At 41.3% G+C, this 71,755-nt stretch overlaps 3 protein-coding genes, 1 long non-coding RNA gene and 1 pseudogene across 8 annotated transcripts in view; 2 read left to right on the forward strand and 3 right to left on the reverse strand.

The window, feature by feature from the left end:
• The first annotated feature begins 2,207 nt into the window (after positions 1–2,207).
• Positions 2,208–40,530, forward strand: rasgrp4 (RAS guanyl releasing protein 4). The gene is made up of 17 exons (XM_008119940.3): positions 2,208–2,800; positions 7,591–7,793; positions 10,342–10,447; positions 11,467–11,529; positions 12,804–12,935; positions 17,077–17,230; positions 19,862–20,035; positions 20,161–20,277; positions 22,110–22,385; positions 29,847–29,927; positions 30,032–30,136; positions 34,528–34,637; positions 34,976–35,120; positions 35,281–35,317; positions 36,588–36,728; positions 37,776–37,996; positions 39,694–40,530. Exons 1-17 carry the CDS (start codon positions 2,778–2,780, stop codon positions 39,856–39,858), a joined length of 2,253 nt encoding a protein of 750 aa, XP_008118147.2. The 5' UTR covers positions 2,208–2,777; the 3' UTR covers positions 39,859–40,530.
• Positions 17,820–22,169, reverse strand: LOC134293770 (uncharacterized). The gene is made up of 2 exons (XR_010000728.1): positions 22,064–22,169; positions 17,820–20,066 (listed from the first exon to the last, which is right to left on the reverse strand). It is a non-coding gene; the product is annotated as an uncharacterized LOC134293770 (long non-coding RNA).
• A 332-nt stretch (positions 40,531–40,862) lies between the features above and the next one.
• Positions 40,863–55,116, reverse strand: fam98c (family with sequence similarity 98 member C). Its single transcript, XM_003226919.4, has 8 exons — positions 54,975–55,116; positions 51,919–52,055; positions 49,999–50,133; positions 48,432–48,616; positions 47,008–47,085; positions 42,947–43,063; positions 42,687–42,854; positions 40,863–41,680 (listed from the first exon to the last, which is right to left on the reverse strand). The coding sequence occupies exons 1-8, from the start codon at positions 55,040–55,042 to the stop codon at positions 41,531–41,533; spliced, it is 1,038 nt and encodes a 345-aa protein (XP_003226967.2). The 5' UTR covers positions 55,043–55,116; the 3' UTR covers positions 40,863–41,530.
• Positions 55,117–59,993: 4,877 nt separating this feature from the next.
• spred3 (sprouty related EVH1 domain containing 3) overlaps positions 59,994–71,755 on the reverse strand; it is a 35,804-nt gene continuing 24,042 nt past the window's right edge. For all 5 annotated transcript variants that reach the window (XM_008119936.3, XM_008119937.2, XM_008119938.3 and 2 more), the window contains exons 4-6: positions 69,895–69,965; positions 69,355–69,516; positions 59,994–65,889 (exon numbers count right to left, since the gene is read on the reverse strand). In XM_008119936.3, coding sequence (XP_008118143.1) covers positions 65,179–65,889; positions 69,355–69,516; positions 69,895–69,965 — 944 coding nt within the window. In that variant the 3' untranslated portion in view covers positions 59,994–65,178. The remainder of the gene's footprint in view (positions 65,890–69,354; positions 69,517–69,894; positions 69,966–71,755) is intronic.
• On the forward strand, positions 67,443–67,576 carry LOC134293881 (U2 spliceosomal RNA; annotated as a pseudogene).

Raw genomic sequence — 71,755 nt, forward strand, 5'->3', positions numbered from 1 at the left:
TTAAACATCAAATTAGGTTATGATTTTACAAATTAAGCACCAAAACATCACGTTATACAACAAATTTGACAGAAAAAGAAGTTCAATACGCAGCAATGCTATGTAGTAATTACTGTATTTATGAATTTAGCACCAAAATATCACGATGTATTGAAAACATTGACTACAAAAATGTGTTGGATAATCCAGAACGTTGGATAAGTGAATGTTGGATAAGTGAGACTCTACTGTATTTAAAAATAAAAACAATGTTAACCAACTCAAACCGATCAGGATTTCAATGGGAAGTGTGGACCTGCTTCTGGCCAACAAGATAGTCAAGTTAATTAGGATTATTGTTGTTGTGTGCCTTCAAGTCATTTCAGATTTTGGGCGAGCCTAAGTCAAAAATGTATTTATTATTTATTTATTTATTTATTTACTACATTTATATACTGTCCTTCTCACCCCGAAGGGGACTCAGAGCGGCTTACAATTTATATGTATATACAATATATTATAGCTTAGCATAGAACAATATTAGCATTATATATTACTATATTGAATTATACCACTATACTGTAATATTAGTAATATTACATGTAATATATAATATATAATTAATATTATTATATGGTATTATTATTAGTATTACATTGTATTATATTATAATATTACTATCAATATTATATGTATATATTATATTATATTATTAAAACTGATATAAAAATATTATATTATAAAACTGAGGGCAGGGGCCAGGTAAATGACCTTAGAGGGCTGCATCCGGCCCCCGGGCCTTAGTTTGGGGACCCCTGGTATAGAGAATGAATGGATGAGAGCCTCTTGGGGCGTTAGCATTTGTAGCTAGAACTCGGAAAATGACATTTTCAAACTCCTGTGGACTATGGGGATTATGGAAACTGCAGTTCTCCCAAAGTGAAATGTTTCCAATGGCACCAAACACACACACTGTTCCCTTAATGCGGCTATTTGAATGTATCTAGTAAACTTCCAGGAAAACAGGCATTGCGTTCTGAATTCTGACTGGGAGAACAGGATTGCCAACTGCCCAGAATTACAACAGCTACTTTTTCTGCCTTTCATAGGAGCCTGATACGCAAGGGAATCAGCAGATGAAGCTTTAAATGACAGAATGGAAAGCATTCTCTTCTTCCTCAACCCTCCAGATTAAAACAAACAGCAGGAGCATAGGGTTCAATTGGTAATACTGGCCGCAGCACACAGCAACTCACCTATCGGGGTGAAGGAAAGGATTAGAGAAGGGAGAAGACATCTGTATATACTTCCCAATCCAGCTTTCTTTAAACTGGTGTCCTCTGGGTGTGTCACCCTTCAACTCCCATCATCCCCCCCAACAGTACAATAATATGCTTTATTTATATTCCACTCTATTTCCCCAGATTACAGAACACATATATGGCAAACACTCAGTGCCGTTATGCAATTAACAAGAACAGACAATTCATAAACAGAGGTAAAGGCTCCTTACATGTCCTCCCGATCAAATCACTGGCATGTTCTTAGAGGTGCCTTTTATTACCTCCCTGCTTAAATCGGTACCTATTTATCTACTCACATTTCTGTTTTTGATCTGCTAGGTGGGCAGGGAGCTGGGGCTGACGGTGGGTGCTCACCCCGACACGGGCTTGAACTGCCAACCATTTGATTGGCAGGATTTTCTGCAGCTTAACTGTTTAACCTGCTGTGCTAAGCCCAAGCCATGTAAGGACTAGCTGCAAGCCAACATTTCTGCAGGAAAGCAGTTGGGGGAATGCTTGGATTCCTGGAACACTTTACCACAGACATGGCCAAACTTCTGCCCTTCAGGTGTTTTGGACTTCAACTCCCAATGCCTGAGCCTATTGGGAAAAGTAAGATTTTGCCCCTGCTAACTGAACTGAGTGTAAATTACTTTTGCACTTTGAACTTGATTTACTGCGATTGCCGTAAGCTGAAGACAAAGGGAGGAAATGGAAGAGTGAAACTGGGGCATTTAAAAAGCAGCTGAAAATATTTGAGGATAGAGGTTTAATCAGGAATATTCCTGCCAAAGAACAGGGAAACTTCACCCGTTGAATTGATGTCTGCCATGAAAATTACTGTCTAACTGTCTCATCACACTAGAGCATGAATCCACTTTAAATCCAGTTTCTGCCTCCTGCAGAATTCTGGGGTTTGTAGTTTGGTAAGGTCCAGGACCTGTCTGGCTGAGCTGTTTAAAGCCCCCTCCCTAAAGTAGATTTTAAGTGGATTTAAAGCGGATCCAAGATCTAGTGCGATTCTCACTGTGCTCCTCCAGGGCTTTTGGACATCAGCTTCTAGAAATCTCAGCTGTTAGGAATTGTGGGAGCTGAAGTCCAAAACATCTGGAGGAACACAGTTTGAAAAACTCTGGTCCAAGACATCCAAATCCTGAGGATGACAAAATAAAGACATCCAGTGGCAATGGAATCTTTGTCAGAAATCAGTTCTGCCTTTAAAAAGAAAAACCCAACAATCCCTTCCTGACATACAAGTCCACACACACACACCTCATGCATAACCCAGTTCCTTTTAACCACACATCAGCATATGACCAACCCGTTTTGACTCAGCTGATTCACAGAGGCAGTGTTCTGCTCTGCATACAGGTTGGCTTTTGCATGGATTCAGGTGGTGCCAGGAGCAAAAAACAGACCCAGCAGCAGAACCATCTGAACTAAAGAAGCTGGAAGGATCACAGAAGACAAGCCCACCCAAAGGAAGGACAGTGGAGACTGTCAACTGGGCGAGCTATGATTCGGAGAGAGAGTAAGCGGTAAGCAGAACTTCTCAAGTCTTCCTTTTCTTGAATGTCTTGGGGATTTTGCTGGTGTTTGTTCACCCAGTTTGACATCATTATAAATCAGGGGACTTTTATTTTATTTTTTGTTTTTGTTTGAGTTTTTTCCCCCGTTGCAATATAGAAAAGCACTAGATTTCACTGATTAAAACTGGAACAGGTATGGCCAAGCAAAATCGGTGTGTTTTTTAAAGATGACAATGGTCATTAAGGAGCAGAAAAAGACAAAAGGCACATGTACATTTTTGAATACAGCCTGACACCACTTGAACTGCCATGGCTCTCATGATTCTATCGCTTTGAGCCATGCTTTGAGCCGCCCATAATGTACATATAAAACCATTTCAGCATTAATTTTCAGTAGAATGGACAGAGATCAAGATGGAAAGGTATTCAGTCTCACTGATAAAAGTTTATTTATTTATTTTATGACCCGCCTTTCTCCCTGTGGGGAGTCAGGGCAGCTAACAAGATGTCAAGATGCATTAATTTTATAGTGTAGATATACCCTGGAAAGGCAGCAGCAATTTGCTTGTGCTTGAGCCTCTTGGAAAAGGCTAGATTCCTCTCCTTAACTGACAGCAAACTATTTTTGCTTCCATTTACAGCAATAGAAATAAGCTGAGGATAAAGAGGGAAAGTCAGAGGAAGAGTGAGGAACTGGGGAATTTCAGATGCAGCACACAAAGTAGGATGACAAGAGTATTAATTGGGATTGTCCCTGTCAAATTAGGACAGTTGAAAGGGGTCTGCTTCTCCTTTCCCACATGCGTCTTTTTAAAAAGAGAGAGGGAGAGCTATTGCTGTTGGATGTCTATCATGCTCCTCAAGATTCAAAGGTGACACCTGAATGCTGGGATACTGTCAACTGCCACACAGTTCCTTCCCTGTCTACGGAACAATGGTCCTGCGTAGGTGGCACATTTCCATTTCTTATGTCCCTTGGCAAAGATCACCTCTGTGCTGAGAGATGTAAGGCTGTCAATCTGAAACGCCAAAGGGAGAATTTTGCAAGCAAAGAAATGCCCAACCCTGAATTCAGGAGAACTAAGGACAACTTTGTATGACTATGAGACCTTTTTAATTTTTGCAATAACAAATACTTCAGTTGACTCATTCTGTCATAAAGAAAAGATGGTGTGAGGTCAGTGTTATACTGAATACATTTTAAGTACAGTTTGCAAAAGTTCAATGTGTTGTCAAAGGCTTTCATGGATGGAATCACTGAGTTGCTGTGAGTTTTCCGGGCTGTATGGCCATGTTCCAGAAGCATTTTTTCCTGTTTCACTCACATTTATGGCAGGCATCCTCAGAGATTGTGAGGTCTGTTGGAAACTAGGAAAGTGGGGTTTACATATCTTTGGAAGGTCCAGGGTGAGAGAAAGAACTCTTGTCTGTTGGAGGCAAGTGTGAATGTTGTAATTAATCACCTTGATTAGCATCAAATAGCATTGCAGCTTCAAAGCCCTGATATTAATTCAGGGCTCCTCCCTACCCGATGTGATATTAAATGAATCTATTGCACTTTATCTATTTAAAATTTGTAACTCATAATGTACACCTTGCTTATCCGCTATTGCAACCTCATTGTTTTTAATTCGATGTTTTAATACCGTGTTGTGTTTTTTCAGCTACTGTGTATATATTATTATTTATTTTTATTATTGTTCTTTGATGTTTCATATTTTATTTTATCATTGTTTTGTATCTGATTTTGCTGTGAGCCGCCCCGAGTCCCCTTCGGGGGAGATGGAGGCAGGATATAAATAAACTTATTATTATTATTATTATTATTATTATTATTATTATTATTATTATTGTTATTGTTATTGCCTGGCTGCTTGCTGCCTGGGGGAATCCTTTGTTGGGAGGAGTTAACTAGCCCTGATGTTTCCTGCCTAGAATTCCCGTTTTCTGAGTGTTGTTCTTATTTCCTGTCCTGATTTTAGAGTTTTTTAAAATACTGGTAGCCAGATTTTGTACATTTTCATGGTTTCCTCCTTTCTGTTGAAATTGTCCATATGCTTGTGGATTTCAATGGCTTCTCTGTGTAGTCTGATGTGGTGGTTGTCGGAGTGGTCTGGCATTTCTGTGTTCTCAAATAATATGCTGTGTCCAGGTTGGTTATCAAGTGCTCTGCTATGGCCGATTAATTCTGTTATTCCACTTTTTCAGCTGATTTCAAAGTGTGCTCTTTCCTCTTCCCGCTATCCTTATTTTGTCCTCAGTTTACTCGAGTTTTAAGTTCAGAGGTAGTTTCACTCAACTCAGAAGGAGTGACAGGAGTTAACTCAGTACATAATGTTCCAAAGGTTTTCTGCTTAAGAAAGTATTTTTGCCCGTACTTCCCCAGTAATCACTTCTCCTCTTTTGTCTAGCCACATGCTTTTGCTGCCCAATCTGTTCCAGTTTTTAATTAATTAATTTTATTTTTATTTACGCTACTTTTACCCCATCTTTCTCAACCCTGGAGAGGACTTAAGGCAGCTTCACAACATGGCAACAATTCAATGCCTTTAAAAACAGAGTACAAAACAACAATTAAAATAAAATATTAAAATACAATTAAATCAATTAAAACATTTAATTCTATACATCGGGGTAAATCACATGATCCATAGGCTTAGTCCGGGCCATTCCATTAGTCAGTTACATATCTTTCATATCTATTATTGCACCAGATTTCTGAAAGCTTGGACAAAGAGTCATGTCTTTACTTTTTTTGTGGAAGATCAGGAGGGAGGGGGCTGATCTAATCTCCCTGGGGAGGGAGTTCCATAGCTGAGGGACCACCACTGAGAAGGCCCTGTCTCGCGTCCCTGCCAATCATGCCTGCGAAGAGGGCGGGACCAAGAGCAGGGCCTCCTGAGACGATCTTAGACTCCGAGATGGTTCATAAGGGGAGATAAGTTTAATCTGTGAAATGTTGGAGCTCAAGTCTTGGTTGATTTTCGATTCTATTAAAGGACAATGTTAACGTTCCATATGTTATAATTACGACTGTATATCTTCCATTCTAAGACGGTCTTTCCTCCCTCATATAAGCATCTCTATAAATGTGATGTGTCTTAGAATTGCAGGCACTTTTTAGTATTTATATATTAAAAATTAGTAAATACTAATTTACTGTAGAATTTACAATATTCTGACAAAGAGGCGGTGTTTGCTCCTTAAAACCTGATGCAAGCAAGCCCCAGACTACAAAATTACTGTGGAAATGTTCCTTTCTTTTGGTCAAATGTGACTTCATACTTCAAAGTTTGAAAATGGGATGTCATATAAGTTTGGTCTCCCTATATTTAGAGACTAGCTGTGCCCAGCCACGCGTTGCTGTAGCGTTGTCTGGTGGGGTTGGTGAGAAATTGTTGAGGTAGTGGTGGTATTGAATGTCTGTTGTATGGTTGTCTTTATGTTTAGTATGCACACTGAAGTGGATTATATGGCAGTATGGAGTCAAGATAATCCAGTTCAAAGCAGATAATATAAGATTCTAAATGGGTTATATAGCTGTGTGGAAGGGCCTTGAGTCTACACTGCCATATAATCCAGTTAAAATCTATAATGTGTGGAAGAGGCCTAAGTGAGGCCTAACTGTTCCTGTCCCCTGGGCTGAGTTGGTTGCTAGGAGACCAAGTGGGCAGAGCTTAGCCTTCTAACTGGCAGCAATTGGATAAAAACTATTATTCCTCTCCCTCTAATTAGGACTTTATTTTTCTTTTCTTTTTGTTGTATCAACCTAGAGCCGGATGGGTTGCGTTATCAAATTTCGAGGTTGGGGGGCCTGTTGTTTTGTTGTTTTGTCCGCTGCCCTGATGCTATCACTCTTTTATATATAGAGATGTCTAGTTCCAGCTCAAGTAAAGGAGTTGATAAGCTGCAAAGACGTTTGTGTGCAACTACACAATATATATATGCATGCAAGGAAGTTGGGCAAGAGGAAGGAACATTGCCTCGGGATGGATGGTTTATTAACAGATGTACAGAAAGGGCATGGGGAGGGGAATGCAGAAGAATCTGTGGACTTCATCAGACGGGAAGGAGGGGTGCAGGGAAAGTGTTGGAAAGAGTGGGGAAACCATGTGGACAATTTCAACAGAAAGGAGGAAACCACGAAAATGAACAAAATTTGGCAACCGGTAAAAACTCTAAAATCAGGACAGTAAATAAAAGACAAAACTCTGAAAACAAGGGAATTCCAGACAGGAAACAATCAGGGCTAGCCAACACCTCCCAACAAAGGATTCCCTCAGGCAGGAAGCAGCCAGACTTTGAAACTGCAAGGCCATTAAACGCTAATCAAGGTGATCAATTGCAACATTCACACTTGCCTCAAATAGACAAGGGTTCTTTTTCCCTACCTGGATTTTCCAGAGATATATAAACCCTACTTGCCTAGTTTTCAACAGACCTCACAACCTCTGAGGATGCCTGCCATAGATGTGGGTGAAATGTCAGGTGAGAATACTTCTGGAACATGGCCATACAGCCCAGGAAACTCACAGCAACCTACTAAGGGAAGGCTGTGTCCTACCACCTGCCAAGTTTCCAGCCTTGTACTGTATTCTGCTTCTTTGGATGCTGAATGCTACTGCTGTCCAGATATCTTAAATTATGTCTATAAATTGCAAGGTTTATAGTAGTATTTGCCTTCATTGATAACTTTTACACTCTCCTTGCCTAATCTCACCCTGATGTTGCTTTGTTACATATGTCCTAGTTTACCACTTGTGAAATGTTGAATGCTTTAAAAGCCACATCTTTTGTAGGAAATCACGGGCAGAGGCTCCCATCATGACCAATACCGGGACCATCCCAGGCACTGGCAAGATCTACCAGAGGAAGAGCAGGCGGCGCATGACTTGCCCTAACCCCAGGGAAATAAATCAGGCCATAGCCTCCCTCACCTTGGGAGAACTGAACCGGTCCTGCACTTTGGAGGAGCTGATTGAGAAATGCCTTCGCTCTTTTGGTAATTTATTTGTGGCCAGGATTAGATTAGGGTGGTGGTAGAAGCCAAAGGACTGGGGCACTTTGAGTATCATGACTTGTTTTGAAATCAGCCTGGGACTAATCCAGGTACTGAGTAGGGAAAGCTTTGTATTTTAATCTAATGATTTTATCTTATATTGCTGGTATAGTCCCCCCCACCCACCCACCTTTGAAGTTGACTGAATGGCATTGGTGGTTGTTTGATATTATTACTGTTATATAAACCTTTATTTTAACTTGTTTTATTATCTTCTTGTATTTTAAACTGTGTATATTGTTAATGTATGTTACTTTTTATGTTAATGCTGTTACTTTTGTAATTATTATTGTTGTTGTTGTTGTTGTTGTTGTTGTTGTTGTTAAGTACTACATTCCCTTTAAAACGGTGATAGGCAACTTGCCCCCCCCCCCAGATGTTGCAGTTCTCCAACTCATCAGACACAAATAGAAGAGACAATGGTCAAAGATAATGGGAATGGAAATACATTAATGACCGAATAGCCACATGCTCCCTAAATGTCCTTAACTTTTAGAGAGCAGAAATATCTGGTCATTTTATAATTTCTTCCCCACCCCAACGGCTAATTTTGAGCCAATGTGGTATATATAGGGCAGAGGGGGAAATCCCAGTACCTATAATTCCAAAATGTCCAGGCCAATTCCTCTCAAAATCCACCAGGATTCAAATTTGAGAATACTGGGTGTACACGCCAAGTTTGGTCCAGATCCATCATTGTTTGGATTCATAGTGCACTCTGGATGTAGGTGAACCACAACTCCTATAAATCCCTCCAAAGACCTCCGGTAGTTTTTGGTCATGGTGGTTCTGTGTGCCAAATTAATTCCAGGTCCATTGTTGGTAGAGTTCAGAGTGTTCTCTGATTGCAGGGGAACTATACATCTCAGTACCTACAACTCCTGTAAATCATGGTGAATTCTCCCCAAACCTTTCCAGTATATTCAGTTGCTGATCAATTTCTCTATTTGCTGTGTGCTATAGATTGCAGGTGAACTATACATCCCAGTACCTACAACTCCTGTAAATCATGGTGAATTCTTCCCAATTCTCACTAGAATGTTCAGTTGCTGATTAATTCCTCTGTTTGCTGCATGCCATAGAAAAGAATAAGAAAGATTATGGGAGAGGCAGTGGGTGGGGCATGCAAATTCCACACCAATGGAGAGAGTAAGAAACACTGGGGTGTCTGTGGTGGAGGAAAAACAGAAAATCTAGGGTGAAATTGTCCCCGTATGAAAGTGTTCAGTATGGTGGGCAGTATGGTGTTTGTGGAGGACATTGGCAGAGCTCTTGGACATGTTCATGGCGCTCACTATAACCTGCAGTGTCATTGGAGGGAAGGCTATTGGTGTCTCCTGAGTAGTGGGAGCTATAACTATTCATGTAAGTGGACACCCCAGCCACACACATACACAGTGCCATAGCCAGAAAAATTTGGGGGGGGGGGGTTGAACCCCTAACCACACACACACTGGCTACAGACCTCTCGATATCTGCTTGAGATAGTGCTTGGAGGGACTCTTAATTTTTTGCGTCTCATAGACTTAGCATGGGGATTTGGTTAACCAGTTAAAATTCATGAGTAAACCAGGGGTTTTTTTTTAACCTGAAAATTTTTGGGGAGGGGGCTTGAACCCCTAACCCCCCCTCCCCCGGCTACAGGCCTGCACATGCATACATATTTTCGCCTTTATTATGGATGGCTGGATGGATGGCTGGATGGCTGGATGGACGGATGGACGGACGGACACATATATACATACGGGGTTGACTTCACTACTCAGAAATGAAAATTCCCTGGATAACCTTGCATAAGTCAAAGAGAGGCAATGACAAATCTCTTCTAAATAATTCTTCCCAAGAAAACACTAGGATAGGGTTGCCATAAGTCATAGTCAGCTTGATGGCACATAACAGAAACAACGCTCAGTTTATTATTTCTTTTAACCAGGATATTCTGACTGACAAAACAATCAAAAATACTGCTGACCATTAGGAAAATAAGCAATGGATTTGGATTTGCTTTGACTGTACTTTCAATGACAAATTATAACAGCCCTGTGATATTCAATGAGACCAAAGTTATTGTCTCTTAAAATGGGACGAGGAGAAAAAGAGACCCACTAGGCTTGGTGCTATTTATATATATATTTCAAAGGCACCCTGGGGTCACCTAGTCCAACTCTGAGCCATTAGAGAAATCTATAGTGAATCTCCTTCACAGGTGCCCACCTTCAGTGACATATCTTAACAAAGGAGAGTTTCCACCATTCAAGGCAGTGTGGTTTACTGTCAAATAGCTCTTACTGTCAGGAGGTTCTTCCTAATATTTAACCAGAACTGACTTTTTTGTAATTTGAATCCACTGGTGCAGATTGCATCCTCCAGAGCAGAAAGCCTTCTTCCTTTCTACTTATGACAAGCCTTATTCATTTCCACTTTGCAGTCCAGTTCTACTTCCCCTTTGCTTGCAAATAAACTCAGCTTAACTCTTTCCCTCCTCCTCTAGATTTGGATGGGAACCTGTGCAAGAGTGACTTCACGGTGAACATGACATTGACAGTCCACAGTTGGGTGGTCCCATCTGCAGAACTTGCACGGCATCTCCTGAAGTTATATCCTTTTGGAGTGGGTAACTCTGGATTGCTTTGGGGCAACGCCTCATTTAGTATTGTGGACCATGGTGCTTCAGTGGGCAATCCCCGGGCAAGATTAAAGTCTTTGAATCGGAGACCTTCACTTTGTAGCCAGCTACAAACCCCAAGTTTCTATGGAATAGAAAATGTAGTATCAAACTGTGTAGTTGAAGGTTTTCATGGCCGGAATCACTGGGTTGCTGTGAGTTTTTTGGGCTGTATGGTCATGTTCCAGGAGCATTCTCTCCTGATGTTTCACCCACATCTATGGCAGGCATTCTCAGGGGTTGTGGGGTCCGTTGGAAACTAAGCAAGTGGGCTTTATATACCTGTGGAAAGTCCAGGGTGGGAGAAAGAACTCTTGTCTGTTGGAGGCAAGTGTGAATGTTTCAATTGGCCACCTTGATTAGCACTAAATAGACTTGCAGCTTCAAAGCCTGTCTGCTTCCTGTCTGGGGGAATCCTTTATTGAGAGGTGTCAACTGGCCCTAACTGTTTCCTGTCTGGCAATGTCAGGAGAGAATGTTTCTGTAATATGGCCATACAGCCCAGAAAACTCACAGCAACCTTGGCATGAAACTGCTATAATTCTGAATTTTTCTCTTTCTGAAAAAGAAAGAGGAAAGTACTGGAATGTATTGGAGAATCCCAAGATTTGCATGACTGGGATAGTCCTTAAAAAAAAGATTCAGCAACAAAATTCCATTAAAAATCCTATAAGTGTTAGTTATATTTAATAGGACAGTAGCCACAGAATGTTAACACTTAGTTGGGATGGAGTACTGGAATAATGTAGCTTTCCAAGTGTTGTTGGACTGCAAATCCCAGCAGCATCAAATAATGAGAAAGATTCAAAACATCCAGAGCCACATGATTCCCACCTCTGATATAGAGTTCAGTTACTAGTATCTCTTGAAGGAGGAGAGGAGATTGCAGTAAGAATGCGGGCTGTTTGCTTTGCTCAACAATTTGAAAGAACTCTTAACTCAACTTGCTACATACCAAAAAGCATCCAAGGAGAAGATGCAGGCACGCCAGCTGAGGATCTGCCACTTCATCCGGTTAGAATTATTTCCCCATAATTCTCTTTTCCTCCCATCCTTTTCTTTTTTTTATTATCTAATTTTTATTAAGCAAGAAAATAAAGAAAAAAGAAAAAAGAAAAAAAGTTATATTACATGAAACTGGGGGAACAATAAATGTATAGGAAAGTATGAAATACAGTAGTAGAGAAAAAGAAAAAAAACAATAACAAACCCACACACACAGACGGAAAAAAAGAGAAAAAAAGGGGGTGTTCGATGACTTCCACTCTTACTCCTCCTGTGAAACAGCAATTTATTAAAGTCATTATAAAAGCTAAGTATAAGTTCTTTCCCCCTTACATCTTTAATATTTCTTAAGGTAGTTTTCTAATGACCAGTCTGTTTTTTTCAATCCACTGCCACAATTTTCTTTCAATAGAAATGTTAACTTATCCATATCTTTTAAATCCATGATCTTGATGATCCAATCCTTCATTTCAGGAGTAGTGTCCAGCTTCCATCTTTTGGCAAAGACTATTCTCGCTGCTGTTGTCAAAAAAGTAAATATTTTGTCCAAGTTTCGATCTGCAAATAATCCCAAATCAAACATGCCCAATAGGTAATATTCCGGTTTCATAGGGAAAGATTTTTAAAGAATTTTTTGACATTCGGCATGAATATTTTTCCAAAAATCTGCTGGTTTTTTGCATGACCACCATAGATGAAAGAATGTACCTTCATTTGTCTTACATTTCCAAAATTTATTGTCCATATTGTGGTACATTCTTCCCAATTTTGCTGGAGTCATATACCAGCGGTGCAACATTTTCAGATAGTTTTCTGCTAAGTCTGATGCATATGTGTACTTTACTTTCCTCTTCCATATTTCTTCCCATTCATCAATTTGTATTGGTCTTCCAATATTTCTTGCCCACTTTATCATTGAGTTTGTGGTTTGTTCTGTTTCGGTGGACCATTCAAGAAGTTTATTGTATATTACTGTAAAAAGGCAAGAAAGGCAGGGGTGGGCAAAGAACAGTATATTGTATGTAGGTTGGGTATATTTTTGAGACCCAACTACATCTTCCCCGAGATAGTTTATTCTCAGGTACGAAAAGGATCATTTGTGTAAAGGGCAAATGACTTAGATGAATCTTCATCACATTCAAATGCATGCCTGGTGGGAATATAAAGGGTCTTCTGTCTTTCTGAGTGCAGATGGAAAAGTGGGGTGGCAGAGGAAGATCAGGATAGTCTTTCCCAAGTTGTGACAGTATAAACTCAGGCTTAATCTCTGCCTCTGGCTTCAGGTATTGGCTCATTAAATTTCCCGAAGCCTTCCATCTGGATCCGCATTTGGAGGAGGCTATGGCTGAGATTTTGGAAGTGGTGAAGAAAGAAGGCCATAAGGAATGTTGCAATCTGCTTGACACATCCACTGTGTGAGTTTGATTTCTTTTTGGTTCACAAAATACTGATCTAGGAATATTAGTTTTGGATTACTTTCCTGGTCTGGATGCTAAAAGTTATTGATTAATCAATTAATTAAATTAATCAATCCCGCTTTTCTCCCATGGTTGAGATTCATTCATTCTAGGAAATGATTTTCTTTCCTACCCGTAACTCTTCCAGGTTGTAAATGCAAACTAAAATGGGGCAATGAAAGAGGAGAAAGCCCCCAATTAAAGCCATTGCAGTATGTTTTTCAGGTGGGAGAAAGCTCAGCATGGGGAAGCGGGTTAATTTTGCCTGCCTGCAACTACAAAATGAAGTTCAACAGGGATAAATGCAAGATACTTCACTTCAGCAGAAAAAATGGAATGCAAAGATACAGAATGGGGAACACCTGGCTAGACAGCAGTACGTGTGAAAAAGATCTTTGAGTCTTTGTGGACAACAAGTTAAACATGAGCCAGCAATGTGATGCGGCTGCTAAGAAAGTCAATGGGATTTTGGCCTGCATCAATAGGAGTATAGTGTCTAGATCCAGGGAAGTCATGCTACACCTCTATTCTGCCTTGGTCAGATCACACCTGGAATACTGTGTCCAATTCTGGGCACCGCAGTTGAAGGGAGATGTTGACAAGCTGGAATGTTTGCAGAGGAGGGCAACTAAAATGATCAAAGGTCTGGAGAACAAGCCCTATGAGGAGCAGCTTAAAGAACTGGGCATGTTTAGCCTGCAGAAGAGAAGGCTGAGGGGAGACATGATAGCCATGTACAAATACGTGAAGGGAAGTCATAGGGAGGAGGGAGCAAGCTTGTTTTCTGCTGCCCTGGAGACTAGGACGCGGAACAATGGCTTCAAACTACAGGAAAGGAGATTCCACCTGAACATCAGGAAGAACTTCCTCACTATGAGGGCTGTTCGGCAGTGGAACTCTCTCCCCCTGACTGTGGTGGAGGCTCCTTCTTTGGAGGCTTTTAAGCAGAGGCTGGATGGCCATCTGTCGGGGGTGCTTTTGTTGTCGACCGCGTTTTAGGGGATCGGGCCCTTAAGGAGAGAGCCGATCCGGTCCTGAGAGAACGGACCTTGGCGGAGCCAATAGGAAAATATGAGCCGCAATACAACCTGAAGCCGAAATGAAGAAGGTCCGCCAAAGTTGAAGGAAAATCCGCCAAGGAGTCTTTATCGAGCGATTCAGCTGAAGAGGACTCTGGTAGCGATCATTCAGTCTACTAGGGTCCCACATAATCAAAATAAAGCCATATTTATACAAAGTTTCAGTCTGACAGCCCTTTGAATTTCCCGCCCCACTCCCCCGCCCATCTGATCGCTGGTAGGCTAGAAGGTTGAACGAGGCGGGCTTTCGTTTCCCGCCTTGCTCTGTTGGCCCAATAGGGAGCTGCTTTTTGTCCCCACTCGAGCCAATCAGGAAGGAGAAGGCGGGAGTTATTGAAACAATGAAGTGACTGAGCAGGAAAGATCGGATTAATTCCTGCCAGGCCGATTTCTAAAGGGATTAATGACAGCAATCAAGGATGTCCGAGTTTCTGTCATGTATACAGATTTTAGATATGCCTTGGGGTGTCAGGGGTGGAAGTAGAGATGGGTGGTGATGGGCCACAATTGACAGTCTCTGCAGGGCGCCTTCCTGAGGTGTCCTGGATTTCCCTTTGGAGGAGATATGACAATGTTTGCCTTGGGGGCGAATCACCTTTAGGTCAATACTCCGAATTCGGCGACTCAAGCCCTATATTGTCCATGCAATCTGAATTTGATTGGGTTAAGCGGTGGCGGATTATCCTTTTGTTTTTGGGAAGGGAAGCCTGGGTCATAGGAACTGGGAGGGGTTCTGGGGTTCAGGTTGAGTTCAAAATATTTCCTATTTGATTTCACGACTTGACAATTATATGAAATAAAATGATAAATAAAATAAAGTTGGAATATAAACCCTGCTGGGAAAAATACATATTTTCCGGGGATCCCAAAGAGTACAAATACATATAGGCAGATAGATAGATTTCAAGGAAATAAGGGAGAATCCATAAAGGTGGGTTACATTGCATAAAGGGGAATCATGAATGATATAAACAATTGAAAACATTTGATAAGAACGAAGTTCACAACATCTGGGGAACCCAATATGGAAATTCATAAAAGTGGAGTTTTAGCAGCATGATTTTACAATTCATGAAGTTAGCCCAACGATTAGAAATTCATACAACAGTGATTCATGAGGGTGTCCAGGTACATAGAATATGAAAATTCACGGATACATTGGGAAAAGAGTTCATCTGTGGTGGAAGGAATTCATAGAAATAGCATGGGGAAGAGGTACATGTGGGTTGCAGTCTTTGGAAATATAGGATTTCATAAGTTCAGGGGTAGGTCTGGGAAGAGTGTTCTTCTCATTCATAAAATTATGAAGGTGTGAATGAAACGTGGAGGGCGCCCGTCCAGGCACCCTCCTGGCAGCTGTAGAGAGGGTGAAGGTCCTTGGAGAACTATGTCTCCCCAGCGGGAGAGCGATTCCCCCATCCACAGTTCGCAGAAAGGGACCAGTGATCTCTGAAAAACCATCCCGCGGGTCACGGGGAGAGGAAAGTCCGGGATAAGGCTGGAAGAGAGCAGTCTGGCTTGAAAGGAGCAGCCGGTTCCGTTTGACAGTCAGCTGATGAGGTGCCGAGAACTGGACCGATTTTGGTTCCGCTGGTGGTCCTTGGGTCAGGAGCCTTAGGAAGGGTTAGGACTAAAAGAGGAGCATGCTAGGGGTAATTTTGATAAAGATATGAGCCAATTTGTATCGTCCGCCGTATTAACCTATGGCGGGGAAGCCTCCGCCAGGGTTTTAAAGGTCGGACGCGTTTGAGAGAGAGAGAGAGGGGGGGGGGGGGTGGCGTGCAAAAGAAGGAGTCAGGGAAAGACACAAAATAACCAGATAGAGAGTGTTACTGTTAAAAATGAATGCTACTTTTATTGGGGGGATTTGTTACATAGTTCAGGGAAGGGGAAAGTGAAGAAAAAAAAAGATCTTTTAACAATAGTCTGCTGCGGTCCCGCTCTGTTCCTTTGGTGATGGATCTGCGGAACTCTCCACTGCGGGTTCAAATCAATTTGAAAGCTGGCGCCACGGTCATCATTTTGAATGCGATTTCCTGCTTCTTGGCAGGGGGTTGGCCTGGATGGCCCATGAGGTCTCTTCCAACTCTACTATTCTATGATTCTATGACTTGCAAATTACTTTTCTCATCCATTAACCATATATTTTCAGAGCTACTGCAATATTGATTTGACTAAATAAGCACCTCAGAAGAGCTTTGGAAGTGATTTGGCCTTCTAATGTTGTTGGATGCAAATACCAGCAGCTCCTACGCATATGGTAAGGAGTATTGGGAGCTGTAGCACAACATCTGAAGAGCTAAAGGGTTACCACACTCTAGTTACTCTACAGCGGTGGTTCTCAACCTGTGAGTCTCCAGGTGTTGGCCTACAACTCCCAGAAATCCCAGCCAGTTTACCAGCTGTTAGGATTTCTGCGAGTTGAAGACCAAAATATCTGAAGGCCGGAATCGAGCATACCCTCAGGAAGCTGGAATCTGGAGAATGTTAAATTGCCTCTGCGTCTCTGTCTCTGTGTTTATATGGCATTGAATGTTTGCCATTATATGTGCACATTGTGATCTGCCCTGAGTCCCCTTCGGGGTGAGAAGGGCGGAATATAAATACTGTAAATAAATAAATACATCTGGGGACCCACAGGTTGAGAACCATGGCTCTAGAGCTAGTCATTTTTGTTCCCCAGTTTTCTAGGTTTGATCACTGAATATGGAAAAACTGTGGGGCTCTATCTCTAATTCTACTCTAAATTGTAAAACACTATTTCTCATCGGTTGAGGGGTCTTAACACTTGGATTTGTCCTCCTCTTAAAATCCTCTTTCATACCAGAGCTGTAAATGGAATCTAAAATGGTTTGGTGGTTTTGTAGTGTCTCCACACATCCATACCTCATGTACACTTATTTCGCTAACACATCTACCATGTTTCCCAGGAACCTTCTGGCAGACAAAAGTTCCAATGAGCATGCAAAGGGATTTTCAAGTTCAGCACGTAACCTAACTTTCTGATTCTTTCTCTCTAGAGTGACCCAGACTTGGGACCATACTCTCAGTTGCCAAAGCAGCCCTGGTTGTGGCAAGAAGCGGAAAGTTTCGCTGCTTTTTGATCACCTTGATGCAGATGAGCTAGCCAGCCACCTCAGCTACCTGGAGTTCAAGGCCTTCTGTCACCTCTCGGTACGAACTGCCCAAACCTCAGGGTCATATGTGTTGGAATCCAACCCCACACTGCCCAAGTCTGCAGTCCTCAATGAGGAGTAGTTAGCTTAGAATTGGCTGAGGGTTTCCATTCCCCTCTGACTCCTCTCCTCTTTGTTTCTGCTCTCATTCTGATTGGCTATGTACAATGGATACTTTGCAGGTGCATGCCTTTTGTCTTCTGATTTCTACTTTTACATCTAGTGTGTGCTGTGTGTGAGACCTCTCTGCTTGTGTGTCAGGAGAGATGTGTGCTTGGAGACATTTCCCTCTCTTTTGAACACTAAAGAGATGGAGTTAGACAGAAGCTCAGACCCAGTGCTTTACTATTAAGAAATGTGGTTATCATTTTTGTAAATAAACGTTTTGTAATTTTAAAGAACAAAACTCCCCATGTTTGCCCCCTAAACTCTACATTCTTTACAGCCACATGGCACTTCACACTCTGCTTGCTGTGAGCTGAATGTTCAACTATAAGTATCCTGTTTGCTTTTGTATTTTTGGATGCTCTGCTGTTTTTGGGTAGTTTTCCCTAACACAAAATCCATAATATGTACATGCATTCACCTTGTTTTTAAAATTCTATTGTATTGTGTCATGTCACAGCTGCCTTGAGTCCCTATGGAGAGAAAGTAAATAAAAAGTAAATAAATATAAAGCTGCACAAGAAAATAAAATTGGGGCCAATGTGTGGCTATAAGAACTGGTAAAAACCAAATGTGATAGACTACACATTGGAAGAGGCTTAGGGTCACTGTAAGTCAGAAACAATCTGAAGGCACACAACAGCAAGTGAAATTGTGCCATTGCAAACCACCAAAAGGATTCTGGTCCTTCAGAAGAACTTTAAACCTCTCCTTAGGATGCTTTAATGGAGGCGTCACTAATATGCACTTCCTTAGCCTTTCTGAGTAAAAAAAAAAAAAACACCCTTAGCCACTCTCCAACAACAATCCCAATGGCTGTTAAATTGATTTTTTTAAAAAAAACAACATTCCAGTGGGTGCTATGGCCACTTGCCACATGTACTTGTCATTCTTTGGCCAGTTGTCTCTTTATGACTGTAGTGGTTCACCAGCAAATGCACATCTGGTTGCTGCAAAGTGACCATTTAGTCAAGTTGATCACTCCCCACAACCTGAAGTTGATGCTTCATTTCTCGGTTTTATGCAACGATCTCAAATAGAGACCTAAGCCATTTGTAGTCCAGGAGAGGCATTTTTTAAAAAGGAAGCAAACAGGAAATTATATTCACTTCCTGTTAAATAAGGCCCTTCCTAGCCCTAAAATGACCCTGTTGCAGCAGCAAAAAAAAATGACGAAATGTCTGCCCTGTCTTCTAAAGGATCTTTTCTTTAATTTACTTACTTTATTTTTATCCCACCTTTCTCCCTATACAAAAACTCAAGGTGGCATGTTTGAGGGCATTTCAATTTTCATGGATGTGGGATGTGTGGTGTGGGAAGCATCCCTCCAGGGTGTCCTTTGGCTCCCACAGTTGCTTCACTCAGAGTGTAGTAGATCTAAGGTTTTCACATTGAAAACTGGAAATGGCTTCTGTACTTTTAATGGTTGTATAGAACACTGCTTCTTAAACTGTGATCCCAACCCCAAATGGGTTCTCCTTTGCTCAATGTTGGGGTCTGGGATTTTTTTTTCTGAATGCCAGCTAATGGGTGTTTTAGACATTTACAGGAATCAGTTGTGCAGTGGACTTTACAGAAGATGCTTCAGTTATACTTCATGAAAGGAATATCAGTCTGTTTAGCAAACCTTGCAAATGCTTCTTTGTTATCAGGAAATGTTTGGGTTTTGACTTATTTTATATACCTACTAGCTGTGGCCGGCCACACGTTGCTGTGGCGAAGTATGGTGGTATGGGAAATAAAGTATTGAGGAATTGGTGGTAGTTAAGGTAAAGAGTAAAGGTTTTCCCCTGACATTAAGTCCATTATAAATGGGTTATATAGCTGTGTGGAAGGGCCTTGAGTCTACACTGCTATATAATCCAGTTAAAATCAGATAATCTGTATTTTATAAGCAGTGTGGAAGAGGCCTAACTCTGCCTGCGCCCTGGGCTGAGTGGGTTGCTAGGAGACCAAGTGGGCGGAGCTTAGCCTTCTAACTAGCAGCAATTGGATAAAAACAATTATTCCTCTCCCTCTAATTAGGACTTTATTTTTCTTTCCTTTTTGTTGTATGAACGTAGAGGCATGGACGAGGGGTTGTGCTGGCAAGTTTAGTGTTTCTGGGATGTGTAGTTTTGTTGTTTTGTCCTAGGCCGAAATTTCATTACCCTTTTATATATATAGATATATCCAGGGTCACATAATTATTTTTTTTGTCCCAAGTGGGAATGTTTAAGAAGACCTGGTACAGAAGAAGGAATTTCAACAGAAGTTGTTTGCTATTTGGTTGAATAATAAGCAGCACTTGCTAAAATTCCAGGTACTACACAACCATTAAAGGGTACATTTAGTTATCAAATGTCCAAAATCTAGTCATCTACTTAGGATGCTAGATTGAACAAAGATGTGTAAAAGCAGTTTACTTAGAGTGGCCTGATCAGTAGAACATGACTTTTTATTGTATTATTCTTATATTGGTCAGTACCTAGACTTCCGGAATTACGTACTTTGTGGGTCAGTGCGGGGCAGTCCAGCGCTAGAGCGTGCCATCGCCTTATGCAACAGCATCTCTCAGTGGGTGCAGGTCATGGTCCTCAATAGGCCCACACCTCAACAGCGAGCTGAAGTCTTCACCAAGTTCATCCGTGTTACGCAGGTAAGGTTGATAATTGCAGCAAACACCTTTCCTGAAAGAGGAAAATAGTAGATGGAGGTGGGAACTGAGTCACCCAGGATATCACGTTTTACCCCTTTTCTGTCTTTCCCCCAATTTCATTGCAGAAATTAAGACAATTGCAGAATTTCAGCACCCTGATGGCAATCGTGGGAGGACTCTGCCACAGTGCCATAGCTCGGCTCAAGGACACACATGCGCTTCTCCCGACTGAAGTCACAAAGGTAGGGAACTGGTGATTTATGGCTAGGGAGGGAAAGGTTTTCTGTTGGTACCCATTTAGAAAATGACTCCAGGTCTGGCTACCCTGGTAGGTTTGCCAGATTGAACTTCACCAGATTTCACACCAAAAATGTGACACCTAGAAAAGATTCCTGGTAATTTTGCAAGTAGCAGTCCCAGTGATATAATGTATCAAAGAGGTTAAGCTTCAGTCACAATTACAGTAGAGTCTCACTTATCAAACACTCGCTTATCCAACGTTCTGGATTATCAAACGCATTTTTGTAGTCAATGTTTTCAATATATCATGATATTTTGGTGCTAAATTTGTAAATACAGTAATTACTACATAGCATTACTGTGTACTGAACTACTTTTTCTGTCAAATTTGTTGTATAACATGATGTCTTGGTGCTTAATTTGTAAAATCATAACCTAATGTAATGTTTAATAGGCTTTTCCTTAATCCCTCCTTATTATTCAACATATTCGCTTATCCAACGTTCTGCCGGCCCATTTATGTTGGATAAGCGAGACTCTACTGTATACAGAATATGCCATTTAAATAAAAAAACCAAAACATAACCTCACACAGATCTAACCATTTGGAAATACATATGCACACAATTACAACAATATTTATTACAGTCCATAGACCCATCAGTAAACTAAACAGTTGTTCATAAGTTTTCCATCTTAGGAGAAGTTCATTTTACAAGATACATCTGCATAGTTTCAAGTAATCACACAATTACCCTATATCCACATGTAGAAGTCTAGTCAAAAATCAACCCAAGAAAACTGGGTCAACTTCTCCACGAGTCAATATGAGCACTGTGCCTTAAATCTTATCAATAAGGGACCATGCCCTTCTCTGAATAGAGTGTTGAAAGGAAAGAACTCAGTCCATCCCAGGAAATGACCCTAAAAAAGAACCAAATCCCGGAAGCAACATTGATACTTTCCTCTCTCCACAGAATGACCCTTAACTTATCCAGGGGTTATATCAAAATCGATAATTTGGGCTGCAAAACATGCCCTTGACTTATATACCAAGTCGACATAGACATGAATATATATATTTACTAGCTGTGCCCGGCCACGCGTTGCTGTGGCGAAGTCTGGTGGTATGGTAAATAAAATATTGAGGAATTGGTGGTGGTTAAGGTAAAGGGTAAAGATTTTTCCCTGACATTAAGTGCAGTCGTGTCTGACTCTGGGGGTTGGTGCTCATCTCCATTTCTAAGCCGAAGAGCTGGCATTGTCCATAGATATAAAATTATAAATGGGTTATATAGCTGTGTGGAAGGGCCTTGAGTCTACACTGCCATATAATCCAGTTCAAATCAGATAATCTGTATTTTATAGGCAGTGTGGAAGAGGCCTAAATGAGGCCTAACTCTGCCTGCCCCCTGGGGTGAGCGGGTTGCTAGGAAACCAAGTGGGCGGAGCTTAGCCTTGTAACTGGCAGCAATTGGATAAAAACAATTATTCCTCTCCCTCTAATTAGGACTTTATTTTTCTTTTCTTTTTTGTTGTATGAATGTAGAGGCATGGATGAGGGGTTGTGCTGCCAAGTTTGGTGTTTCTGGGATGTGTAGTTTTGTTGTTTTGTCCTAGGCCGAAATTTCATTTCCCTTTTATATATATAGATTTCTGAAGGCAGTGCTTTTGCCCTGAGATTCCTCCCCTTCATGCTAAGGACTGGACAAGAGGGTCCAGGCCCTGAGACCTGATAACTATATTTGGAGAATGATGTGAGATCCATCCACGCCTCTATATACCAACCATTCTCTCTTCTCAGACAAGGCTCGCTTCTCTTTTCCTTGCACAGGCACTCTCTGAAATGACAGAGTTGCTTTCGTCGAGTGGAAATTACGGATCGTACCGACGGGCGTATGCCGACTGCACCGGCTTCAAGGTTCCCATTGTGGGTGTCCACCTCAAGGACCTGGTCATGTTGCATGAAGCCATGCCGGATCGCGTGGAGGGTGGACAACTCAACCTGAGCAAGTTGCAGAGCCTGTTTGAGCCGGCATGGGAACTCAGGATGCTCCAGCAAAGCCAGCCGCCATTGCAAGCCAATAAGGATCTGGTCCGCCTGCTCACTGTGAGAGAGATTCTTTGATAGACAAGGAGACGGGACCACAAGGGTGGGGCTGGGGGTGCAGACTCTATAACAGGCATGGGTTAACTTTGACCCTCCAGGTGTTTTGGACTACTGCCAGTTAGGAGCCCCCACATGGCGTAGTGGACTAAGTGACTTGAAGGTTGGATTGCTGACCTGAAAGCTGCCAGGTTCGAATCCCACCTGGGGAGAGTGTGGATGAGCTCCCTCTATCAGCTCCAGCTCCATGCGGGGACATGAGAAAAACCTCCCACAAGGATGGTAAAAACATCAAAAACATCCGGGCGTCCCCTGGGCAACGTCCTTGCAGACGGCCAATTCTCTCACTCCAGAAGCAACTCCGGTTGCTCCTGACACGAAAAAAAAAAAGTTAGGAATTGTTGGAGTTGAAGTCCAAAACACTTGGAGGGCCAAAATTTGCCCATTCCTGCACTATAAGAAGGGTACTCACCTATGAGATGCCCTAAATTGTGGACGTTGCAATTGGGACGGGCAAACACCAATGGACCAATGTTGATGGTTCCAACATCATCTCTTAGTGAATGGTAGTAAATAGTTTTTGATTTATTGAATAGTTATATATTACCACTAGAGTAGAGTCTCACTTATCCAAGCCTCGCTTATCCAAGCCTCTGGATAATCCAAGCCATTTTTGTAGTCAATGTTTTCAATACATCGTGATATTTTGGTGCTAAATTCATAAATACAGTAATTACAACATAACATTCCTGCGTATTGAACTACTTTTTCTGTCAAATTTGTTGTATAACATGAAGTTTCGGTGCTTAATTTGTAAAATCATAACCTCATTTGATGTTTAATAGGCTTTTCCTTAATCCCTCCTTATTATCCAAGATATTCGCTTATCCAAGCTTCCGCCGGCCCGTTTAGCTTGGATAAGTGAGACTCTACTGTATTATTTTTATTATTATTATTATTATTATTATTATTATTATTATTATTATTATATTATTATTATTATTATTATTATTATTATTATTATTATTATTATTATTAATTATTCATGACTACATTGAAACTAGAATAAAGAGAAATCAGCGTGGAAACTGCAAGAGGTACCATAGATTGTTGTACATGGAAATAATGGTAGTCCAGTAGAGTCTCACTTATCCAACATAAACGGGCCGGCAGAATGTTGGATAAGGGAATATGTTGGATAATAAGGAGATATTAAGAAAAAGCCTATTAAACATCAAAATAGGTTATGATTTTACAAATTAAGCACCAAAACATCATGTTATACCACAAATTTGACAGAAAAAGTAGTTCATTACACATTAATGCTATGTAGTAATTACTGTATTTACGAATTTAGCACCAAAATATCATGATATATTGAAAACATTGACTACAAAAATGTGTTGGATAATCCAGAATGTTGGATAAGCGAGTGTTGGATAAGTGAGACTCTACTGTATATATATAGTATATTATCATATTATTACTATTATATTATTATTATATTATTCATTATTCATGACTACATTGAAACTAGAATAGAGAGAAATCAGCGTGGAAACTGCAAGAGGTACCATAGATTGTTGTACATGGAAATAATGGTAGTACAGTAGAGTCTCACTTATCCAACGTTCTGGATTATCCAACGCATTTTTGTAGTCAATGTTTTCAATATATCGTGATATTTTGGTGCTAAATTCATAAATACAGTAATTACTACATAGCATTACTGCGTATAAAACTATTTTTTCTGCCAAATTTGTTGTCTAACATGATGTTTTGGTGCTTCATTTGTAAAATCATAACCTAATTTGATGTTTAATAGGCTTTTCCTTGATGCCTCCTTATCCAACATATTCGCTTATCCAACATTCTGCCGGCCCGTTTATGTTGGATAAGTGAGACTCTACTGTAAATAGTTTTTGATTTATTGAATAGTTATATATTACAACTACTGTATATATTTTTGTTATTTAAACTATATATATTGCGAAATTATGGTGTTTTTCTCAAAGTGACACACCACCCAAGTCATGCTAGGTTTTTTTGTGAATTTTGACACACCAAGCGCAAAAGGTTGCCCATCGTTGCTTTAGTGTAATCTTTAGAACCAACATCATGCAGCTTTTGTGTGATTTTGTGTGTGTGCGTGGCCTGAAATCCTCTCAGAAGAGAATGGTCACCTGAGAAAGGCGAGAAACTAGGAAATGGCTTAATTTGGGATGTGAAGGAGGAGGTTGGTGTGTGTGAGGGTCGGCAACCCCAGCTGTTGTGCGTGAAAACAGAGCCAGAAACATCGCATTGTGAAGCAACCGCCTTCACTCACAGGAAGAGTGCCCGGCCTAGCAGTGCAGGCCTCGGTCACCACAACTGCTGGGTTGCTTAGCAACCACAACTACTATGACTGGGAAATTGAATCATGGGCCTAGTGCAGGCCTGGGCAAACTTTGGCCCCTCGGGTGTTTTGGATTTCAACTCCCACCATTCCGAACAGCCTCAGGCCCCTTCCTTTTCCCCCTCAGCCGCTTAAGCGGCTGAGGGGGAAAAGGAAGGGGCCTGAGGCTGTTCGGAATGGTGGGAGTTGAAATCCAAAACACCCGGAGAGCCAAAGTTTGCCCAGGCCTGGCCTAGTGTGACGCAAACACTGTGTGTCCTAACCATATTCCGTGGGAGTTTCCCTTCCCGCTTGCACAAAATTTGGTGTGTCGCCTAGCAACTGCCACTCTTTGTGGTGTGGGGACATGAAACGGCAAGCAAAATAGCATAACCCATGTATTTCTCAGGGCCGGCCCTACTGTTTGGTAGAATCAGATAGCCGTCTCAGAAAGCAAGAATTGGTGTCATGAAAGGGCCACACATTTATTTATTTATTTACAAGGCTTGGATAAGTGAGACTCTACTGCAGGGGTCCCCAAACTAAGGCCCGGGGGCCACATGCGGCCCTCCAAGGTCATTTACCTGGCCCCCGCCCTCAGTTTTATAATAAAAATATATTGTGAAATAATATTATAATGTAATACAGTAGAGTCTCACTTATCCAACATAAACGGGCCGGCAGAATGTTGGATAAGCGAATATGTTGGATAATAAGGAGGGATTAAGGAAAAGCCTATTAAACATCAAATTAGGTTATGATTTTACAAATTAAGCACCAAAACATCATGTTATACAACAAATTTGACAGAAAAAGTAGTTCAATACACAATAATGCTATGTAGTAATTACTGTATTTACAAATTTAGCACCAAAATATTACGATATATAAAAATATATTGTGAAATAATATTATAATGTAATACAGTAGAGTCTCACTTATCCAACATAAACGGGCCGGCAGAATGTTGGATAAGCGAATATGTTGGATAATAAGGAGGGATTAAGGAAAAGCCTATTAAACATCAAATTAGGTTATGATTTTACAAATTAAGCACCAAAACATCATGTTATACAACAAATTTGACAGAAAAAGTAGTTCAATACACAATAATGCTATGTAGTAATTACTGTATTTACGAATTTAGCACCAAAATATTACGATATATTGAAAACATTGACTACAAAAATGCGTTGGATAATCCAGAACGTTGGATAAGTGAGACTCTACTGTACAATATAACACTAATAATAATACCATATAATAGTATTAATTATATATTATTAATAATATTACTAATAATATTACAGTATAGTGGTATAGTTCAATATAGTAATAGGTAAAGGTTTCCCCTGACGTTAAGTCCAGTCATGTCTGACTCTAGGGGTTGGTGCTCATCTCCATTTCCAAGCTGAAGAGCCGGCGTTGTCTGTAGACACCTCCAAGGTCATGTGGCCATGGGCATGACTGCATGGAGCGCCATTACCTTCCCGCCGGAGCGGTAGCTATTGATCTACTCACATTGGCATGTTTTCAAACTGCTAGGTTGGCAGGAGCTGGAGCTAACAGCGGGTGCTCCCGCCGCTCCCAGGGTTTGAACCTAGGACCTTTCGGTCTCCATCTCAGTGCTTTAACGCACTTAGCCACCGGGGCTTCTCAATATAGTAATATATAATGTTAATATTGTGCTATGCTAATACATTGTATTGTACATATAATTTGTAAGCCACTCTGAGTCCCCTTTGGGGTGAGAAGGGTGTGATACAAATGTAGTAAATAAATATAGTAAATAAATAAATAATAAATAAATAAATTTTAGACTTAGGCTCGCCCAAAGTCTGAAATGACTTGAAGGCACATAACAACAACAACAATCCTAATTAACTTGACTATCTCATTGGCCAGAAGCAGGCCCACACTTTCCATTGAAATCCTGATAAATGTATGTTGGTTAAAATTGTTTTTATTTTTAAATATTGTATTACTCTTTCATTGTTCTTTCATTGTTCTTGGTCTTGTTGTTTTTGCACTACAAATAAGGCATGTGCAGTGTGCATCAGAATTTGTAGTTTTTTTTCCAAATGATAATTTGGCCCTTCAACAGTCTGAAGGATTGTGGAGTGGCCCTCTGCTTAAAAAGTTTGGGGACCCCTGCTCTACTGTATATATTTTCAAGTCATGGGTGGTGGAATCCGTGGACACAGAATCCTTGGATACAGAGAGCCGACGACATTTTTAGATGGTTTCTAAAAGTACTTAAAGAGCATTTTAAATTGGTTTTACAGCTTTTAAATGAATTTACCTGTTGTGCATCATATCAAGGTCCCTAACGGGTTCCTTCTGATTATAATTTATGCAAGGCTGAGTCTGACCTATGACAAATCTATGAATAAGAAATCTCTAAGACTCCCCATCATCCACTTTCCTTCACAGATCTTGCAAATGCAGGGAAGCAGCTGTGGTTTCATGTGTTGTGGAAGGCTTTTGTGGCTGGAATCACTAGGTTGCTGTGAGTTTTCAGGGCTGTATGGCCAAGTTCCAGAAGCATTAGCTCTTGGCATTTTGCCCACATCTATGGCAGGCATCCTCAGAGGTTGTGAGGTCTATTGGAAACTAGGCAAGTGGGGTTTATATATCAATGGAATGTCCTGGGTGAAAGAAAAACTCTTGTCTGTTTGAGGCAAGTGTGAATGGTGCAATCAATCACCTTGATTAGCACTGAAAGGCCTTGCAGCTTCAAAGCCTGGTTGCTTCTTGCTTGGGGGAATCCTTTGTTGAGATGTGTTAGCTGGCCTTGATTGTTTCCTGTCTGGCATTCCCCTGTTTTCTGAATGTTGTTTTTTTTTTTTTAATTTCCTGTCCTGATTTTAGAGGTTTCTAATACTGGTAGCCAGATTATGATTATTTTCATGGTTTCCTCCTTTCTGTTGAAATTGTCCACATGCTTCTTGTGGATTTCAGTGGCTTCTCTGTGTAGTCTGACATGGTGGTTGTTAGAGCGATCCAGCATTTGTGTCCTCAAATAATATTGTGTATCCAGCCAGGCTTTGAAGCTGCAAATCATGGTCACTGTATCTGGGTTTATTGATGGAGTTTTTGTCAGGTTTTAAATCTTCGTTAACTGATTATGTTTTATGCATTTATGTTCATGTGGTATTATGTCCTAATTGCTGTATGTTTTTAACTTGTATCTGTTCTATTGTATTGGTAACTGCCCTGAGTCCCTTGAGGAGATAGAGCTCTTTATAAATAAGGTATTATTATTATTTTATTATGACACAGCAAACAAGATAGACATGCTGGATTTCGTATCACAAAATCACAATTCGAACACTTCCCAAGTGTCTAGGACTGTGTGATGTATTTTCGGATGATGCGTGCAGATCCCAGTAGGGTGGCCTTTTGCAGTTGGCAGATCGTGATTTTGTCAATGTCTATTGTATTATTATTATTATTATTATTATTATTATTATTATTATTATTATTATTATTATTATTATTATATAAGGCCCTTGAATGCAAATCAAGGTGGCCAATTGCAACATTCACACTTGCCTCCAACCGACAAGAGTTCTTTCTCCCACCCTGGACATTATTCCACAGATATATAAACCCCACTTGCCTAATTTCCAACAAACCTCACAACCTCTGAGGATGCCTGCCATAGGTCTGGGCGAAATGTCAGGACAGAATGCTTCCGGAACATTCCCATACAGCTCAGAAAATTCACAGCAACCCAGCTGTGGTTGGTTCACTGATTCAACTATTTTCCAACCTACTTCCAATTTAGAAAGCATTGTCAACCTTTTCAGTGGTAATGTTGTCTCATGATAGACCCAAAATATAGAGACCAAGGTCACTTTTGTCATCTTGGCCTATAGGAAGAATTTAGGCCTAATTTGCTGTGAGGTCCCATTCGTGTGTCTTTTTTAGTAGCCCGAAGAACTCTCCTCTAGTTCCACATTTCAAATGAGTTTATTTTCTTCCTTTCAGCTTGCTTGGTTGTCCAGCTTTCACAGTCATACATACCCTGTTTCCCCAAAAATAAGACAGTGTCTTATATTAATTTTTGCTCCCAAAGATGCGCTAGGTCTTATTTTCTGGGGATGTCTTATTTTTCCACAAAGAAGAATTCACATTTATGGTTGAATTTTTAAAAAATGAAAATTTATTACCTAATGTACAGTAGTTGTCATCACAAATCAGCATAACCAAACTGTGAATCCTTTCAAGAATTTCTATATTATATTTTATTGCTATACTGTTTTTAAATTACTGTTTTAAATTTCTGTTCGTATGTAAATTTATGTTGTTGTTGGGCTTGTCTCTGTGTAAGCTGCCCTGAGTCCCTTCTGGGAGATGGAGGTGGGATACAAGAATAAAGTTATTATTATATTATTATTATTTCTTGTTACTACAGTAGAGTCTCACTTATCCAACATAAACGGGCCGGCAGAATGTTGGATAAGCGAATATGTTGGATAATAAGGACGCATTAAGGAAAAGCCTATTAAACATCAAATTAGGTTATGATTTTACAAATGAAGCACCAAAACATCATGTTAGACAACAAATTTGGCAGAAAAAGTAGTTCAATACGCAGTAATACTATGTAGTAATTACTGTATTTATGAATTTTGCACCAAAATATCACGATATATTGAAAACATTGACTACAAAAATGCATTGGATAATCCAGAACTTTGGATAAGCGAGTGTTGGATAAGTGAGACTCTACTGTACCTTTATTTCCATGTACAACAATCTATGGTATGTACATTTACCGATCCTGCATGCTTCCAAACAAAAACTTTACTATGTCTTACTTTCGGGGGAGGCCTTATATCCAGCAATTCAGCAAACCTCTACTAGGTTTTATTTTCTGGGGATGTCTTATTTTCAGGGAAACAGGGTAGAAATCAGAAATAGTACATGCCCTGGATGATTCTGCCTGTGTATTTAATGAGAGGTCTTCACACTTGAGGATCTTACTTATCTTCTTCATGGCTCTGAGAGGCAATACTGCATATCCTTTAAATAAAGAAGGACCTCAATAGGATTCTTTATATATAACTTTCTTCATCTCTTAGCTCTCCCTAGACCTCTACTATACAGATGAGGAGATCTATGCACTCTCGTACGCCCGTGAGCCCCGCTGCCGAAAGACATTGGTAAGAGGATTAGTAAAGTCAATACTAGGAAACCAGAATAGTGAAACGTCTACTTGAAGGACTTGCATCCCTTAAATGTGTCGATTTTTCTTCATTCTTCACAGCCACCTGCACAATTCAAACAGCCTATGGTGTTGGAATGGGCGCCTAGAGTCACCCCCAAACCTGACCGTGTCACCATCAAGAGGCATGTCCAAGAAATGGTTGAGGTATAAATAAAAAGCAAAGGATATGTGCTGTTAAAAATGGTAAAGGTTTCCCCTGACGTTAAGTCCAGTCGTGTCCGACTCTGGGTTGGTGCTCATCTCCATTTCTAAGCCAAAGAGCCGGCGTGGTCCGTAGACACCTCCAAGGTCATGTGGCTGGTATGACTGCATGGAACGCCGTTACCTTCCCACCGGAGCGGTACCTATTGATCTACTCACATTTGCATGTTTTCGAACTGCTAGGTTGGCAGAAGATGGAGCTAACAGCGGGTGCTCACTCTGCTCCCTGGGTTTGAACCTGGGATTTTTCGGTCTGCAAGTTCAGCAGCTCAGTGCTTTAACACACTGAGCCACCGGAGGCTGTTACAGGTTGTTAAAACAGTCTTAAAATACCCTATTTATTTACTCAAATCTAATGCTCACCTTTTTGGGATTGCTAAATTACCCTGCTAAAATTAGGATGCACATTAGTTTTGCATAATATGGTAATCTTAAAGGGAGAGTTGCTTCAGGAGTGTCAGGAGTTCCTATTTGAGGGATGTCACCTCAAATATAATGGCCACGGCTCAATGCTGTGCAATCCTAGGATCTGTAGCTTGGGGAGCTACCAGCATTCTTAGGCAGAGAAAGCTCAAGACTGGGTTGCTGTGAGTGCACGCCGCCCAGGAGGACCAGGCTGGTCGGAAAGTGGCACCATGTTCAAAGGTGCAGTTGATGCGCTCCCGTGTGCACCTCAACATGCATGCACGCATGCATGCACGTGCACCCGGGAGCACCTCAACTGCGCCCTTCAAGAACATGGCGTCACAGGCAAGTGCCTAGTTGGCCTGGCGGTTGAACCGCCCCTGTGAGTTAGTCTGTAGTGCCTTTCATTTCCTTGATTCGTGTTTGGGTGCTATGTTTGGTGGTCCCTATGTACACTTGTCCACAGCTGCATGGTATACTGGAGACACCTGCAGAGGTGAGAGGATCCCTTTTTTTGGGTTTCATGGTTTTGAAAATTTAGATGTGCATTAGATTCTATGGCAGAGTAGACTTGAGTAAATATGGCACTTATTGCCATTAGATGGATATCTAAGCCAAGGGTGGAAATTCTGTTGTTCTCCAGATCTTGTAGGACTTCACCACTCTATGTTTCTCAACGTTGGCTATCCTTAGGCATGCTTCTTCAGGATTGTCCTAGGTCCTGAAGTTTCTGAGCCAAAACCAGAAACTTTAGTTTTATATGATTAACATCAACCACAGCTTGTCTTTCAAACACACACATATATTTTCCTGTTTGAGAGTAAGAGAGAAATCTAGAAGAGCTGTTGTCACATCAAGACGAAATGAGATTATTCCTTCCACAATAGAGGTTGCTACAACTGAAAGGAGGAAGTTAAGTAAACAAACACACAGAAGCACCCAGAGCGCCTTTACAAGTTGCAGTGACCAACCAACTAAGACATACATATTCTAGGGATCTTCTTTGATGAGCTGGAGGTTTATAGGCAGCCCTCTCCTTTTGGCTGGAGCTGAGCACCGTTTTTTCTCTCTCCTATCACTTCCTTTGTCCTCAGCTTACTTTCATTGTGGCAAAATGAGTTTAAAGGGCAAATGTTGATTGCACTCAATGAACTCAATCGAATGGAAATAAGTAGGTGGAGCCTTGCTTTTCCCAGGAGGCTCAGAGAAAAGCAAACTACTGCATCATCTTCTTGCTTGTGTGTTCTTCCTCATTAATATATTTTGGTGTCTTGACCACACCCTGATGTTGCATGGCTACATGTGTCTTCATATGTGAAAATTTAGAGAGTATGCAACATTCTTTGAGACCGTGACAAGTGTTATTTTTTGCTGCCCTGTGGTTACCACCTAAGAGTTGTGTCAAGCCACACTGTTTGCCCAATCCGTGTCATGGTAGTCCTACTATTTGAAGGGGGTAGTGTGGTTTTGTAGCTTTTTTATGCTCTTTTGATCCCGGCAATGAGCATGGGGCCCCCTCAGCCCTGCCTTTTCCCGCCTTTCTCCTCCCCCTTCCACGAACACACACCTTCTGTGAAGGCAGAGGCTCAAATCCGACCACTTCAACCACTTCCTTTTCTAGAAATAACATTTGCTGCCGAGAGGAGCCCTGCGTGCTGCGTGGGGGAAGAGGCGGAAAAAGATACCAAATACCCTTCACAGGTTTCACACATGAAAACAACAAAAGGGTGGCTTATGTATTTGCAGTGTCAGAAGCAAATTGAGGGTACAGTTATAATGTATTTAAAAAAACACAAAGTTAAAAACATGACATTATACTAGATTTCCTTTGGCCAGAAGCTGGCCACTTGGAGTGCCTCTGGTGTCGCTGTGAGAAGGTCCTCCTTTGTGCATGTGGCAGGGCTCAGGCTGCATTGTAGTCAGTGATCTGTGGTTTGCTCTTTTCCACACTCACATGTCATGGCCTCTACTTTGTAGCCCAATTTCTTAAGATGAACTCTGCATCTTGTGGAGCTCATCTGTTCAGCGCCTTCCAAGTCCCCAGTCTTCTGTGTGCCCAGGAAGGAGTTTCTCATCTGGTACCAGCCATGGATTGAGGTTCTGGGTTTTAACCTGCCACTTTTGAATCTCACTTAATCCTGAAGTAGTGGTGCAAAATAAAACAAATGCAACCACATAGACTCCCAGCCATATGCCTTTTAGAACAAGATAACCACAAAAAGTGGTCATCATGGCTAAGCAGATTCGGTCACACGGTCAGTAAGATAGGTTTTGCCCCACACAAGCTAATAAATTTCGGGGCTAAAGTGTGCTCAATTCTATACCAAAGAGCCCTCGACATTGCTGCACAAAATGATCTTATGATCATAGCGCAAGCTAGAGCCACTCCATACCTGGCCAAATTTAAATGCAATGTGGGCATGGAAACCTACCTCTTCTTGACTCTTCCATTATATATTAGAAAACTTTTTACCCGGGCTAGATTCAAGCAGCTCGACATTGTTTTATTTACCCCTATCCTCGTTCAAACCTTACCTTAGGAAATTATTAATTTTAACCTTTTTACTCTGTATTTGTCTAGCAGCGGGTTATTAGGCCGCAGGTTGGGATGTTTTGTATTTTTACATGGTTTTATTGTATGTATGTGTAAGTGTGTATGTATTGTATGTTTTACATGTCTTGATATGGTCAAAAGTGACTAATCAATAAAGAATTGTATTGTATTGACTCTCACTTGCTGAAGTGTCCCTGCAAGTATCTCTTAGAAAGCTGTTTCTTGATTTAAGGTGTTGGCATGCTGGCTGATATCCAAACAGAGAATGGGCCAGAGATGCCAATGCCTTGGTCCTTTCATTACAGACTGCTACTTCCCGATGGATGTCAGGTGGTATAATAACAGTATAATTTCTCCAGCGGTGTTGGGTATAGACATCCTGTGATAAGGCAGCATGTCTCACTAAGAGCCACATCCACTATTTTAAAGTGGTGAGATGTATTCCACCCTGGGCATGTGTATTGGAGGCCGGGCTGTGGCGCAGCTAGCTAGTAACCAGCTGCTATAAATCACTACTGACCGAGAGGTCATGAGTTCGAAGCCCGGGTCGGGTTAAGCCTCCGACCATAAAAATAAAAATAAAAAAATAGCCCCGGCTTGCTGTTGACCTAGCAGCCCCGAAAGACAGTTGAATCTGTCAATTAGGGAAATTTAGGGACGCTTTATGCGGGAGGCTAATTTAACTAATCTACAACACCATAAAATTGCTCACGAGGAAAAGAATGAGGAAGAACAGCCACCAATGGACGGTGAAGCAACAGCTCCCCCTGTGGCCGGAAATCGTGAAGCTGGAAGATGTTAAAAAAATGCCTCTAAAACTGAATGTTGTTTGTCTATTGGCATTGAATGTTTGCCATATATGTGTTTATGTGTTCATTGTAATCCGCCCTGAGTCCCCTTCGGGGTGAGAAGGGCGGAATATAAATACTGTAAATAAATAAAATAAATAAAATATTGAGCAGCAGAGTAGCAAAGCGCAAGGACAGATATCCTCACTGTATCTGGTTGTTATCCTCAGGTTGTGCCAGTCAAGTTGTGTCCAAGCAACATCAGAGTGGTTAGGATAGCCAAAGGTAGTAATGAGGAAAAACCCAGAACCAAGAGATGTTGTAACAGTTTGCTTTTGCCCGAGCTTACTGGGAAGAGCAAGACTATCCCTCACTTTTTTTCTCCCACTGCTGAGTTCACCTTTGCATTTTGATCTCTGAAGTAAGCTGAGGACAGAATGGGGAAAAGGAAGGAGGAAAAAGAAACAAGGACATTTTAAGCAGCTGAAAAAGTGGGATAACAGAATAGTATGAGCAAGCCTTATAGATATTTTGATTATTCGTGATCCCCTTTCCCCCCTCATTTTCTTCCTTCTTTCCCCCATCAGACTGTATTTAAGAATTATGATCCTGAACAACGGGGTTACATCTCTCAAGAGGATTTTGAAACTATCTCTACAAGTTTCCCCTTCTCCTTCTATGGGCTTGAAAGAGACCGGTAAGAGATTAACCTTTGGAAACTCACCTAAAAGCTTTACTTAGGGTGTGATGATAACTTTTGGGGAATCAGAACCTTGAAGCTTATTGAGGCCTCTCTATACTAGTCATCTTGTTTACGATGATCAAGCCTTTTCCAGAATCCTCTCCAAGAAATCAGAGGCTTTCTTAGACAAATCTCAGCGAACTCGGTCAGAGTAAAAAATTCAGCAAGCAGATGGGCTACATTGAGGGAAAGATGCCCAGAGCAGAGGACTTTCCATTGCCTGCAAAAAGGGCCTAGATCTAAACAAGTCAGGGTCAAGCCTCATTGTTTTTTCTCTCTTTCTCTTTCCACAGTGAAGGAGCCTGGAGCCGGGAAGAGTTGGCGGAGTACTTTATGCGGGCCTGTGCCATTGTCTCCAAACTTGGTCTTGGCTACCTGCATGATTTCCACGAAGCCACCTTCAAGAAGTTCACTTTCTGTGACAGCTGTAATGGTTTTGTAAGTTTACAAATTCTTCGCTCCCATCAAGATGCCCTTGTTTTCCAATGGCTAATTATGTCCTTGCTCTTGTAATTGTCCAGAAGTCACTGAAAGTGACCAATGGCAAGAATGACTGAAACTAATCCATGGGTTCCTTCTTTTCCTATTTCTTTTCTAGCTTTGGGGAGTCTCCAAGCAGGGATACAGATGTCGGGGTAAGCACACCCTCTACTGGAAACTGAAGAACTATGCAGACAGGAATCTAATATGCTTTCGAAGGCTTTCATGGCCAGAATCACTGGGTTGCTGTGAGTTTTCCAGACTGTATGGCCATGTTCCAGAAGCATTCTCTCCTGACATTTCACCCACATCTATGGCAGGCATCCTCAGAGGTTGTGAGGTCTGTTAGAAACTAAGCAAGTGGGGTTTATCTATCTGTGGAATGTCCAGGTTGGGAGAAAGAACTCTTGTCTGTTGGAGGCAAGTGTAAATGTTGCAATTGATCACCTTGATTAGCATTTAATGGCATCACAGATTCAAAGCCTGGCTGCTTCCTGCCTGAGGAAACCACCATGTCAGAATACACAGAGAAACCATTGAAATCCACAAGCATGTGGATAATTTCAACAGAAAGAAGGCAACCATGAAAATGAACAACATTTGGCTACCACTATTTAAAAAATCTAAAATCAGGACAGTAAATAAAGAACAACACTTAAAAGACAGGGGAATTTCAGACAAAAACAATCAGGGACAGCTAATACATCCCAACAAAGGATTCCCCCAGGCGGGAAGCAGATAGGCTTTGAAGCTGCAAGGCCATTTTATTTATTTATTTATTTACAGTATTTAATGTCCGCCCTTCTCACCCCGAAGGGGACTCAGGGTGGATCACATTACACATATAAGGCAAACATTCAATGCCTTAACATAGAACAAAGACAAGATAAACACGGGGCTCCGAGCTGGCCTCGAACTCATGACCTCTTGGTCAGAGTGATTTGTTGCCGCTGGTTGCTCAACATCCTGCGCCACAGCCCGGCCCATTCAATGCTAATCAAGGTGGCCAAATGCAACATTCACACCTGCCTCAAACAGACAAGAATTCTTTCTCCCACCTTGGACATTCCACAGATATATAAACCCCACTTGCCTAGTTTCCAAGAGACGTCACAACCTCAAAGAATGCCTGCCATAGATGTGGGTGAAACATCAGGAGAGAATGCTTCTGGAACATTGCCATACAGCCTGGAAAGCTCACAGCAACCCAGGAATCTAATACTGCACTTCCAAATAAATCAGCATATTGCAAAGCCTATAATCTCTAATTATACCCATATGTAAGTCATTTGTGGCATCCTTTTGAATGGGAAGAATATCCTCTTTTGTGCTTAGATCCAGTCTCTGATGTAGTTTGGGGGTGGACAAGGGCACAAACCTGCTTATCTTCTGGCACAATCAGATTTTTCTTTTCTTTGCTTGTAGACTGTGGTATGATCTGTCACAAGCAGTGCAAAGATCAGGTGGAAGTAGAATGCCAGCGACGCCTCCACTCCTGCACCTCCAATGGCAGCACGCCACGGGCTGCCACACCAGCAGCTACCTCGACGCATCCCTCTTGTTCTGGTAATGATTTCACAAGCAAATCTACATAGAATCATAGAATCATAGAATAGTAGAGTTGGAAGAGACCTCATGGGCCATCCAGTCCAACCCCCTGCTAAAAAGGTTGGGATTATAGCTGCAACACATCTGAGAAGCCTGCATTATCTGATGAAACAGCAGGCTGAGAAGCCTGCATTATCTGATGAAAAAAATGGCCCTGAAATGGTAACATTTTCAGATAGGACAGAAAAAATGCCCAAAGAGCAAAGTAAAATCCTTCAGACAATGGACTACAACTCCCATCAACCCTAGCTACTGTGAAAGGTGGCTGTAAGTTGCAGTTTGACTTCTAGAAGGCTGCATTTTAAACATACACCACAAGAACTTTGAAAAACCAAGTTTGTTGTGAGGCACAGTGAAAATTTCCAGGCATGCCTCTCTGTCCAACACTTCCACAAATGCCTCCTGGGCCCAGGGAATATCTAGAGCAGCCATAGGCAAACTTGGGCCCTCCAGGTGTTTTGGATTTCAACTTCCACAATTCCTAACAGCCTACCGGTAGGCTGTTAGGAATTGTGGGAGTTGAAATCCAAAACACCTGGAGGGCCCAAGTTTGCCCATGCCTGACCTAGAGGCTGCAAATGTACCCCTATGGGATCCTTCCATATCTTTAGTATCTAGATATTAATACATCTTGCAGTAGCACATAGGTGCTAATAGTCATCGTAACCAGAATTATCTAGCGGCAATTGTTTTCACCTTTGGTTAGACCCCAGTGGAGCACAAAAGCAGCCCACATACCACAACTTCCACCCCATAATATTCCAGCTTCCCTGTAGCACAGCAGGTAAGGAAAGTCAGACTTAGAACAAAATGAAAGGGTGCTTACTTATAGCAGACAACCACACACTGAGATCCAGAGTGCAACCCAGAAATGGAGCCAACTAGCCAAAAAAAGCCTCCCATTTGCTGTGGCCTCAGAGCATTTACCCCCACAAAAGGCAATAGGAACTACTCCAATTCAAGGTTTAAATCATGCCCTATTTTCTCTCCACTATCGCACTTTAGGGTCAGAGGAAGAGGCTTTTCTCTTCCCGCCAAGACGGGAACAGAGCAGGAGTCCCCTCACCATGCCAGTGAGGGCCACTGGAAGCCACCAAATGAAGCACGCCAGCACCCAAACAGGCAACAGCCCTGGGGTCGGGAGGCAAGAAGAGGCACCCCCAGCAGCAGATGGCCATAACAGGAGTCAATGGCAGCTACTGGAAAAGTTGAAGGAGTTGGAAAGGGTGAGAATGTTTATGCACTTTGCTTCTGTGAAAAATAGGTTTATTAGAACTGAAGTTATAGTAACTGAAGTGGTAGGATATCTTGGGTTGTTCTGTTTACTGGGGAAATGCAGCTTTTGGAAGAATCCAGGAGTAGCCTTTACAGAATATATCCCATCTTTAGGGGGAAAAAATCTGCCCATTAAATAATGTTTACCACTACCCATCTGATGAGAACACAGTGGTTGCTCCCAAGCTGTTCTTCCATGTGAGGCTTGATAGGCAAAGACCTTTTACATCAAATAACATTTGGTGGTTAATGTGTTGTTGAAGGCTTTCGTGGCCAGAATCACTGGGTTGCTGTGAGTTTTCCAGGCTGTACGGTCATGTTCCAGAAGCATTTTCTCCTAAAGTTTCACCCACATCTTTGGCAGGCATCCTCAGCGGTTGTGAGGTCTGTTGGAAACTAGGCAAGTGGGGTTTAGATATCTGTGGAATGTCCAGGGTGGGAGAAAGAACTATTGTCTGTTGGAGGCAAGTGTGAATGTTACAATTCACACTTGCCTCCAAGTGTGGAATGTTCAGGGTGGGAGTTCTTTCTCCACAGATATATAAACCCCCACTTGCCTAGTTTCAAGCAGACCCCACAACCTGAGGATGCCTGCCATAGATGTGGGTGAAACATCAGGAGAGAATCCTTCTGGAATATGCCCATACAGCCCGGAAAACTCATAGCAACCCATTTGATGGTTAATTAGGAGGAAGTCGTTAAATATGGTTTCAGTGCTGCATTTTGTTGTTTCTAAAAGTTTAGTTCTACAGTTTTTTTTTAAATGAATGGCATTGTAATATGACCAAGTATGATTTTAGCTTTATATGTTTAGCTTTGATTTCCATGTCTAGAAAAAGATAGGTATAAATAAATAAGAATGGTGTTACACTTCAAGACATCTCCCATTTCTGAAATTCCTCCAACAACAAATTTAGAAATTCATACTCATAGTTACTTTGAGGATGTGTTTTTGCCTTAAAATCTTTCAGTGCCTAACTTTTTGGAAAGAAAGTGGTCCCCAACTTCACTGCAGTTGCCCATCCCATTTTGCATTTTGTCCTGTTCTGAATCGTGTCCCCAAATCTATCCGTTGGGGGGGGGGGGGAGGCTAGGAGAGTGTGAGAGGAATAGAGATACAATATGATATATCGTATGTATATATACAGTAGAATCTCACTTATCCAAGCTAAACCGGCCAGCAGAAGCTTGGATAAGTGAATATCTTGGATAATAAGGAGGGATTAAGGAAAAGCCTATTAAACATCAAATTAGGTTATGATTTTACAAATTAAGCACCAAAACATCATGTTATACAACAAATTTGACAGAAAAAGTAGTTCAATATGCAGTAATATTATGTTGTAATTACTGTATTTACGAATTTAGCACCAAAATATCATGATATATTGAAAATATTGACTACAAAAATGGCTTGGATTATCCAGAGGCTTGGATAAGCGAGGCTTGGATAAGTGAGACTCTACTGTACTTGTAAACCGCCCTGAGTCCCCTTTGGGGTGAGAAGGGCGGTATATAAATGTCACAAATAAATAAAATAGATACCAGATCTCTTAGATGCAAAATATTCCTTTTCTAAGAAGAGGCTGGTGTTTGAGAGGAACCAGACTCCCATTCTCTAAGCCACTTGTGGGTTGCTGTCTTGCAGGAAAGGGACAAACTCATCCTGGCAAACCAGCAGCTCCAAAAATGCAACTCACAGCTGGAAGCAGAGAACAGCCGGCTGCTGAAAGAGAGCGCAACCGGCCTTCCCTCCCTCGCCTGCTGGAAGGCCTGGGCAGCCTGCAACTACAGTCCTCCCAAGCCGAACTGAATAAGAGGAGAGATAAGAGCTCTAGGAGGGAAGGGAGCTTGGCTTGCAATGTGAAAGACTCTGAGGGAGGAAGAAAACAGACTATTTATTGACTGGCAGAGCCTGGGTGCGGCATTTTTAGCTTACTGGACCGTGGAGGCAGACGCTGTTCTCGATCGATGCAGCTGAGCCCACCTTCTCAAGCCACGTGGACTGTGTTTCTATATAGCTTGCTTAAGGCCCCTTGTTCAACTCATGTCCTTACCAATGGACTGTAAGGATCAATGAAAGAGTATGTAAAGTGGATTTCCACAGAAACAAATCCCAGATGGCTGAAGATTGATGACTTTAATGTTTGGAAAGAGAGGACAGCCCCTGAAAGATATAAACACTGAAGGCTGAACAGAAGAGGTGAAAAGCAGCAAATGCCTATCAAATGCCTTCTGGGTTATTTATAAAATACATTTTCGTATTTAAAAGCATGCAACAAAAATTGGGGGTGGGGCTGGGATTGGGGGGCTCCAGAACAGATTAATAGCATTTCAGTGGGAAAATTTGTTTGTGTGTGTGTGTTTTATCTCTGTAATTTAGTAATTTATTGTATTTCTATGTTCATTTGTTTTTGAATTTGTTTGTACCCCACCTCGATCCATCAGGAGAGGCAGGTAATAAATAAGATGTATTATATTGTCATTATTATTATTATTATTATTATTATTATTATTATTATTATTATCATAATTATTATTTTCAACTATTCCCACTTTGGCATCACTTCCCTGACTGTGTTTGCACGTGGACAGTTTGGGGGATGGATTAACCTTTTTACTGCTGGGAAGCAATACAACAGAATGGGCTCCCTGATGTTAATCCAATACTTCTCTTCATATAATCCTTTCCGATTTTATGCATTGAGTTCACATATTTTCACTTTTATTATGTGTATATGTGTGCGTGACAGTAGGGAGAAGCATAGATATTCCCAAGTTACACACAATAAATCATAAAAACCATTACAGCCAGTGTCCTATGAAACATAAAACAGTCTGAATTCTTTTATTAAATACTGCCTCCACCAACTTGAAAAAGAAAAGTCTACCAACATTGAATCTCATTAAGCAAAAGTCCAAAACATTTGATTACACCACCCTGTAAGCCAACTTCCTACATCCTTAAATAGGTGTAGTATTCATTTTACCCTGAACAGGAATAACTGTACTCCATCCAATGGCTTTCTGTCCCTTTGACTGCAAATTATTATTATTTTAAAACAAAAAGTCAAATACTTAACAAATGTTTAGGAGCTTCCCTTGTTTTGAAAGCAATTTAACAAAAACAATCCATATAGTATCAAACTATTTGGCTGGTAAGACTAACGCCTGGGTCCAACAGCTGAAGGGCAAGCTAAAATAAGGGGAGATTTATGCCCATCAAAGCCACAGAACTGTCCTCTTAGTTGCGAGCCTACAACAATGTCAAACTGATTTTAAAGTGAATTCAACATCAGGGGAAACCTTTACCTTTACTTTACCTCCACTGTGAGGAGAGGCAACATAGAATCACCTCGGTGAAGCCTATATAACCAAATAGAGAACCAGGAGAAACGAGGAGAACCCAGAATCGGCTGCTCCCCTTTGTAGAGTTAAGTTATCGAAGCCTCCAAACCATGCTGGAAAAGACTAGTGTTTTCTTGTCATTTTTTCTTCTTCTTGCTCCGTTTGCCCCAACGCTGGTGACCTCCTCCTCCTCCTCCTCCCTCTCGCCTCTTTTCCCAAATGGGCATCGGGGGCTCGATCTCACCTGGGCGCCCTCCCCGGTCCGGCACATCACCAACCATCAGCACCTGCCGGAAGGAAAGACAGTGAGAGTTCAGGAGCTGACCACCGCAGGACAAAGGAGGAGTTAAAACAGGCATGGAAAAACAGCCTCGGGCCCCTTCCTTTATGGGGCTGAGGGGGAAAAGGAAGGAGCCTGGGGCTTTTAGGAATTGTGGGAGTTAAAGTCCAAAACACCTGGAGGGCCAAAGTTTGTCCATGCCACAGTTAAAGCAAACGGGAATTGCAATTTTGAGTTTTATGGGCTGTATGGTCATGTTCCAAAAGCATTATCTCCTGACGTTTCGCTCACATCTTTGGCAGGCATCCTCGGAGGTTGTGAGGCAGGGGTCCCCAAACTAAGGCCCGGGGGCCGGATGCGGCCCATCAAAGCCATTTCTCCGGCCCCCACAACACAAGGGCAGAAGGGGGTTGGGCTAAATGACCCAAGGGGTCTCTTCTTCTCTTACAACCATTATTATTAACATTGAAGCTGGGTGGCCATCTGTCAGGGATGCTTTGCTAGTGCTTTTGGTGCACAAAGGCAGAAGGGGGTTGGACTAAATGGACCAAGGGGTCTCTTCCAACCCTCTTTGTTGTTATTATTATTATTATTATTATTATTATTAACATTGATTCTGGGTGGCCATCTGTCAGGGGTGCTTTGCTTGTGCTTTCGGTGCACAAAGGCACAGGGGGATTGGACTCAATGGCCCAAAGGGTCTCTTCCAACCCTCTTTATTATTATTATTATTATTATTATTATTATTAATAATAATAATAATAATAATAATATTTAATATTATTATTGCTCGGTGGCCAACTATAGTTCGGCCCTCCAACGGTCCGAAGGATTGTGAACTGGCCCCCTGTTTAAAAAGTTTGGGGACCCCTGTTGTGAGGTCTCAGATGTGCACTTCCTGCCTACTGCTGCACATTACATTTAGCAGTAAATACTTTTTTTGGTTTCAGGATTTTGAAAATTGAGGTGTGCAATAGATTCGATGGTGCATTGGATTCGAGTCAATACAGTACCTTGTTTATTGCACAACTGGTCTTGTCTCGTGAGGCTCCACTGCTGGTCTTGATGATACGCGAAAAGTCCTCCCTAGCCGCGAGCAATTGGGCAAGGGTGATCTGGGAACTGCCCAGTAGAGACTGCCTCAAGGGCTCAAAGACGGCCGTCATGGCTGCTCTATGCTTCTATAGTAGGGACAAAAGGAAGAAAGGAAGAAAGGGCAATGCTAACAAGGGAACTTTGGGGATTTTGCCAGGGTTTGGCTTTCCCTGCTTACCTCGGCCCTCTCAGACCAATGGAAAGATGCAACAGTGACATCAAGGCGAGTGGCCATCATCCGCTTCCGTTTCTGGTACTCCGCTTGCAGGGCTTTGTGGATGTTTGACAATGTCTCCTAGAGATTTATTTGAGATGGGAGGACAAGAAGAACAAAGTGAATCAATCACAAACATATATTGGAAAATATCTGTACTCAGTGTCTGGGCATGTATCTTTTTGGAAATAAATGGCAATGATAACTTTGTTGAAAAGGAAAAAATATGTCATATCCGTTTGGCAAATGTGAATCTCCATGAACATGTGGAGACCACCTTTTGAAAACCACTGGTCAAGAAAAGCATGATCTTGTTAGAAGTCAACCCTTTGAACAAGTGATATTTACAAGCATTCATGTAATGGCACACAGGTAACCCAGCTGTTAAACTGAAGAACCATGTCTTTGAACTGCCAAGGACAAAGACATGCCACTACAAAAATATATTTGGCTAGCAGAGGATGGTTGTTCCTTTAAAGTTGAAATTGCAGTTGTAATTGTAATTGCAGTTTAATTGCCCAAAACACTTCCTTTAAAAACCTTTTAGTTTAAAGTATGCAATTAGGGATTAAAAAACAAAGTCTTCTTTGAAAAATAACATATCTTGTTAACTCATAAACATCACCATACAGGCACATTTCTTACTGAAGTTTAGTTACAGATAGGATGTAGTTTCTCTGTGTTGAGTATACAGGGTATCACTCTTAATCAATAGTCCATAGTCTTTAAGTATACTTGTACTCACTGAAGTCCATAAGCATACTTCTATATTGAAATCCAAACAGCAACATGTATGCACCCACCTCCACTGAGGTCTAATGTGAACTTATTCCAATGAAGTCCAAATAGCAACATGCATCCACCTCCACTGAGGTCTGGACACATACATCTGCTTTCATTGAAGACCAAACAGCAACATGCATCCACCTCCACTGAGGTCTGATGCGAAACTGAATACAAAATGGAGTCCTGAGCTGAACATGCTCAGTATAATCGCATGTCTATTACCTCTCCCACACCAAGGAGGTACAGTCAAATTGGAAAAGCAACATACACATAGAATACAGGTTAGTGTGTGTGTGTGTGTGTGTGTGTGTATGTATGTATGTGTGTATGTGTGTGTGTGTGTATACACACACACACACTAACCTGTATTCTATGTGTATGTTGCTTTTCCAATTTATTATTGCTGTGGCATAATAAATTGGCCTCCTTGATTAGCGTGTAATGGCCTTACAGCCTAAAAGTTTGGCTGATTCCTCCCTGGGGGAATCTTTCGTTGGGAGGTGTTAGGCGGCTCTGTTTGTTTCCCGTCTGGATTTCCTGTTGTGGGCCCTCCAGGTGTCTTGGACTTTGACTCCCACAATTCCTTAGAGCTTCCCGCCCCTTCCTTTTCCTCCTTGGCCTGTCGCTGTTTGGAATTGTGGGTGTTGTAGTCCAAATCACCTGAAGGGCCCAAGTTTGCCCATGCCTGTTGCAGGAAGGAGCCAGGCAGGCAGGCAAGGAGCCCGGTGCAGAACACCGGCCTGGACAGGTAGGATGCGGAGGCAGCGGGAGGCGGGCAGGGGGAGGGGTCGTCCTTCGCTCCTCCTCCCTCTTTCCTTCTTATCTTTTTTCTTCCTTCATCCCTTCCTTTCTTTCCTTCTTTAATTTATATACCTCTCTTCTTTCCCTCCCACCGTCCCTCCCTCTTTCTTTCTTTCTTTCTTTCTTTCTTTCTTTCTTTCTTTCTTTCTTTCTTTCTTTCTTCCTTCCCTTCTTCTCTCTCTCTCTCTGTCTCCCTTCCTTCCTTCCTTCCTCCACTCCACTCCTTCTCTCCCTCTCCCTCTTTCTTTCTTCCTCCTTTCCTTCCTTTCTCATTCCCTAGGGACAGGGGTTTGGTGTGTGTGTGTGTGTAATCATTCATGGCAGGAGGAAGGGGGCGCGACTGGATGACCTTGTGGGCTCCCTTCCGACTCGAGCGGGATCTCTTTCCCCCCCACCGCTCTGGGGTCCTTCCTTCTGCGGAGCCCCTTCCACGCTCCCTTATAATCCCAGATTATCTGCTCTCAAATGGACGAGATGAGTCTCCATTACCATATCTGGGATATAAAGGAGTGTGGAAGGGGCCGGAGGTTCTCAAGCAGAGGCTGGCTGGCCCTCTGCCTGGAGGGTTTGGGGTGGGCCTCCTTCCCGGCAGAAAAGAGGCTGGGTGGGTGGGTGGGTGGGTGGCCTTTGGGTGCCTTCCAAGTGGGGATGAAAGGATTCCGCTTCAAGCCGCGATGAACCAGCTCGAATGGCCCAATGCCTCTGCCAAGGAAGGAAGAAGAGGAGGAGGAAGAAGAGGAGGAGGAGGGGGGCCAGGCTGGTTAGGGATTGTGGGAGTTGTAGTTTGCCCTCCCTCCCTCCTCCCAAGTATGTCCCCAAGTTTTTTGAAGCTTCAGTTGGGCAAGCATTCCCCCTTTGTTTTTCTCTGCCACGTCGTCCTCCCCTGCCACGGCGGTTGGGCTTTTCACGCGCTGCATCTTGCAAGGGTGGGGGCTGGGGCCTGCTCCGCGCATGTGCACATTTTTTTTTTGAAATTTTGGGATTTTGAGGGACATGGATCTTGAATTGACTTTTGGTTTTGTTGTCTAAACACAGCGGGGAGGACCATGTGTTGTGTTGCCAAGTTTCGTGGTTCTGGGTTTTGTAGTTTCATTGTTTTTATTAAGGTAGAAATGGTCAGAACAGATATATATATATATATAATTTTACAATTCCCACCACCAACACGAGGATTGTTTTCTTTTTACATATTCATTTCTTTGTGAGACAATCTTTATATCTTTATCTTTATCCATTTCCATCCTATATACAGTAGAGTCTCGCTTATCCAACGTAAACGGGCTGGCAGAACGTTGGATAAGCGAATATCTTGGAAAATAAGGAGAGATTAAGGAAAAGCCTATTAAACATTAAATTAGGTTATGATCTTACAAATTAAGCACCAAAACATCATGTTATACAACAAATTTGACAGAAAAGGTAGTTCAATACACAGTAATGCTATGTAGTAACTACTGTATTTACGAATTTAGCACCAAAATATCATGATATATTGAAAACATTGACTACAAAAATGCATTGGATAATCCAGAACGTTGGATAAGCGAGTGTTGGATAAGTGAGACTCTACTGTACTATATAACATTTGTATCTTATTTCTTATGGCTTGATCTCCAGATTGATTCATGACATAGTCCTTTACCCTTGTCCATCTTTCTTCCATTTCTCTTGTTCTATTTTTATTAGTTTTTACAACATTTAGTTTCACATTCATAATTTCAAATTCCATTCGCTCCACCATATATTGGTACCATTTACTAACTGACCATTTGGATTTATCTTTCCACCCTAATACTATTACTGCTTGTGCACATTCAATTATTGCTTCTTTTATTTCCCTTTTATTTCCCATTTCCTCTCTTTTCCCTAATACCACTATTTCCTTTGTTATGACCCCCTCATTTCCTAGTATTTGATTTGACTCATTTTGTATAGTTTGCCAAAAATATTGTACATATTCACATTCCCATACCATGTGCATAAACCGCCCTTTCTGGTGACATCCATGCCAGCACTGACTACTTCCCTTTTTATAGTAGTATGCTAATTGGCAGGGTGTACGGTAGCATTTGTGCAATATTTTCCTCCTCATTTCTCGTACTCTGGTATTCCTTTTCATCCCTATTGTCTCTACCACAGTTCTCATCTCTTGTTCCGTGATTTGCAGCTCCGTTTCCCACATACTTTTCAAATCCCGTATTATACATCCATCAGCCTCTATCAACATTGTATATATTTTGCTGGCCTGCAGATTTATATATATAGACACACACACACACATATATATACACAAACAAAGAGTGAGAGGCTTGGGAGGTGGTCATTTCCAACAACATACCCATCTATGGGGTATTGGGAAAAGACAATCCATCCCAAACAAAAGAAAATAATGCCTAGCAGTTTCTCTACAGAGCAGCACTGGCAGGAGCGTGTCTTACCCATTCTGCAGTAGAAAGCGGGACCTTCAGGAGTGGTGCCATCTTCTCAGCGGGTAGTGTAGAAAGTACCTCCAAGATCTAAGGAGGAGACCACAAGTTTAGCTGTCCAGGGAAAAGAAAAAGAAACAAGCCATTTGCACTTTCAGGTGGATCCAAAGCAAGGGAAAGCCAGATACAGAGAAGGATAAGGGGAAAACACACTCCTATCCTTCTATCCCAAGCATGGGCAAACTTTGGCCCTTCAGGTGTTTTGGACTTCAACCCCCACAATTGTGGAGGGCTGAAGTTTGCCCATGCCTGTTCTAGGGCTTCAAATTGATACATGTAGCTGCATGAAATAGTGAACCAATTTCACAAATAGTGAATTAATTTACAATAATATATCACAATTATAACATTGTATATACATATAATATTCATAATATTATATTGTAATACGATATAATACTAATAATACAATATAATAATAATAATTATATATTATATTTTACATGTAATATTACTAATAATATTACAATACATTGATACAGTACAATATAGTAATTTATTGCCAGTATTGTACTATGCTAATATAATATTGTATGTAAATTTAATTTGTAAGCCGCTCTGAGTCCCCTTCGGGGTGAAAAGGGCGGCATATAAATGTAGCAAATAAATAAATAAATAAAACCACTGAGTATATAATGTCCAGAGAGAGCAAGCCATTAAGTCACACTGGCGGACCTACAGCATGAGTAGAGTTTAACTCACTGGCCATTGCTAGATCCTCCAGCATGTCTCCATAGTCAGCTTCTGGCAAAAGCATACCATAACATTGCCGGGAAGCTCTAGAACAGCGGTGGAAAACCTATCACCTCGCTGCTAGGTAGCATTTGTCCAAAGTTACTTCAAGTCACTGATACCTTATAGGATGACAGTACTGGGGAATTTTACCAACCAGGCCCCTTTTGACCATCAACTTAGTAGTAAAATTGGGGCTTGGCTGGGATTGGGGCAGCTGACTTCTCTGCCGACATTCAACTTTTGGCTTTGGTGGGGACTTTTGTTTTTGTTTTGTTTTCAGATTTTATTTTATTTATGTATTTATTTTGTGGAGACTTCTCTTAATTTTCTCGCTGGCTCATGTTTTTCACTGATGACTGAGCTTAGCGAAATATACTATTTAACCGATGAGTCTATACAATAATTGCATATAATCTTATTATGCCTTTTGTGATTTTTGCCTTGTAGTTTATGTTAAATGTGCATTGATTTGTATTGTATTATATAATACACTGTGTATTTGCAATGTGGCACTGAAGTGGCCAAGGTGTAAGCCGCTCGGAGAACTCTTTGGGGTGAGAAGAGCGGGGTAGAAATCCAATAAATAAATAAGTGGCATGACACTCATCCCCCGCTCGCCATTCATATTTAGAGGTTCCAACCTTGGATTCTATGTCAGCCATGAGCTGATGGATAGAGCAAGTGGGATCTGGTTCCTCCATTCCCAGGGCCTTGCAGATGTGGTGGAGCTCACGCATGGCTTCGCCGGCTCTGTCGTCTTGCTCAGGCGAGCGGGGTGCTTTCCGTGCCTGAAGCCGGGCTGCAAGGAGCTCAGAGCTCAAGAAATCTGGAAATGGGTGGAATTGGGGGACAGGGAAAAGGATAGCTAAAATTAACCTTTTATATACCCTTTCTTCTGTTTATATTTCACAGTGCACATCTGTTTCCAAACTGATTAGTGGAGAAAGATAAACATCGCTTTAAAAAGTCAGTATCCAAAGATGAAGAGCGTGCCAATATCATTTTATTTAACCACATCTGTTTTTCAGGGGCTGCTTACAGAATACAGTAGTCTCTCCCTTATCCAACATAAAGGGATTGGTAGAACGTTGGATAAGCGAAAACGTTGAATAATAAGGATTAAGGAAAATCCTATTAAACGCCAAATGAAGCAACAAAACATGTTTTACAACAAATCGACAGAAAAAGCAGTTCAATACATGGTAACATTATGTAGTAATTACAAATTTAGTACCAAAACATCGCAATGTATTGAAAACACTGAGTACAAAAACATTGACTACTAAAAAAATTGACTACAAATAAAGATAGAATTGCATAAATGAACTTACAGTAATAGCATTGTAAGAAGTTAAATCCATAAAAAGTTCACTCCTATGAAGATTTAAAAAAATCTATGATCCTTGCCTGCCTAGAGAAACAGCTGTGGATCTGGGAGAGAGGCAGGCAGACTGTGTTGAATAATACAGAACATTGGATGAGTGAAGGTTGGATAAGCGAGACTCTACTGTCAAAGTAGATACTAAAATCAAGTTACAGATCTTAAGGAACACAAAATCTTAAGATTAAAATATTAAACTGCCTAAAGCAGGGTTTCTGCAAGACAGGTAGATTTTGACTGGAAAAAAAGTCCCTGCATGGATAATTAAAAAATATATGAAAACAATATTTAATGCCTGTGTGTGTGCATGCCTTAAAGCTGTCTATCAACTTATGGTGAACCTATGAATTTCAGTTTTCCTAGGTCCCTTCTACGCTGGCATATAATCCAAATTATCAAAGAAGATAATCCACATTATCTACTTTACACTGGATTATATGAGTCTATATAATCCAGTTCAAAGCAGATAATCTGGATTTTATATGGCAGGGGAGAAGGGGACCTAGACAAGGAATACTCAGAGGTAGGTTTGCCAGTTGCTTCATCTTAAATTTAGCCTTATTTGTTGGCAGGTATTTGTTGGCAGTCTCTCATCGATGTACTAATAAAGGTTGACCCTGCTTAGCTTCCAACATCAGACAGGATCTGTACCTGTTCTAAATTTTGTAAATTGCCTTCAGTCCCAGTCTTGGGCAACGGACAGGATATTAAAGGATGATGATATTAAGAAGACGAAAAAGGAAAAAAGCAGCAGCAGGAATTCTACTACTGTTAATTCAATTGTTGGGAGTTTTTTAAAATTCTAATTGCTTCCGGTCTGGACTTACACAGCAGCTGGAGACAATTCTCTGGAGTGCTGAGTCTGGCTGTGACATCGCCTTTGGTCAGTGAGGGATAAGGGCAATTGAGCTCATTCAGGAGACCGCTCACTTCAATTTGGAACATCTCTGCATCCTCAGGGCCTGAAAAAAGCCAACCAATCATAAACAGCAAAAGAGATTTCACCTGAACATTAGGAAGAACCTCCTGACCGTAAGAAGAGCTGTGGTGGAAGCTTTTAAGCAGAGGCTGGGTTGGCCATCTGTCAGGAGTACTTTGATTGTGCTTTTCCTGCATGGCAGGGGTTGGACTAGATGGCTCATGTGGTCTCTTCCAGCTATATGATTCTATATTGATAAGATAGAACATATCCAGAAGGAAGCCCAAAATAAATGGAAGCTAAAAATCCCTATGAGGATCAGCTTAGGGAGTTGGGGATGTTTAGCTTGGAGAAAGGAAGGCTGAGAGATGGGGACATGAGAGCGAAAGAAAGACACAAACTTGTTTTCTGCTGCCCTGGAGACTAGGCCGCAATGGGTACAAATGGCAGGAAAAGAGATTCCACTTAAACATTAAGAAGAATTTCCTCCTGGTTAGAGCTGTTCAACCGTGGAATATGTTGACTTGAAGTCTGGTGGAGTCTGAAACAGAGCCTGGATGGTCATCTGTCAGGAGGGCTTCCAACTCTAGGATTCTTTTTTAAATTAATTTTTAAAATACCAGAATATCCAGTTAACTATTTTTCCAAAAGTGCGACAACAAAGAACCAATATCTATGACGGGAAAGTACCGTATATACTCGAGTATAAGCTGACCCGAATATAAGCCGAGGCACCTAATTTTACCACAAAAAATGGGAAGACTTATTGACTCGAGTATAAGCTGAGGGTGGGAAATGCAGCAGCTACTGGTAAATTTCAAAATAAAAATAGATACCAATAAAATTACATTAATTGAGGCATCAATGGGTTAAATATTTTGAATATTTACCTTTTTTTAAAAAAAAACCCAGTAAACTAACTCTACAAGTGGAAAAGTAAGTCAACAAAAACAATGTGGTATCAACAATAACTTTATAACCATCATCATCATTATAATCAACAACAGCTTCCTTTGTATCCCACTCTATCGCCTCATGGGGACTCAGGCTGGCTTCCAAAATAGTAACAGACAAACATTCAATGCCCATATAAACAATGCAAAGCTAGATATAGATCTATAATTATATATACTAATTTCACATTTCTATTTCCCCCTGAAACCTTGGCAAATCTTCTCTCTATGTGCATTTTCCTCCTGCAATATTTGCAAGCCCTATTTATCAATGTTTATATCTATCTAGACATCTCTCTATGTGTGTGTGTGCATTTCCCCCCTGTAATATTTGCAACCTCTATATAATAAATAAATAAACTTTATTTTTATATCCCGCCCCATCTCCCCGAAAGGACTCGGGGCGGCTCAACAACATATTTAACATAACTTAAAACATTCCAACAATACACAAAATAAAATAATAGACAAATGCATTAAAATCTATATATCTATCTAGACATCTTTCTATATATAGATGATTATATCTATATAGGACTTGCAGATACTTGCAAACATGTGAGGGTAAAATTCATATATAAAATAATGTATACACATACAGATATACAGGTACATGGAAATCTCTACATGTCTATATGTATATAGGATTTGCTAAGACCAGCAAACATATGAGGAGAAAATTTATATATTAATGTCTTTGTAGGGGAAACATCTATATAAATATTTACAAGCTTTGGGGCATGCTATTTGCAAAGTGTGTGCACCTACCCAGCATCGCCTTGGAAAAATGTCAAATGATTTCTCGAGGAGGACCATTTCCACCCAAGGAAATCTTTCATTCTATCCATTTCCCTCTTTGAGATCTAGCTTCCTACCTTCAGTTGGATTCACATCCTCTTCCAGAGGGCAAAAGAGGCGGAGCTCGGAGACCAGCCAAGAGCAGAGTGCCGTGAACTGTGGGCTAGAGACACCGCCTTCTGCCACTTGGGCAAAGGCTTCCATGGAGAGGCACCTGGGAGCAAAGAACACACACCCTTTGATGAAACATCAATACAGCTCTAAGATCTGCTGGGGAGGCCTTCCTCTCGCTTCCACCACCTTCACAAGCATGGTTGGTGGGCATGGAGGAGAGGGCCTTCTCGGTGGTGGCCCCCTGATTTTGGAACTCCCTCCCCAGGGATATCAGGCAAGCTCCCCTACTGTCCTCCTTTTGCAAGGAACTGAAAACCTGGATGTTCCAGCAAGCTTTCAAGGCCCAGTCCCTAGGTCACCAGATAGTACTCTGTTCTGCACTTCATCCTCTTCCCCGCCCTGTGATACGCTGTTTGCACTACCCCTCGCCCAGTCCTTTTATAGTTGATTAGGTCCATTTTAGTACTCCTGGCATTGAATTCCTGAACCTCACCTGATGGAGCTCCAATGTATACGGTTTTATATTTTTTAGTGTGTTTTATCAGGGTTTCTGTATTTTATGATGTTTTTATTTTATTTATTTTATTTTTATTTTATTAGTTTTTATTTTATTTGTCATCATTTTGTGTATTAAGTTACAGTTAGGTTGTATATGTTGTTTAATGTGCCTTGTCCAGAAGTAAACTGCCTGTATGGTTTTCTTTTGGTATTGAATGATTGCCATATTGTTGGAAGCCGCCCTGAGTCCCTTCAAGAAGATAGGTAAAGGTTTTTCCCGACATTAAGTCTAGTTGTGTCCGACTCTGGGGGTTGGTGCTCATGTCTATTTCTAAGATGAAGAGCAGGCGTTGTCCGTAGACACCTTCAAGGTCATGTGGCCGGCATGACTGCCTGGAGAGCTGAGATAGTGAATACATGGCTTTGTGAGAACTGGTGTGATAGATAGACTTGGAAGAATGTGCAGTGACCATTGGAACGGCCTGGATTATTTATTATTTATTTATTTGCAACATTTATATCCCGCCCTTCTCACCCTGAAGGGGACTCAGGGCGGTTTACAAGTATATATACATTCAATATATTATATTATACGACTATATTACAATATTATTAGTAATATTGCATGTAATATAAATATACAATTATAATAGTGAATTATAATTATTATTACATTGCATTACATCATTATTATTACATTGTATTTTAAAAAATATGTTTATTGAAATTGAGTGAATGTTTATCTTATGCCATACCTTCCAATGTAGAAATTTGGCAAATGGCAGCAGGCTTTTTTTAAGGGGGTAGATAGGAACTGTAACATCCACAGTGTAGTTTAAAGCCAGTTTAGATATACTGTAAAGCTGAGAAGATTGCTTTCAAATGAAGGAAAGAAATATTCAGTGTTGATGGGGACAAGAATATCCTTCTGAAGTGAAATTAAAAAAACAGGGTTTCAGAAGTGAAAAATGAAATGAGGAAGCCCTTCCACACTTCAGAAGAGTGGATTGTGTGTTAAACTCTGAATTATATTGTTTTTAAATGTTTTAATTGTTTTAAATGTACTGTACTTTTAATTTCTATTTTAATATTTATTTAAATGTACATTGTGTGTATTGTTACATTATGAGTGCTCTGTAAGCTGCCCTGAATCCCTTTTCGGAGAAGGTGGTGGGGTAGAAATAAAGTTTATTATTTATTATTATTATTAGAAGGTGAAATCCAGCAGGTTGGCTTTGAAAATTAGCCATTAACACCAAGGCTGAGAGAAAAATACTCTTTTCCTTTTCTCCAGTGAACACCTATATTTACAAATATCATATATACACATGTTTCTGTCTTTATGATGACCCCACACATCACATAATATGGGATTTGTGGCATCTTGGAATGGTCCTCATAATAATAGTAGTAGTAGTAGTAGTAATTTTATTTCTTACTCGCCTCTCCTTGTGGCCTGAGGCGGGTTACAACATTGGTAAAACACATAATTATTGTAAATCTATCTATATATTCTATATATAATAATTTGTATATGGCACCTTTCTGATTGGCTGCCACTTTCACAGGCCACTGTGACCACCAGGAATCACTGACATGGACCAAACTTGGCACGCTTAACCCCCATGATGCACTTTACGGCCTGGTGCCGTTGACGGGACCATGGCTCATTGGTGATGGGATTTGTAGTACTTTCAATCGCTACCACTCCCACAGGCCACTGCGACGCCCAGCAGTGATGGAACTGGACCAAATTTGGCCCACAGAACCCCCATGATCCCCTTTCTGTCAGGGGGTGGATTGGGGGAGGATGCACCAAGTAGCTTCACTGACTTCTTCCTCTGAGAGTTGTAGTTCACGCTTAAACAGACAGCACTGAACCCAGCCCACTTCGGATCTGGACCAAACTTGGCACACTGCCTCATCATACCCAACTGTGCATCCACGCAGGGTTTCGGGGTGATTATCCTTTGCCTCTGGGAGTTGTAGTTCACCCTTATACAGACAGCACTGAACCCAGCCGACTACGGATCTGGACCAAACTTGGCACACTGCCTCATCATGCCCAACTGAGCATACAGACAGGGTTTCGGGGTGATTATCCTTTCCCTCTGGGAGTTATAGTTCACCCTTATACAGACAGCACTGAACCCAGCCGACTTCGGATCTGGACCAAACTTGCCACATAGGTTTCTCAAAAGACCCGGGCACCGCCGGGTCCCCAAGCTAGTATTATATAAAATACACATATTAAGACGTATTTTTACAAATACATATATTAAAATAAGACAGTGTTCTCCAAACTCTGGTTCTGGACTTCACTTCCCAGAATCCCTGATCCTTGGCCAAGGCAGCTGAGTCTTCTGGGAGTTGATGTCCAAATAAATCTAGACTTTGGGAATTATTTTAGTAAGAGACACCTGACAACCCTATATATTAGTTTCCAAGCATCCCCTTCCGGTGTAAGGCCGGGGAGCCCCAAATTCCCCCCAATAATTGCATCATATTCCCCTTTCCTTACCTTTCTCCTCCACTCCCCTCCATGGTCCCTGTACAACCCAAACTCACTTCCTGGTTCCAAATGCGCATGCGCCAGAAAGTGAACCACTCCGGCAACTCCTTTTCCCATTCCCCTTGACTCCCCCCGCCCTCAAGGCGAGACGGCCTTTTTGATTGGTCCTGCCTTCACCCAATGAGAGGCTTCCCTAGTCGAGTTGCTGCTCCTCACTCACGCATGCGCGCTGTAAAAGGTTCTTCACCTCATGGAGCCTCGGGTTGGCTCGAGGCTCTCATAGCAACAAGGAACTAGCTGTCACCTTTTTTCGACCAATGAGGAGCATCCTCTTGTATTACAATGTAGTTTTTAGCCAATCAAGGCGCACAGTTACTTGTTCTCCATGGCAACCAGACACCTTGTTGTCCAATAAGAATTCCGCTCGGATTTCTGCTTGCCAAGCAAGCGGGGGCGGCTGCTGTGTAGAAACTTTCCCCTTTCACGTCGGCCTGCTAATCACACTGCACAATTCTAGCGCTATTATTCTACTGTAACTGTCATGTAGGTTATCGAAAAGGCCATGAAAGCTTCGTAAGACCATTTCTTTTTTCTTCTGTACTTAAGAAGTTTGGGCAAATCCCTCTGGCTGTTTCCCAAGCCAGGTATTCATCAGGATCCCTTGTTTATGCAGAGATAGTTTTCTGTGTCAGCCCAGATTTGGTCTACTTGAGGCTGAGAGATTGCTGACTGCAGAAACAGAAATTCAGAGTACATATACACATGTTGAACCCTCTTTATTGACAGCCCAGCCCTTGATTGGCCCAATCGTCATCTTTTGTTTTAAGAGCCTTGCATCTTTGTGTGTGGAAGCTCCTATCTTTGTCAAACTCTGAACTGGACAGTTGAGCTAATCACGAACCCATTATCATTTGTCTTTGCAAATGACACCTCTTCCCAGGGAATGTCCCACCAGCTGAATGGTTTTTCGGCCAGCCAATCTCGAGCTGTTGTTTCCCCAGTGAAAGGGAATTCTCGCCTGGAAACAGTGACACCAACGGAACCCCCTGCCCATCAGACTGGCCTTTCCTTTGACCAATCAGGGAAGAGAGAAGGACTTTTGAATAGCTGTCAAACTGTATAAACACTGCTTTCTCTGTATGCTTATGCTTGTATACTTGGAAGCATCTGCTTGTACTTGGCCAAATTGAATAAACCTCTGTGGCTTGTGTCTGGTGAGTCCTTTAGTAAGGCCTTTGACAAGGTCCCCCATGAGCTTCTGGCAAACAAACTAGTCCAATGTGGGCTAGGCAAAGCTATGGTGGATCTGTAACTGGCTAAGTGAACGAACCCAGAGCCAGTCCAACAATGAGGCGAATTAAGTGGTCGCTTCGGGCGCAAAACATACGGGGGCACAGTCGAGACTGCTTTTTCTGTTGATTTGTTGTAAAACATGTTTTGGTGCTTAATTTGTAAAATCTTAATGTAATTTGATGTTTAATAGGCTTTTCCTTAATCCCTCCTTATTATCCAACATTTTCGTTAATCCAACGCTTTTATTTTTCAGTGATTGGTTTGGGGGGGGGGGCGCCAAAATTCTGTTCGCCTACACTTGAAAAATATTTAGGGCCGGTTCTGAACAAACCCAACGGGTGATTCTTCCCAATGCTTCCTCTTCATTCTGGAAAGAACGGACGTGTAGAGTGCCATCAGCAGGGTTTCGTCCTGGGCCCGGTTCTGTTCAACATCTTTATTAATGACTTGAATGAAGGGCTAAAAGGCATGAACATCAAGTTTGCAGACGGGACCAAATTGGGAAGGAGAGTTAATACTCCAGAAGACAGTTGCAGAATTCAAAATGATTTTAACAGATTAGAGATAAGATTGGCCAAAACCAGGGGTCCCCAGACTAAGGCCCGGGGGCCGGATGTGGCCCTCCAAGGTAATGTACCTGGCCCCCGCCCTCATTTATAATATAATATTTCTATATCAGTTTTAATAATATGATATATTGTATATACATATAATATTGATAAGAATATTATCATTTTATACAATATAATACTAACAATAATACCATATAATAATATTAATTATATGTTATATATTGCACATAATATTACAGTATAGTGGTATAGTTCAATATAGTATAATGCTAATATTGTGCTATGCTAATAATATAATATATTGTATGTACATACAGCTGCTCTGAGTTCCCTTCAGGGTGAGAAGGGTGGGATATAAATGTAGTAAATAAATGTAGTAAATGAATAAATAAATAATTTTGGACTTAGGCTCGCCCAAAGTCTGAAATGACTTGAAGACACACAACAACAACAACAACAACAACAACAACAATCCTAATTAACCTGACTATCTCATTGGTCAGAAGCAGGCCCACACTTCCTATTGAAATCCTGATAGGTTTATGTTGGTTAAAATTATTTTCATTTTTAAATATTGTATTGTTCTTTCATTGTTATTGTTGTTTTGCACTACAAATAAGACATGTGCAGTGTGCACAGGAATTTGCTCGGTTTTTTTCCCCAAATGATAATTCGGTCCTTCAACAGTCTGAAGGATTGTGGACCGGCCCTCTGCTTTAAAAGTTTGAGGACCTCTGGCCAAAACTAACAAAATGAAGTTCAACAGGGATAAATGCAAAATACTCCTCTTAGGCAGAAAAAAGGAAATGCATAGATACAGAATGGGGGAAGCCTGGCTCAACAGTAGGAAGTGTGAAAAAGATCTTGGAATCCTCGTGGGCAGGAAGGTGAACACGAGCCAACAATGCAATGTGGTGGCAAAAAAAGCCAATGGGATTTTGGCCTACATAAATAGTGCTAGATCCAGGGGAGTCATGCTCCCCCTCTATTCTGCTTTGATCAAACCACACCTGGAATCACACTGTGTCCAATTCTGGGCACTGCAATTTAAGGGAGATGTTGACATGCTGGAATGTGTCCAAAGGAGGGTGACTCAAATGATCAAGAGTCTGGAGAACAAGCCCTTTGAGGAGTGGCTTAAAGAGCTGGGCATGTTTAGCCTGCAGAAGAGAAGGCAGCGAGGAAACATGATGAGGGCCATGTATCAAGAATTGAGGAGAAATCATAGGGAGGTGGGAGCAAGCTTGCTTTCTCTGCCCCAGAGTGTGGTGGAGGCTCCTTTTTTGGAGGCTTTTAAACAGAGGCTGGATGGCCATCTGTCGGGGGTGCTTTGAATGCAATTTTCTTCCTTCTTGGCAGAATGAGTTAGGACTGGATGGCCCACAAGGTCTCTTCCAACTGTATGATTCTATGACTCTATGTTTTGATATTTATTATTTTAAAAATCTTTTTCAAACTTTTGCTATTTTGAAACATCAGAGATTGAGAACAGACTGGCGGCAGCTTCACCCACACCACGACTTTATCATTTCTAACCCTTTCTTTGACTTTCTGGGTAACTTGTATCTTTCCGTGTACTGTATCTATTTCTTTTATATAAAATGTATAAATATTTTTACAAAATGTAACAAGATGTAGCCCAAAGACAGCAGCCTTTCCATAATCCTGCAGAAGCATTTCCACGAGAACAAGGTTGTGCAAATCCCTCTGGTTGTTTCTCAAGCCAGGTATTCATTAAGATCCATTGTTTACACAGAGATAGTTTTCTGTGTCAGCCCAGAATTAGCTACATTGCGGCTGAGAGATTGCCATCTGCAGAAACAGAAATTCAAAGTATATCCATATGTTAAAATTGACAGCACAGCCCTTGATTGGCCAGAATCATCACCTTTCATTTCAGGAGCCTCAAGCCTTTGTCTTCAGAAGCTCCAATCTTTGTCAAACTCGGAATTGGACAGTTGAGCTAATCATGAGCTCATTATTTCTTTAACACTGTCTTTGCAAATGACACCTCTTCCCAGGGAATGTCCCACCAGTTGATTGGTTCTTCGGCCGGTCAATCCCAAGCTGTTGTCGTCCCCACCCCCAAAGGGAATCCTCACCTGGAAGCAGCGAAGTCAGCCCCCTGCCAATCAGGGTGCAGATCCAGACTGGTTCTTCCTTTGACCAATCGGGAGAGAGCAGGAGTTTTGAATAGCTGTCAAACTGTATAAAATGCTGTGCTTTCTCTGTATGCTTATGCTTGTACACTTAGAATCACCTGCTTGTATTTGCATCCCTTTTGGCCAAGTTCAATAAGCCTCCGTGGCTTGTCTTCATCCTGGTGAGTCTCTCTGTCCCGGACCATTTGGTGTAGCTTACACTCACCGAGCCCGGATCCTTTTATCTTTGATCCTAATTTATCTACTGCAAAAAGAAGAAAAAAGGGAGAAAGAATAAGAAAAGAAAGAAGGAAGGGAAAGAGAAAGGAAAGGAAGAAAGAAGGGGGAAAGGAAGGGTGGGAAGAGGGATAAAGAAGGAAAAAGGAAGGAAAGAAATCAGGGAAAGTGTATGCTGACCTAAAGGTTGGCAGTTTGAAGCCACAGGTCGGGGTGAGTTCCTGCTGTTAGCACTAGCTCTTGCCAACCTAGAAGTTCAAAAACATGCAGACATGAGTGGATCAATAGGTATCTCTTTGGCAGAAAGGCAACAAAGATGCCCATGCAGCCATGCCAGCAACACGACCAGGAGGTGTCTACAGACAACAGGCTCCTCGGCTTGGAAATGGAATAAGAGCACCTCCCCATGGCAGAGTTGAGCACCACCTCCAGAAAGCTGGAGATGAAAGGGGAAGCCTTTACCTTCATTCTGTGAATGTGTATGTCATTTTATTCCACTGTATTAAGGCATTGAATCTGAGTATGTTGTACCTATCTGTTTGCCTATCTGTGTATGCTCTGAATCCCCTTGGTGAGATAGAACAGAATATAAATAAAGTGTATTATTATTATTGTCAGAGCTGGAGAAGGGAGAAAGCAGGTTGACGGCACCCATCCATCCCCACCCCGACACACAGGAATATACGCTAGCTACTTTTTAAAAAAAGGAAAAGTAAGACCAAGACCAAAAAAGTACCACCCCATGAGAACAAGAAACACAGAAAATGCCAGGCTCTTTCTATGAGTGTGTGTGGATTTTTTTGTTTTTAATTTACAACATACATTTTTAAATAATAGAGCATTCTTCTCCAGTCTCATCTCTACCATTCTTTTGTAGAATCTTTTTAAAATACACATAAATTACAATATTGAATATACAAATCTGATAAAATACTTAAAACAGGAAAAAAATCAGATTGGCAACCACACCAAAGGAAAAAAAAGTGTTTGCAGTATTCATCTCCTTAGCCCCTGCTGTTTTGGTTTGTGTTAACTACTCCTTTTCTTTTAAATATATAAAACAGAATGAAAACAGTCTTGGGCAACAATATACAACACCCTTTATTAAAACCTTTTCTGATCCCTGTTTTTGTGATCTGTATTCCTGCGAAGGTGAAATCCAGAATACCCAATCTCTAAATGTGGACCAAAGGGCTCTGGATTCATGTATGATATTTTCAAAAAATATGAGAAAGAGCTAGGATAACAGAAAGTCCTACTTTTTCTCCAGTCTCTTTACCTGTTACCTGGATGGTAAATTTGGGGTGCCATGGAAGGGGGAGAGTTTGGGCTGCAGGAGACAGCTAGAGCTAACCCATAGGATACAATATATGGAACTGGAATACATTCTTCCACAGAGGATACAATCTATGACAGTGGTTCTTAACCTGTGGGTTCCCAGATGTTTTGGCCTCCAATTCCCAGATATCCTAACAGCTGGTAAACTGGCTGGGAGATCCACAGGTTGAGAACCACTCATCTTTGGGACTGGAACATATTCTTGGATTGCCTTAAGTACCATTCAGAAATATGGGAAGCCCCATGTTCTTTAGGACATCACATATCTGCAATGCTACTGTTGAAAAGTTGCCTGTGATTGCTAAATTGTAATTTCCTCAAGGAACAGGTTTATATATCTCCCAGTTTCTTTGCAAAGTCTTGTTTGAGGGATTCTGGGAGTTATAGCCCCTCCTTCCCCACAAATTACAGGGGACTGGACTAGATGGCCCCTGTGGTCTCTTCCAACTCTATAATTCTTAATTTATAAGATCTGGTTCAGCCCTTGAGCCTAGGTCATTAGGAATTTCTGATCCCAAGGAAATTTGTCCCCGAACAAGACCCGTTCTTTGAGTAAGGCTTGCTTCTAGTGCTTAGAAATACTCCTATAAGTGCACAGTTAAGGTATTCACATGTAAATCAAACAGTGATGCTGACTCGTCATAATAAACAGCTGTAAAAATTGAACCACAGTATCCAAGGGGGGGGGAGTGGAAATAATGACAAGGCAAAAATTGTTTTGAGGCTTCTGTAGATTGTGTGCTTTAAAAGGGAGTGGTGTTTCACAAAGGCATGCCCTCTTCCTTACTGCACTTTTGACATCTGCAGGCATCCTTTTCATTCCAAATTGTGTCTATCCTGTTCTCTGTCTCTTATTGACCAATCACATATGGGTCTGAGAAGCAGTGAGAGAGAGATTAAGCCACATGCCATTGATACATATTCCTTAAAGGTAGTTATTAAAACGATGATTGGGGTCCCTAGGCCTCTCACAGTGGTGTGACAAAGTGTATTTTGCAGATGCACTATTTCCCACCTTGGAAGATCAGTGAGAGTTTGTTTTGTTTTCCAGTTAGAAATCTATTACAGTGGTTTGTCAAATGATAACTATCCCTTTCACCCTGATTATTCAATTGTACTAATGCTTTCAATTCCTACTTATTGGCTCTGTCTCCATTCCTCGACTAATACAGTGGGATCAGCAATAATGACAGGAATGAAATATTGGAACTCTTGTACCAACCTTCCTTTTCAGAAATAGAAGGTCTTTTTTAGGACTGAACTGGCAGAGAGGTTTGGAAATTTAGTCCAAATGATATCCACCACCCCCCCCTCCGCCGGCATTTTTGATTTGTATAGCACCCATCTTTTCCTCTAGTGCTGTGAATTCCATTGTCCCTGCCTCATCAGAATGTAAATCTTAACAAAGGTGCATACACACACAAACTTACACACGCATACGAAAAAGAAAGGATACAATGAGGGCATTAAAACGTACCCTGTAAACCGAACCCTGTCTGCATAAACAATCATAATAAAAGTGCATTGCTATATCTTGCACCAAACTATGTTTGACCTAAGTTATTCTTCTGCATTTAAGAAAATCCACAACACTCTATAGCTTTCTCAATTTGTTATTATTAATAATATGGCATGCCAATGCAGGGGTACCCTGGGACTGTAGTTCCAATCTCACACATCAGTATAATGACCCTCCAACACTGTGAATAACATATGCCATAATGTAGTCAAGAATTATCCCATACCTGCCCCTGCATTGTTCCATCATTTCCCAAATTCCTTAAAGCTCCAAAGATGCTACAGAATCAATGTTCAATACCAAGCAATCTTTTAACCAGTTTGAGTTATTTTGATTCTCGTGTGAATGAGAATGAAAGACAAGGATACTATGAATATCCTCTTCGTGTTGTCGAAGGCTTTCATGACCAGAATTACTGGGTTGCTGTGAGTTTTTCGGGCCATATGGCCATGCTCCAGAAGAATTCTCTCCTGGTGTTTCACCCACATCTATGGCAAGCATCCTCAGAGGTTGTGAGGTCTGTTGGAAACTAAGCAAATGGGTTTATATTTGTGGAATGTCCAGGGTGGGAGAAAGACCTATTGTCTGTTTGAGGCAAGTGTGAATGTTGCAACTGACCACCTTGATTAGCACTGAATGGCCTTTCAGCTTCAAAGCTTGGCTCCTCCCTGCCTGGGGGAATCATTTGTTGGGAGGTGTGAACAAAATCTGGCTACCAGTATTTAAATAAATTCTAAAATCAGGACAACTCTCAGAAAGCAGGAGAATTCGAGGCATGAAACAATCAGGCCCAGTTCACACCTCCCAACAAAGGATTCCCCCAGGCAGGAAGCAGACAGGCTTTAAAACTGAAAGGCCATTCAATGCTAATCAAGGTGGCCAATTGCAACGTTTACACTTGCCTCTTCCTCCCACCCTGAACATTCCACAGATATATAAACCCCACTTGCCTAGTTTCCAATAGACCTCATCACCTCTGAGGATGCCTGCCATAGATGTGGATGAAACGTCAGGAGAGAATGCTTCTGGAACATGGCCATATAGCCCGGAAAACTCACAGCAACCCAATATCTTCTTCTCTCTTTAAAAAGGGTTGACTCCTTAGACTTTTCTCCAGATAAAATCTGATTCCTCAGGCTTTATATGATCCTGCTTTGAGTTCCCACCATGAAAATGTAAAGGTGGAGAAGCAAAAGCCTTTCCGTAATAACAGCCACATCCTTTCCAGCAGAAAATTTCAGAGACTTTCCAAAGACACTTAACCCCAATTCCCATCTCCATTCCAAGGGAAGGACAACATCTATCACAGAGGTGGGCAAACTGGAGTGTATGTGGGGCCATGGTTTTTAAATTTTTTTCCCTAAAAACAGTTAAATGTGTTGCCCCCAATTATTATTGAGGATTGAGAATGTAAGTGTGGAGTGCAAATCATTGATGCCTTACTACAAAACATAGTACAGCACAGGCATAGCTCAGTCAGTAAGGTCTCTGAAAAAGATCATCTTTTTTACAAAGTTGGTTTATGTGCCCTTTTCCTCCTTGTCCTCTATCTATCTGAACATTTTGTAGCAGCATTGGTATTAGAGAGATGGTGAAGGAGGGCTGGAGAAACACAGGCTTTCGGTACGGGGTGGGTATCAGTATGTCTGTAATAAACAATACAATAAGAATTGAGCTGGGTTCTTCCTGTAGATGTGTGCCTGCTTACAACAAGCAAGGTGAACAGCAGCTGCCCCCAGAATCCAGGTAACCAGCAACTGTACAACATATCTATATGACTTATGGCAAACCTATCATAGGGTTTTTCTGGAGCTGAGGGTATTTTGACTTGATCCAGTGGGTTTCCATGGCCAAGGATGGAATTGAACCCTGGTCTCTAGAGTCATAGTTCAATGTTCAAACCACTACATCACACTCAGTTCCAGACTATCTAAAAGGCCAAACCTCCCTATATGAACCTGCCAGAGTTTTAAGATCCATAGGGGAGGTTTTCTCTTGGTCCTGCTTAGTGAGGACACAAGAAAAACTGTTAAGTAGCTGCTCCCACCCACATGAATTTCCTTTTTGGTTCTCCTTTTGATTTTATCAAGACTCACAAGGAGATTTCTTATTGGAAGGGTGCTTCATTATATTTATGCCTTTTAAAATATGCTATATTGTTTTAATGCAATTTTAAACTGAATTTATATTTATCACTGGGAAAATTTAATTGATTGATTTAGTAAGCCACTGTATCTGGTTGATTTAATTGATTCTTTTAGTAAGCCACTTCTGGAGATTGGTGTCATATAAATTAATTAAATAAATAAATGAAAAGGCAACACCTGCTCTAATGCTCTCTTCTACAAAATCATTAAAGGAATAGATGCCTTCTTCAGCTTTCACTCAAGAAATTTCAAAACTTTGCCCGCCGAGGCATCGGAAAGCTTCTGAGGTCTTGCTCAGTGAACTTGGGAGCAGTCCCAAGGAAGGCCTTGTGCCAACAAGAGATAATACCTGGGGTCTATGCAAGTGGTGATCCATCAATCCAAAATCACTTGCTCCAGAATGGAGCTTAGTATCTATGTTGTGAGGGTTTTTAAAACACTATGACCTTCAAGGCATGGGATGGAAGGCAGAAAAAAGATGGTGCCCCTACCTCATTAGGCACACATCCCTTTCATTTCTCTCTTGATTTTTAACTTATTTAGTTAAAAATAAGACAGGAAACAGACAGTACTTGCAACCTGTTATCTCCTATATGGCAACATCCCATTGCCATGCCTGCTAAAATTGTTCAGCTGTGTTTCCTTGCTTGATCATTATTTCTTTTCTTAAACCATTTTGTTGTAAAAATGATTCCCCCCTCCCGGCGATTTTGAAAACTGGAAAATGAAAACAGAACAAAACAGGAATTCCACCAGTCTGCCTCAAAACACAGTGCTCTTTTCCCCAACACTGGCATAAGAAGGTTGGAGGGGAAGCGGAAAGAGGATCCGAGAGTGGGGTTGGGGAAAAGTGGGGTCGGACCAGACGCCCCCAGCAAACTTCCGGCTTTGTGGAAAGCTGCCGGCGTATGCCTGCCGCCGCCCTGGCAGCTAAAAGTGAGCGCCCTGTATTGGACCCCTCCGGCTTCACCGCACAGCTTTGTGCTTGCCCCCACAGCAGCCGCAGTGCTCGCCACACCAGTGGCAGGCATGGAGGGGCAGGTAGCAGCACATACAAGGGACCACGAGTGAGAGGGTGACCAAGGCCATCCAGCGGATGCAGAAGTGGGGGTGGCCGGTGTCGCAGGAACAAGGGTCCGAGTACTCCCCTTCCGAGTCCGACATGCAGTGGTACAGCATGCTCTCAGCGCACCACATGCAGGTGAACTGGTAGACACAGCGGCCAATGGGGTCGGGGGCATCCTGGCACTGCCCGCGCCCGTTCTCCTCGTTGTTAAAGACGTCCCGGCAGTAGACACACCGAGAGGGTACTGTGTCCTCTTCCAAGCTTGCTGGCCCAAGTGGGGGTGGCTGCTGCTGCTCCTTCAGGGGCTTGTGTTTGGGGGGTGAAGGGGCACCATGGATGCGGCAGGAAGGAGAGGCTTTGGGGTCCTTGAGCCGCCCTTCAGCCCCAGGCGGGAAGCTATACTCCTTCTCCCGCAATGATTTGTCACTTCCGCCGCCCTTCTTGAAGTGGACGCACATATCAATCTTATCGGGGTCCGGCTGGTGCTTCTGGACTACGGCCCGGCGGTAGTCCTCATAGCCTTTGGTCACCCAGAAGTCTCTGCAAGGGGAGATGCTCTCCAATTCCTCCTCGTCTGGGAGGGTCAACTGTTGCAAGGGCTGAGGCTGGACCTGATGTGTAGGAAAGAAGAGAGCAAAAATGGCACCATGGTGTTCATATTACAAAGGAAAATGGGTTCCATGGAACTACAAAGACAAGTATCCACTGTACATTAATACAGATTTTTTAATGTCATTAAACATATATTTAGTTCAATGCATCAATATGAATACAAAAACAAATAAAGCCATGGCTATATAGTAAAACACAAGACTGTTACATTCACAGTAAAAGGAATATTTTCTCTTGAAAGATGAATTGACTCCTCTTCTCATACACAATAATTGTTCTTATTATTTTGCTAAGAAATAGTAGACTCCAAATGAGAGTCTTCATCAGGTTTTTTTTTTTCCGTGTCAGGAGCAACTTGAGAAACTGCAAGTTGCTTCTGATGTGAGAGAATTAGCCGTCTGCAAGGATGTTCCCCAGTGAACACCTGGATGTTTTTTATGTTTTTAGTATCCTTGTGAGAGGCTTCTCTCATGTCCTCGCATGGAGCTGGAGGTGTTAGAAGGAGTTCATCTGTGCTTTCCCCGGGTTGGATTCAAACTGGCAATCTTCAGGTCAGCAACCCCACCTTCAAGTCATTAGTCCTGCTGGCACAAGGATTTAACCCACTGCGCTACCGGGGTGGAATGTAGTCTGTAATCTGTGTTGGTTTTTTTGTTGTTTTTCTGATAATATGGATCCTATAGGGAATATATATAGTGGCTAAAGATTATTTAAAATACATATAGTTGCCGTAGACATACACTTTACAATCCCACTATTCATATAGCAGGCACATTGGTCAGGTGGTTGCAATGTAATGTAGCTGCTGTTATTTATGAATCACATTAGTTACTCAGCTTCATACTCGCATTGGAATTAAACTGTTAGCAGAGTATGAATGTTAAGAAATAGAACTTTCTGTGAGTATAATTTTTTACATTATCTTTATTATATATATTGTACGTCTCATGCAATTATGTGTACAGTAGAGTCTCACTTATCCAAGCTAAACGGGCCGGCAGAAGCTTGAATAAGCGAATATCTTGGATTATAAGGATGGATTAAGGAAAAGCCTATTAAACATCTAATTAGGTTATGATTTTACAAATTAAGCACCAAAGCATCATGTTATACAACAAATTTGACAGAAAAATTAGTTTAATACGCAGTAATGCTATGTAATAATTACTGTATTTACGAATTTAGCACCAAAATATCACGATATATTGAAAACATTGACTACAAAAATGGCTTGGATTATCCAGAGGCTTGGATAAGCGAGGCTTGGATTAGTGAGACTCTACTGTATTTTAAATAACCTTTAGCCACTATATACAGTATGTTCCCTATAGAATTAATATTATCAGAAAAACAACACAGATAATAGACTACATTCCACCTTATGAAGACTCTCTTGAGTCGAAACCGGTTGTGAATTTGGAGTCTACTATTTCTTAGTAAAGAAATAAGAACAATTATTGTGTATGAGAAAAGGAGTCCATTCATCTTTCAAGAGAAAAACATTCCTTTTACTGTGAATGTAACAGTCTTATGTTTTACTGTATAAAACTGTATCGCTTCTCGGCCTTTTGGCTAAGATCAAGTGTAGTACTGTATAGCAATGGCTTTATTTGTTTTTGTATTCACATTGATGCATTGAACTAAATATATGTTTCATGACATTCAAAAAAAAGTTATTTATTACTGTACCATGGTATTTGTGCAGCAGAAGAACTTCAGCTTGGGCTCCAAGAGCCCTCAGGGAATGACTACGGGAAAATTTAAGCTGGTTTAATCATGATCTAAGAACCACCATGGTGGTTTCAGTGTTGGACTACAGATATGAAAAGGTGTATCCACATTACACAGTAACAATGAATATTCATCATTTCCATCAATACATAAATCTGCAAAAGTTAAATCCACAAATGTGGTGGGCTGACTGGGAAATGGCTGAATCTAGTGCTTCAAAAGCTAACATGACTCCTCACTACTATTTGTCTTGCCTTCACCACCAGGTAGCGTAACAGCCTGAATGAGAAATCCAAGTTCACATTTCTTTCTAGCTCCTTTCAGGCAAGATACTTTGAGACCAACCCACTTTTTTGTAAGGATAAAATCAGGGAAAAACATATTTATGCCAGCCAAAAAGCAGCTTGGATACAGAGATGACGAAGAAAATGGATAGTAAAGGAGCTGGTTGGCTGGTTGCTAGGCAGCCATTCAGTGCTTCCTCCCCAAGATCAAAAATGTCTTACTACAGCACAAAGAAGCTTGACACAGATCCAGGAAGAAAGAAGAAAGCTTTTTAGTTGGCTTATAAAAATCTGGTGTGCCAAGGAAGTGGGTGGTAGGGATACTGACATCACAATAACGTAGTTACAATTTTTCTTTGCTTGACCTTTTGTGTGAGACGGATCAATGGCTGCCTTTCCGTTGTTGGATTGCAACTCCCATCAACCCTGACCAACAGTCAATAGTGATGGGCTATTCAAACATGAAGGGTTTTCTTCCCCATCTTCTCCCCTCCCATTCAGGCCACCCAAAATCCTTTTGGAAAATGAAAATCTCTATAACCCTTGTGGAGATTTTATGATCTTTGGAAAGGCATGATTTGGAAAGTTGCAACCTTTTGAAAAATGATGCCATAACCTCTTGGTAAAAATCATGACCTGTTAGAGTCATAACCTTTTGGGGAAATGGCATTCATGCAAGGCAATCATGTTTCTCATCTGTTAAACTGATGTACCTAGATATTTCTTTGAACTGTTAGGGACAAAAGTATGCCAATGCACAAAACATACATAAATAGCAGAGTTTCAGATGTGTTTTTTTAGTTGCCCCAAAACATCTACTCTCCCTTAAAACATTTAAATCATGCTCTCAAGAGAGAAAAAATAAGCCCGCCACATCATTTTATGTGGCTCTCCATATGCTGTACTACAATTACTGTATTCTTCACCATTATACATTATGTCTAAGGTTGATAGGAATTGTGATACATGAACATCTGGAAGACTTCAGTTTGTTCTGTTTAGTCAGGATAGTGGAATTTGAATGTAAATACAAGGCTTATGGATATGGTATCTGACTTTAAAATGCCCTTTAACCTTTCCCCAACCTCAGAGCCACATAGTCGCAATTTCCATTAGCCCCAGCCTGCATAGTGGATAATCAAAAGTGATGGGAGCTATTGTTCAATAATATCTGGCGGCCCAAACAGGGCAAAAAATTAGAGTACCCACCACTATGTAAAAAAATGTAATTGGCCCTCTATCTTCACCGGTTTTCCACCCATGTATTCAATGGCCCTTTATAGGCAACCCTAAGGCTGATGTGGGCCTCGGTGAACATTAGTTTGACATCCCTTCCCTATAGAAAATGGAGCAAATGTATCTTACACTATTCTAGAGAGAAGGGCAGGAACCAAGTGTATTCAAATGATAAGAAAAGAGATTCCACTTGAATGGCCCCCTGACACGTACCGGTCCAGCCGACCCTGCTCCCTTTGGCGTGCTGAAGGAAAACTCTTCTGAGACAGATGAGCGGATGTAGCAGCTGGATGAGGACTCACTGGTTACAATAGTGATGGGTTTGGGAAGCATTTCTTTCTGGCTGTTGGAAGAGGATTCACTATCTGTGTGCACCTAGAGAGAAGAGAAGGTAGTTTCCAAAGGCAACAAAAGTTATATAAAGTCCGAAGACACTTTTGCTTGGGCACCAGATACAGTATCAAACCCAGAGTAACTACACTTAGACTAGGATTGGAAATTTTACTTTTTTTTACTCTTTGGGGGAATACTGGAAGCCATAGTTCAAAAAACAACTTTTCTTAGCTCTGCCCTAGAGTCTCCCTTCTGAAATTTCATTAGATATTTGACACAAGCTTCAAGAATATGTTAACAAACATGACAGATAGAAACTTACTTTTTTAATACAAAGAAAAATGAATTCCATTAATACTGAATTCCACGGCCAATGCCATTTTTTTTCCTGCACAACCTGAAATCAGAAAATAGACTTACTGCAAGAGCTTCTTCCTTCCCTTCTGCTTCATCCTGACAGGAAGAGGAAGTGGAGGAAGGTGACAGGGAACCTGAGAATAAGAAATAGAGGAATAATAAGCCAAGACATAAAATTAAACTGCCAGGAATACCACATGTAAAACAGCATGCCTGGGTAAGTAATACTAATAATTCTCACTATTACATAGAATTATAGAATTATTACTATTAGTATAAAATAATCCTTTTCACACATTCATAATCACAGTAATTTTTAGAATAAGGGTGGAGAACCTTTTTCAGTCCAAAGACCTAATTCAGTTTTGGAGCAATTCTCAAGGGCTGCATTCTGATGATTGGCAGAACCAAAGGCAAATGGAGCAAGGCCAAAACCACCTATATATTTTTGCAGTAAGAGCGACATGCTCTTACAGCACTTAGCTAAGTATTTTTAGAATTTTCAGAATAAGGAAATGGCCTAAGTTTCATCACTTCTTTCCAACCACCTCCTTACAAGGTAGGCCATTATAATAAATAATGCCATGTTTTAACATCTTGTTAACTTCAAATCTGTGAATATCAGAGAGCCAACTGGCAGAAATTAAAAAAAAATCTACTGTGCTATTATGTTGTGATGGTGATACAAATATGGGCAACCAATGCTGGCAATGTAGAGATTAAAGAGACCAAAAGACACACACCTTACAGCATGCCACCTTTACAAACTACTGTGCAGCTCCTAAAATCCCCTGGAGTCCCCCAAATCCTGGTGCAATCTGGGGGCATTTTTGATTAAAAACCAGAACCAAAACTGGTGTCTTTCTGTGTCTTCCCAAATCTAACCAGAACCCTGTTCTCTATAAAAGGATTCTTACATTTGGGCATACCAAGTTCAGAATCTCTGACTGGTTCAAAATACAGCAGCCAGATTGGTTACAGAAACATCTAGGAGTGAGCATATTACACCTATCCTAAAGTCACTCCACTGGCTGGCAATTAGTTTCCGGGCAAAGTACAAGGTGTTGATACTGACTTTTAAAGCCCTACATGGTTTGGGTCCAAGTTACCTAAAGGATCACCTTCTCCTATTCAATCCGCCCCACACACTTCGGTCTTCTGCAGGGCATCTGCTCCAGTCAGAACCCGACTGACAACTACCACCTAGAGGGCCTTTTCATTGGCCACCCCAAGGCTGTGGAACAACCTGCCAGTAGAGCTCTGACAGCTAAATCACCTGTCGGAATTTAAGACACAAGTGAAGATCTATCTCTTCTGACAGGACAGTCTTTAAACATAAACATAAATTTTAATGCATGTCCTTAGTTTAATCTCTGTTTTGTTTAATTTAATATGTATGTCATAGAGATACATTTTGGTATGCAACTTTTCTGGAGACACATTTTAGTGTATTTGTAGTGTTTTTACTGTATTGATGCATTTTAATTGTTTTGTAACCCATCTCAAGCCATGAGGAGAGGTGGATAAGAAATAAAATAATAATTGTTATTATTATTATTATCATCATCATTATTTGATACACAACAAGATTAGTACACAGCAAACAAGATGACTATGCTGGCCTTTGTATTGGATCACACATCAGACACTTCTCAAGTGTTGACGTATTATTTTTATTACTTATCTACTTGGCTGATCCCTTGTTGTCCGAATATGATGGTCCTCCAAGTGCAGTATTTTGGTGGTGGATACATATTATTATTATTATTATTATTATTATTATTATTATTATTATTATTATTATTATTATTATTCTATATTGGCCAAAATGACAACCAGAAGCAACATCACAACTTCGGCTGTAATGCAGCTAACTATCGAGATAGGTATAGGACAAAATAAACAGGTGGAGCCCATGGGAGGT

Source organism: Anolis carolinensis, unplaced genomic scaffold, assembly GCF_035594765.1.
Source record: "Anolis carolinensis isolate JA03-04 unplaced genomic scaffold, rAnoCar3.1.pri scaffold_10, whole genome shotgun sequence".
NCBI lineage: Eukaryota > Metazoa > Chordata > Lepidosauria > Squamata > Dactyloidae > Anolis > Anolis carolinensis.

Excerpts from the sequence above, each read along its gene's own strand:
- fam98c (XM_003226919.4), bottom strand. The coding sequence starts at position 55,042 with ATGCGCATTTGGAACCAGGAAGTGAGTTTGGGTTGTACAGGGACCATG. Across the intron at positions 50,134-51,918 it reads GGATGTGAATCCAACTGAAG|GCCCTGAGGATGCAGAGATG; the intron begins GTAGGAAGCTAG and ends GGCTTTTTTCAG. Across the intron at positions 48,617-49,998 it reads GAATTGTCTCCAGCTGCTGT|ATTTCTTGAGCTCTGAGCTC; the intron begins GTAAGTCCAGAC and ends ACCCATTTCCAG.
- rasgrp4 (XM_008119940.3), top strand. The coding sequence starts at position 2,778 with ATGATTCGGAGAGAGAGTAAGCG. Across the intron at positions 10,448-11,466 it reads GCACGGCATCTCCTGAAGTT|ATACCAAAAAGCATCCAAGG; the intron begins ATATCCTTTTGG and ends TCAACTTGCTAC. Across the intron at positions 37,997-39,693 it reads AGTTGAAGGAGTTGGAAAGG|GAAAGGGACAAACTCATCCT; the intron begins GTGAGAATGTTT and ends GCTGTCTTGCAG.